This window comes from Hordeum vulgare, chromosome 5H (genome assembly GCF_904849725.1).
Source record: "Hordeum vulgare subsp. vulgare chromosome 5H, MorexV3_pseudomolecules_assembly, whole genome shotgun sequence".
NCBI classification, from domain to species: Eukaryota; Viridiplantae; Streptophyta; class Magnoliopsida; order Poales; family Poaceae; genus Hordeum; species Hordeum vulgare.
This window is the reverse complement of record NC_058522.1, coordinates 392,727,774-392,799,862: the sequence shown is the minus strand read 5'-3', so window position 1 is coordinate 392,799,862 and position 72,089 is coordinate 392,727,774.

Sequence of the window (72,089 nt, the reverse complement as noted above, 5' to 3'; positions counted from 1 at the left end):
CATCACATTGCTTTCAAGTAGTATTACGCCACACATCGACCGACTCGTGCCTACATCTAGAGTATTAAGTTCATGAAGAACACAGTAACACATTAAGTAAGATGACATGATGTAGAGGGATAAACTAAAGCAATATGATGAAAACCCCATCTTTTTATCCCCAATGGAAACAATACAATATGTTCCTCGCTACCCCTACTATGTCACTAGGTGAGGACACCGCGAGATTGAAGCGAAAACTAAGCACTTCTCCCATCGCAAGAATTACCAATCTAGTTGGTCAAACCAAACCAATAAGTCGAAGAGACTTGCTAAGATATGAAATCATGCATATAAGAATTCAGAAGAGACTCAAATATTATTCACAGATAATTTGAACATAAACTCACAATTCATCGGATCTCGACAAACACACCGTAAAACAGTATTACATCGGATAGATCACCATGAAGATCATGAAGAACATGGTATAGAAGATCAAAGAGAGAGAAGAAGCCATCTAGCTACTAGCGATGGACTCATAGGTCTATGGGGAACTACTCACACATCATCGAAGGGCAGTAGAGTTGATGTAGATGCCCTCCGTGATCAATTCCTCTCTGGCAGATTACCGGAAAAGGCTCCCAGATTGGATCTCATAGGAACAAAGGCTCCCGGCGGCGTAAATGTATTTTTGTGGCTCTCTTTTGCGATAGGCCAAAGAATAGGGTTAGGAGCCCTGCAGGGGACCCACAAGCCACGGGGCGCGGCCACCTCCCTAGGGCACGCCCTGCAGGCTTGTGGCCTCCCGACAGATGCCCTGCCCCCTACTCCAAGTCTTCTGTGTTTCTTCTGGTCCAAGAAAAATCATTTCAGATATTTTATTTCGTTTGGCCTCTGTTTAATATTCCTTATCTGAAACACTCAAAAATTGGCACTAGGCTCTAGATTAAGAGGTAACGCCCAAAAATAATATAAAACAACATATAAATGCATATAAAACATATAAAACAGATAATATAATAGCATGGAACAATAAAAAATTATAAATACGTTGGAGACGTATCACCCACCTAGCTTCAGCAGAACTTTTATACACATATAGCTCTTGTGCATCGTTTGCATGGCAATCGCTACTCCTCGCATCGATATCTATCAACGAGCATCTCCATAGCTTGTTGGTACGCCTAGTTGATGTGAGATTGTCTTCTCCACTTTACCCCTTTGAAACCTACCACCATATTCTATTCCTCCTTTAAGTTATGTCCAATGGTTCACGCTCATGTATTGCGTGAAGAATAAAAAGTGGATGCATAATGAAAAATTACTATCCAATTGCCCGACTTGAACACGGTGGTGCTTGAAATTTGTATTAATGTGGTGAAGATGGAGCCATGCCTTGCTAATATAGTGAGGATGGATGTGGGGTAAAACAATCTTTGAGGATCGTATACTTTGAAAGATTAATGATTGTTGCTTATACCTATAAGTATTACTACGTTAATGTTTGTTAATTCATCGTTTCTCAGTGAGCATACATGCATAATGTTACATCATGGATAGCATGTCACATCAAAAATTCTGTTTTTATCATTTACCTACTTTAGGACGAGCAAGAATTAAGCTTGGGGATGCTTGATACTTCTCCAATGTATCTATAATTTTTTACTGTTTCATGCTGATATATTATCATTCTAGCATGCTTTTGGAGTATTTATTTACTATTTTATAATATTTGGAGCACTAACCTATTGACCCAGTGCCCAATGTGAGTTGTTGTTTTCTACGTGTTTTTCGCTTTGTAGATTTTCCGAACCAAACGAGGTCCAATTGCCCTGAAATTTTTTGATGCTTTTTCTGGACCAAAAGAAGACCAACGAGCATCAAAAGAAGGCTGGAGGCCTCGCAAGGGGCCCACAAGCTAACAGGGCGGAACCCGATAGCTTGTGCCCCCTCGTGGCCCTCCCGACTCCATTCTTCGCCTTATAAATTATCATCTACCCTAAAAACACCAGAGGGAGTACCAAAACACTTTTTACACTATCGTGAGTCTCTATTCTAACGAGAGGCCATCTGGAGCTCCATTCCGGCAATATGACGGAGGGGGGTCGATCACGGAGGGACTCTTCATCAACCTTGCTTCCCTCGCGGTGATGTGTGAGTAGTTCACCACAGACCTACGAGTCCATAGTCAGTACCTAGATGGCAATGTCTATCTTTGGTCTTCAATACAATGATCATCACATTTTTTCTTTGATCCTTTTGTTCGGTGTGTTTGTAATTCCTTTTATTCGGTGTGTTTGTTGGGATCTGATAAATTGTGGGTTTATGTTCAGATTATTCATGATAAATATTTGATTCACCTCTGAATACTTATATGATTCTTATGTGCATGATTATGATAGCTTCGTAATTCTCTCTGATCTATTGAAATAGTTTGACCAACTAGATCGGTATTTCTTCTGTGAGACATTAGCGTTGTGGTAGGTTCATCCTCATGAATTTCTATATCCCACTGACAAAAGGAGACAAGATGCATCTTTGTGTTGCTTCTACTAAGGATAAAATGATGGGGTTTATTCATACGCGTGATTTTACTTTGTATACATGATATCATCTTACTCCATGCATTACTTCATTCGTCATGAACTTAATACATAGAGAGGCAAGCATACAAGCGCTCTTGAAGTGAAGTAGTAGTAATAGGTGCATGTAGGAGTCAGCTTGTTTTCTTATGGACGTTATGCCTATATACACATGATCATTGCCATGAATATCGCATAATTATTTGCCTTTGTGTCAATTGCCCAATAGTAATTTGTTTACCCATCGTATGCTATTTTGCCATGAGATATGCCATTAGGGAAAGTTGTTGCCCCCGGGTCTATTCACAACATATTGATAAAAAATTCATTACCTTGCTGCCATTAACTTGTTTATATTTTATCTTACTATGTGCAATTATCTACATGCCTCACTTGCTTGCAAATAACAAGATAAGAGGATTGACAACCCTCTTGCCTATGTTGGGTGTAAGTTGTTTGTTCTTTCGTGTGTAGCCGCTAAACACGGTTGTTCTTGATATTCCTACTAGTTTGATAAACCTTGGTTTCATAACTGAGAGAAATACTTACGCACTTTGTGCTGCGATAACCCGTTCCTCTTCACAAAAAACCCAACGCAGATCATGAGTATCACTTAGCAATGGAGGGGCGAAGAATCGACAATGGTGCTCCGTTAATCACATACGAGGAAGTCATTCATTCCGGGCGTGTTGGGGTGGTCGTGCTTGATCTATTCCTAGGAGGCGATGTAGTCAAAGCTGTTGGAATTATGCCCTAGAGGCAATAATAAATGTATAGTTATTATTATAATTCCTGTATCAAGATAATCGTTTATTATCCATGCTATAATTGTATTGAATGAAGACTCATTTACATGTGTGGATACATAGACAAAACACTGTCCCTAGCATGCCTCTAGTTGGCTAGCCAGTTGATCGATGATAGTCGGTGTCTTCTGATTATGAACAAGGTGTTGTTGCTTGATAACTGGATCACGTCATTGGGAGAATCACGTGATGGACTAGACCCAAACTAATAGACGTAGCATGTTGATCGTGTCATTTTGTTGCTACTGTTTTCTGCGTGTCAAGTATTTATTCCTATGACCATGAGATCATATAACTCACTGACACCGGAGGAATGCTTTGTGTGTATCAAACGTCGCAACGTAACTGGGTGACTATAAAGATGATCTACAGGTATCTCCGAAGGTGTTATTTGAGTTATTATGGATCAAGACTGGGATTTGTCACTCCGTGTGACGGAGAGGTATCTCGGGGCCCACTCGGTAATACAACATCACACACAAGCCTGGCAAGCAATGTAACTTAGTGTAAGTTGCGGGATCTTGTATTACGGAACGAGTAAAGAGACTTGCCGGTAAACGAGATTGAAATAGGTATGCGGATACTGACGATCGAATCTCGGGCAAGTAACATACCGAAGGACAAAGGGAATGACATACGGGATTATACGAATCCTTGGCACTGAGGTTCAAACGATAAGATCTTCGTAGAATATGTAGGATCCAATATGGGCATCCAGGTCCCGCTATTGGATATTGACCGAGGAGTCTCTCGGGTCATGTCTACATAGTTCTCGAACCCGTAGGGTCTGCACACTTAAGGTTCGACGTTGTTTTATGCGTATTTGAGTTATATGGTTGGTTACCGAATGTTGTTCGGAGTCCCGGATGAGATCACGGACGTCACGAGGGTTTCCGAAATGGTCCGGAAACGAAGATTGATATATAGGATGACCTCATTTGATTACCGGAAGGTTTTCGGAGTTACCGGGAATGTACCGGGAATGACGAATGGGTTCCGGGAGTTCACCGGGGGGGGGGGGGGGGGCAACCCACCCCGGGGAAGCCCATAGGCTTTGGGGAGACACACCAGCCCTTAGTGGGCTGGTGGGACAGCCCCAAGGGGGCCTATGCGCCAAGAATAAAGAATCAAAGGAAAAGAAAAAAAAAGAGGGAGGAAGTGGGAAGGGAGGGGGACTCCTCCCACCAAACCAAGTCCAACTCGGTTTGGGGGGGGGAGTCCTCCCCCCTTTGGCTCGGCCGACCCCTTGAGGGTCCCTTGGACCCCAAGAAAAGGCCCCCTCCCTCCTCCTATATATATGGAGCAATTAGGGCTGATTTGAGACGACTTTCTCACGGCTGCCCGACCACATACCTCCGTAGTTTTTCCTCTAGATCGCGTTTCTGCGGAGCTCGGGCGGAGCCCTGCTGAGACAAGATCATCACCAACCTCCGGAGCACCGTCACGCTGCCGGAGAACTCTTCTACCTCTCCGTCTCTCTTGCTGGATCAAGAAGGCCGAGATCATCGTCGAGCTGTACGTGTGCTGAACGCGGAGGTGCCGTCCGTTCGGTGCTAGATCGTGGGACTGATTGCGGGATTTTTCGCGGGGTGGATCGAGGGACGTGAGGACGTTCCACTACATCAACCGCGTTCTCTAACGCTTCTGCTGTACGATCTACAAGGGTACGTAGATCACTCATCTCCTCTCGTAGATGGACATCACCATGATAGGTCTTCGTGCGCGTAGGAAAATTTTTGTTTCCCATGCGACGTTCCCCAACAGTGGCATCATGAGCTAGGTTCATGCGTAGATGTCTTCTCGAGTAGAACACAAAAGTTTTTGTGGGCGGTGATGTGCGTTTTTCTGCCCTCCTTAGTCTTTTCTTGATTCCGCGGTATTGTTGGATTGAAGCGGCTTGGACTGACATTACTCGTACGCTTACGAGAGACTGGTTTCATCGTTACGAGTAACCCCCTTTGCTCAAAGATGACTGGCAAGTGACGGTTTCTCCAACTTTAGTTGAATCGGATTTGACCGAGGAGGTCCTTGGATGAGGTTAAATAGCAACTCATATATCTCCGTTGTGGTGTTTGCGTAAGTAAGATGCGATCCTACTAGATACCCTTGGTCACCACGTAAAACATGCAACAACAAAATTAGAGGACGTCTAACTTGTTTTTGCAGGGTATGATTGTGATGTGATATGGCCAACGATGTGATGTGATATATTGGATGTATGAGATGATCATGTTGTAATAGAAATATCGACTTGCACGTCGATGGTACGGCAACCGGCAGGAGCCATAGGGTTGTCTTTATACTAACATATGTGCTTGCAGATGTGTTTACTATTTTGCTAGGATGTAGCTTTAGTAGTAATAGCATAAGTAGCACGACAATCCCGATGGCAACACGTTGATGGATGATCATGGTGTGGCGCCGGTGACAAGAAGATCGTGCCGGTGCTTTGGTGATGGAGATCAAGAAGCACCTGATGATGGCCATATCATGTCACTTATGAATTGCATGTGATGTTAATCCTTTTATGGACCTTATTTTGCTTAGAACGACGGTAGCATTATGAGGTTATCTCTCACTAAAATTTCAAGACGAAATTGTGTTCTCCCCGACTGTGCACCGTTGCTACAGTTCGTCGTTTCGAGACACCACGTGATGATCGGGTGTGATAGACTCAACGTTCACATACAACGGGTGCAAAACAGTTGCGCACGCGGAACACTCGGGTTAAGCTTGACGAGCCTAGCATGTGCAGACATGGCCTCGGAACACATGAGACCGAAAGGTCGATCATGAATCATATAGTTGATATGATTAGCATAGGGATGCTTACCACTGAAACTATACTCAACTCACGTGATGATCGGACTTGGGATAGTGTAAGTGGATCATGAACCACTCAAATGACTAGAGAGATGTACTTTTTGAGTGGGAGTTTAGCATATAATTTGATTAAGTTAAACTCTAATTATCTTGAACATAGTCTAAGTCCACTTTGAATATATTTGTGTTGTAGATCATGGCTCACGCGAGTGTCATCCTGAATTTTAATACGTTCCTAGAGAAAGCTAAGTTGAAAGATGATGGAAGCAACATTGTAGACTGGGCTCGTAATCTTAAGCTAATCTTACAAGCTGGGAAGAAGGATTATGTCCTTAATGCTGCGCTAGGAGATGAACCACCCGCTACAGCTGATCAGGATGTTAAGAACGCTTGGTTAGCGCGTAAGGAGGACTACTCAATAGTTCAATGTGCAGTCTTGTATGGCTTAGAACCGGGACTTCAACGTCGCTTTGAGCGTCATGGAGCATTTGAGATGTTCCAGGACTTGAAGTTTATCTTTCAGAAGAACGCCCGGATCGAGAGGTATGAGACCTCTGATAAATTCTATGCTTGCAAGATGGAGTAAAACTCGTCTGTCAGTGAACATGTGCTCAAAATGTCTGGGTACTCAAACCGTCTGGCTGAACTGGGGATTGAACTCCCTCAAGAGGCTATCACTGACAGAATCCTTCGATCACTGCCGCCAAGCTATAAAGGCTTTGTGTTGAACTACAACATGCAAGGGATGAACAAGTCTCCCGGCGAGTTGTTTGCGATGCTGAAAGTCGCAGAGTCTGAACTCTGTAAAGAGCATCAAGTGTTGATGGTGAGCAAGACCACTAGTTTCAAGAGAAACGGCAAAGGCAAGAAGGGCAATTCGAAGAAGAGCGGCAAGCCTGTTGCCAATCCGCCGAAGAAACCCAAGGCTGGACCTAAGCCTGAAACAGAGTGCTTCTATTGCAAGGGTATGGGTCACTGGAAGCGCAACTGCCCCAAGTATCTGGCAGATAAGAAGGCGGGCAAAGAAAAATCAGGTATATTTGATATACATGTTATTGATGTGTACTTAACCGGCTCTCGTAGTAGTGCCTGGGTATTCGATACCGGTTCTGTTGCTCACATTTGCAACTCGAAACAGGAACTGCGGAATAGACGAAGGCTGGCGAAAGACGAAGTGACGATGCGCGTAGGAAATGGTTCCAAGGTTGATGCAATCGCCGTCGGCACAGTGTCACTTCAGCTACCATCGGGATTAGTGATGAACTTAAATCATTATTATTTAGTGCCTGCGTTGAGCATGAACATTATATCTGGATCTTGTTTATTTCGAGACGGTTACTCTTTTAAGTCTGAGAATAATGCTTGTTCGATTTCTATGAGTAACATCTTTTATGGTCATGCACCGAATGTGAGAGGATTGTTCATATTGAATCTTGATAGCGATACGCATATACATAACATTGAGACCAAAAGAGTTAGAGTAAACAATGATAGCGCCATATTTTTGTGGCACTGCCGCTTGGGTCATATTGGTGTAAAGCGCATGAAGAAACTCCATGCTGATGGACTTTTGGAGTCACTTGACTTTGATTCACTCGACACGTGCGAACCATGCCTCATGGGCAAGATGACTAAGACTCCGTTCTCCGGAACAATGGAGCGTGCAAGTGACTTGTTGGAAATCATACATACCGATGTGTGTGGTCCAATGAGCGCGGAGGCACGCGAAGGATATCGTTATTTCCTCACCTTCACTGACGATTTAAGTAGATATGGTTATGTCTACTTGATGAAGCACAAGTCTGAAACATTTGAAAAGTTCAAGCAATTTCAGAGTGAAGTGGAAAATCATCGTAACAAGAAGATCAAGTTCCTACGGTCTGATCGTGGGGGTGAATATCTGAGTTTCGAGTTTGTTGCTCACTTAAGACAATGTGGAAATGTTTCGCAGTTAACACCCGCCTGGAACACCACAGCGTAATGGTGTGTCCGAACGTCGTAATCGTACTTTGTTAGAGATGGTGCGATCTATGATGTCTCTTACTGATTTGCCGTTATCATTTTGGGGTTATGCATTAGAAACAGCTGCATTCACTTTAAATAGGGCACCATCAAAATCCGTTGAGACGACACCATACGAACTATGGTATGGAAAAAGGCCAAAGTTGTCATTTCTTAAAGTTTGGGGATGTGATGCTTATGTCAAAAAGCTTCAGCCTGAAAAGCTGGAACCCAAAGCGGAAAAATGCGTCTTCATAGGCTACCCAAAAGAGACAGTTGGGTACACCTTCTATCTCAAATCCGAGGGCAAAGTGTTTGTTGCTAAGAACGGAACTTTTCTCGAGAAGGAGTTTCTCTCGAGAGAATTGAGTGGGAGGAAGATAGAACTTGACGAGGTTGTCGAACCTCTCATCCCTCTGGATGGTGGCGCAGGGCAAGGGGAAACCTTTGTCATTGCGACGCTGGTTGAGGAGGAAGTTAATGATGATGATCATGAAACTCCAGTTCAAGTTTCTGTTGAACCACGCAGGTCGACGAGATCACGCGCTGCTCCAGAGTGGTACGGTAATCCCGTCTTATCAATCATGTTGTTAGACAACAATGAACCTGCAAATTATGAAGAAGCAATGGTGGGGCCAGATTCCAACAAATGGCTAGAAGCCATGAAATCCGAGATAGGATCCATGTATGAGAACAAAGTGTGGACTTTGGAGATACTACCTGAGGGCCGCAAGGCTATTCAGAACAAATGGATCTTTAAGAAGAAGACGGACGCTAACGGTAATGTGACCGTTTATAAAGCTCGACTTGTGGCAAAGGGTTTTTCACAAGTTCCAGGAGTTGACTACGATGAGACCTTCTCACCCGTAGCGATGCTTAAGTCCGTCAGAATCATGTTAGCAATAGCTGCATTTTTCGATTATGAAATCTGGCAGATGGATGTCAAAACGGCGTTCCTTAACGGTTTCCTTAAGGAAGAGTTGTATATGATGCAACCCGAAGGTTTTGTCGATCCTAAAAATGCTGACAAGGTGTGCAAGCTCCAGCGATCCATTTATGGACTGGTGCAAGCATCTCGGAGTTGGAACAAACGCTTTGATGAGGTGATCAAAGCATTTGGGTTTATACAAGTGGTTGGAGAATCTTGTATTTACAAGAAAGTGAGTGGGAGCTCTGTGGCGTTTCTAATATTATATGTGGATGACATATTACTGATTGGAAACAACGTAGAGCTTTTGGAGAGCATAAAAGGTTACTTGAATAAAAGTTTCTCTATGAAGGACCTAGGAGAAGCTGCTTACATTCTAGGCATTAAGATCTATAGGGATAGATCAAAGCGCCTGATAGGACTTTCACAAAGCACATACCTTGATAAAATTTTGAAGAGGTTCAAAATGGAACAGTCCAAGAAAGGGTTCTTGCCAGTGTTACAAGGTACGAGATTGAGTAAGACTCAGTGCCCAGCAACTGATGAAGATAGAGAGCATATGCGCTCCGTCCCCTATGTTTGAGCCATAGGTTCTATCATGTATGCGATGCTGTGCACTAGACCGGATGTTAGCCTGGCCATAAGTATGGAAGGTAGGTTCCAGAGTAATCCAGGAGTGGATCACTGGACAGCGGTCAAGAATATCCTGAAGTACCTGAAAAGGACTAAGGAGATGTTTCTCGTGTATGGAGGTGACGAAGAGCTCGCCGTAAAAGGTTACGTCGATGCAAGCTTTGACACAGATCCGGACGACTCTAAGTCACAAACCAGATACATATTTGTTCTTAATGGGGGTGTCGTAAGCTGGTGAAGTTCCAAGCAAAACGTCGTAGCAGATTCTACATGTGAAGCAGAGTACATGGCTGCCTCGGAGGCGGCTAAGGAGGGTGTCTGGATGAAGCAGTTCATGACGGATCTTGGAGTGGTGCCAAGTGCACTGGATCCAATAACCTTGTTCTGTGACAACACTGGTGCCATTGCCCTGGCAAAGGAACCAAGGTTTCACAAGAAGACCAGACACATCAAACGACGCTTCAACCTCATCCGCGACTACGTCGAGGAGGAGGACGTAAATATATGCAAGGTGCACACGGATCTGAATGTAGCAGACCCGCTGACTAAACCTCTTCCACGGCCAAAACATGATCGACACCAGAACTGTATGGGTGTTAGATTTATTACAATGTAAATTCACATGGTGATGTGAAGGCTAGATTATTGACTCTAGTGCAAGTGGGAGACTGTTGGAATTATGCCCTAGAGGCAATAATAAATGTATAGTTATTATTATAATTCCTGTATCAAGATAATAGTTTATTATCCATGCTATAATTGTATTGAATGAAGACTCATTTACATGTGTGGATACATAGACAAAACACCGTCCCTAGCATGCCTCTAGTTGGCTAGCCAGTTGATCGATGATAGCCGGTGTCTTCTGATTATGAACAAGGTGTTGTTTCTTGATAACTCGATCACGTCATTGGGAGAATCACGTGATGGACTAGACCCAAACTAATAGACGTAGCATGTTGATCGTGTCATTTTGTTGCTACTGTTTTCTGCGTGTCAAGTATTTATTCCTATGACCATGAGATCATATAACTCACTGACACCGGAGGAATGCTTTGTGTGTATCAAACGTCGCAACGTAACTGGGTGACTATAAAGATGCTCTACAGGTATCTCCGAAGGTGTTAGTTGAGTTAGTATGGATCAAGACTGGGATTTGTCACTCCGTGTGACGGAGAGGTATCTCGGGGCCCACTCAGTAATACAACATCACACACAAGCCTTGCAAGCAATGTAACTTAGTGTAAGTTGCGGGATCTTGTATTACGGAACGAGTAAAGAGACTTGCCGGTAAACGAGATTGAAATAGGTATGCGGATACTAACGATCGAATCTCGGGCAAGTAACATACCGAAGGACAAAGGGAATGACATACGGGATTATACGAATCCTTGGCACTGAGGTTCAAACGATAAGATCTTCGTAGAATATGTAGGATCCAATATGGGCATCCAGGTCCCGCTATTGGATATTGACCGAGGAGTCTCTCGGGTCATGTCTACATAGTACTCGAACCCGCAGGGTCTGCACACTTAAGGTTCGACGTTGTTTTATGCGTATTTGAGTTATATGGTTGGTTACCGAATGTTGTTCGGAGTCCCGGATGATATCACGGACGTCACGAGGGTTTCCAGAATGGTCCGAAAACGAAGATTGATATATAGGATGACCTCATTTCATTACCGGAAGGTTTTCGGAGTTACCGAGAATGTACCGGGAATGACGAATGGGTTCCGGGAGTTCACCGGGGGGGGGGGGGCAACCCACCCCGGGGAAGCCCATAGGCTTCGGGGAGACACAACAGCCCTTAGTGGGCTGGTGGGACAGCCCCAAGGGGGCCTATGCGCCAAGAATAAAGAATCAAAGGAAAAGAAAAAAAAGAGGGAGGAAGTGGGAAGGGAGGGGGACTCCTCCCACCAAACCAAGTCCAACTCGGTTTGGGGGGGGGAGTCCTCCCCCCTTTGGCTCGGCCGACCCCTTGAGGGTCCCTTGGACCCCAAGGCAAGGCCCCCCTCCCTCCTCCTATATACATGGATCAATTAGGGCTGATTTGAGACGACTTTCTCACGGCTGCCCGACCACATACCTCCATAGTTTTTCCTCTAGATCGCGTTTCTGCGGAGCTCGGGCGGAGCCCTGCTGAGACAAGATCATCACCATCCTCCGGAGCGCCGTCACGCTGCCGCAGAACTCTTCTACCTCTCCGTCTCTCTTGCTGGATCAAGAAGGCCGAGATCATCGTCGAGCTGTACGTGTGCTGAACGCGGAGGTGCCGTCCGTTCGGTGCTAGATCGTGGGACTGATCGCGGGATTGTTCGCGGGGCGGATCGAGGGATGTGAGGACGTTCCACTACGTCAACCGCGTTCTCTAACGCTTCTGCTGTATGATCTACAAGGGTACGTAGATCACTCATCCCCTCTCGTAGATGGACATCACCATGATAGGTCTTCGTGCGCGTAGAATTTTTTTTGTTTCCCATGCGACGTTCCCCAACAAAAGCATGGGCGTCTCCTAGACAACTTTTGAGCCAGCTCGGAGGACGATGGCCGCAGCGAGGGCGAGGGTCATGCATGCGGTTGTTCTTGGGTGCAGTTGTGGGGAGGAGAGCGAACAGGGGAAGAGAGGGATAGCTATCTAGGGGTTTCCATGTAGCTCCGGGCGTCACTAAGAATCCCTCCTTGTGCTACCGTGGCGCTGGTTGCCAAACATCGACCGTCAATGCCACGTCAGGGCATGTGCATCCGACAGCTGAAGGAAGACGACAACCGACATTTGTGGGCTGGGCCTGCCACTCTGCACTTGGGCCAAAAGGTATGTATTCTCTCTCTCTCTCTCTCTGTCTTGTCTTTTATTTTTTGTTTTATGTTTTCCTGGGGCAAAATGTCCAACAAACATCCTACTAACGGTCAAAGCCCTTTGACTAGATGGTAACACTACTGGAATCCAGTAATTTGCCATCAGCCAGTTCTTTGCCGTCTGCTGGCTGATGGCAAAGAAGATCTTTGTCGTCAGCTGACCTAAAGCGGACGGTAAAGGGCTCACTGATGGTAAACATAATGTTTGCCATCGGCCAGGGCTTTGCGGTCTGCCTGCGAACGGCAAAGAGACCTAGGGCAGACGACAAAGAGGGAAGATGGGTCCCACTAGACCTTGGGCCTGGCCAGGTCCAACGGACGGGCTCTTTGCCGCCCGCCTGGCCTTTGCCATCCGCCGTGGGGCCCTTTGCCGTCCGGGGGCAGACGACAAAGCTGACGTCCCTATAGCGGCCGTCCCCCCCTAGCCCCTCCCTCCACTACCCCACTCCCCACTCTGTCTCTCTCTCTACCGTCGTGCGCGCCTCCCTCCTGCACCACCGGCGGCCGGCCACCCCTGCGCCGCCCCCTACGCCGACCCCTGCGCCACCCCCTGCGCCGCCCCACCCCTCACCTGCCCCGGCGCCGCCCACTCCCCTCACTGGCTCCCTCCGCCACCCCCTCCGCCGCCCCTTCCCCTCACCTGCCCCGGCGTCGTCCCCTCCCCTCACCGGCTCCCTGCGCAGGCCCCTCCCCTCATCGATTCCTGGTGACGCCCCTCCCCTCACTGGCCGTCCCCAACTTCGGTGAGTGCCTCCGGTACCCTATTTTTTCAGTCTTTTTCTTTTAAATTAGATATTTAATTTAGATAGTTAGTTTATTAGGTTACTACTAGTTTAGGTTAATTCGGTTAGTGCAAGATTATAAGAAAATGAAGAAGAAGAGGAGGAGGAGAAGAAGAAAAGAAGAAGAAGAAGAAGAAGAAGAAGAAGAAGAAGAAGAAGAAGAGGAATAAAAGGAAGAAGAAGAAGAGGAATAAAAGGAAGAAGAAGATGAAAAAGAGAAGAGTAGAAGAAGAGTAGTAGAGGAGAGGAGGAGGAGAAGAAGAAGAAGAAGAAGAAGAAGAGGAGGAGGAGGAGAATAAAGAAGAGGAGAAAGGAAAAGAAGGAGCTATATTTTAGTTACTTAGTGATATAGATTCTGTTTTTGTTATTTTTTTGCTGTTTAGTGCTATATAGGTTTAGCGATAGGTTTAGTTAGCTTGGTTAGTTAGGTTAGTTAGTTAGTTAGCTTAATAGAAAGAAGAGGAAGAAGAAGAAGAGGAGGAGGCGGAGCAGAGCAGAAGAGGAGGAGGAGGAGGAGGAGGAGAAGAAGAAGAAGAAGAAGAAGAAGAAGAAGAAGAAGAAGAAGAAGAAGAAGAAGAAGAAGAAGAAGAAGAAGAAGAAGAGAAGACAATAATAAGGAGAAGAAGAAAAGAAGAAGAAAAGAAGAGAAGAAGAAGAGAAGAAGAGAAGAAGACATAATTAGCCCATTTAGCTCCAAAATGCCATAATAAGCTCAAAATGGCATAAGAACCTTGGTTAGCTCATGAATATTATATTCTTAGTTTGTTTTCCTCTAAAATGGCATAATTAGCCCATATAGCTCCAAAAAGACATAATTAGATCATTTAGCTCCAACAAGAGGAGAAGAGGAGAAGAAATAGGAAAAATGAAAAAAAGAAGAAGAAGAAGAAGAAGAAGAAGAAGAAGAAGAGAAGAAGAGAAGAAAAATACCTTCTCCTGCTTCTCCTTCTTCTCCCCCTCCTCCTTCTCCTCCTTCTTGATTTCTTCTTCTTCTCCTCCTCCTCCTGTTTCTTCTCCTCTTTCATATTATCCTTGCTTTAATTTCCTCAACAATGACATAATTAGCCCATTTAGCTCCAAAATGCCATAATACCCTCAAAATGGCATAAGAACCTTGGTTAGCTCATGAATATTATATACTTAGCTTGTTTTCCTCTAAAATGACATAATTGGAATATTTGTGTTGATCGGGTGGATTTACATGTGATAGTTGTCTCGTCACTGTGAGGTATGTTGTGCGAAGACCTGCTCGTGCGTTGTATGAGCTCCGCCCCTGCATTCGTGGGTCAGTACAAATTTCATCTCCTCCCCGCCCCTTCATTTACTGTGGCTCGGTTTCCGGATGAAACTTTCTAGATTTAGGTAATTAAATTAATTTATCAGTATGCGTGACCAGTATGCGTCTCCCGTTCGAAAGGGCGACATCTATAAATATGGATGTCTTTGCATATTTATAACCGCCATCCTTTCGAATTGTCCAACATTATCCATGGACAGCTCGAGTATGTGTAGATTGGGTTCGTTTTCCCGTACGCTGTGCTCTGGATCGGATGCGGAATTTCGTCAGTGCCTCCCTGTTGTTCTCCGAATGCACATCCTCTCTGTTTATTGCGGAGACGTGTATCAGCAGAACAACGTGGAGGTGCTGCCGAAATTTTGCGTTGGATCCGGAGCAGAGCATGGGAAAACGAACCCAATCTACACATACTCGGGTGGGATTAGGACCTATCTTTACCTATTAGCGTGTAGGTTGCCTGGACGTAATAAAAATGGCGAACCTGATTAACCAATGACTATAAATGCTAAATTATATATAAATATATTTCTTCTGTTTTTAGTAGCTACGCAACATGAGTGATCGTGCGTGGATGTATACCGGTAACCCTAGTCAAAAAGAGATGACGAAAGAATGGTTTGTAAAAAGAAAGGAATTTGTGAAAGCCGCATTCGCAAATGGCCAGGAAAGAAACTATTGCCCCTGTCCTGTATGCAACAACTATAAAAAGACGACAGAGGCTGTAATGATTAAACACCTACAGAGGAGGGGTTTAAGCCTAATTATACGGTGTGGACATTTCATGGTGAGTCTATACAACGCACAAGAGCTGAGGTGGTCCGTCGTCGCACGGACGAGCATGGTACCGGGATCGAAGACATGGTGCAAGACTTTGATGATGCTCGGGATTCGGAAGATGAGATGGAGGAATCTGCAAAGGCCTTTTATGAAATGTTGGAGTCTTCAAAACGTCCTCTCCATGAGCACACTGAGCTCTGTCAGCTGGATGCAATTGCGCAAGTAATGGCTCTGAAGGCTGAGTTCAACTTCGGAAGAGAATGCTATGACGCGATGATGACACTATTTGGACGCTTCCTACCCAAAGGCCATGTCATGCCTGTAAACCTGTACCAGTCGGACAAAATACTTCGTGTACTTAAGATGCCCTATGAGAAGATAGATGCGTGTGAGAAAGGATGTGTCTTATTTAGGAAGGAGTATGCACACTTGGACTATTGTCCCAATTGCGAGTCTTGCAGGTATCTTGTGGTAGACAACGGTATGGGTGAGAAGAGGCAGACCAAAATCGCAGTTAGTGTTCTTAGGTATATGCCAATCGTACCAAGACTTCAACGTCATTTCATGGTCGAAGAGACAGCCAGACAGATGACATGGCACAAATTGGGCAAAAGAACCGAACTAGATGCGGATGGGAATAAGATGATGGTACACACATTGGATGGGGAAGCGTGGAAACATTTCAATGGATTGCATCAGGATAAAGCAGCAAATCCAAGGAATCCTCGAGTCTGCGCCGCCATGGATGGTTTTAATCCTTTCGACATGACGGCAACCCAATACAGTTGTTGGCCTGTATTTGTCATTCCACTCAAAGTCCCCCCCCCGGGCCCAATTATCCGAGGAAGAATATGAATGTGTACCTGCAACCGCTTAAGGATGAATTGGAAGAAGCTTGGGATAATGGGGTCAAGACATACGATGCCGCTAGAAAAGAAAACTTCCAAATGCATGTGTGGTACATGTACTCTATGCATGACTTGCCAGCGTATGCGCTATTCTCTGGATGGTGTGTGCATCGAAGGTTCTCGTGCCCCTAATGCAAGGCAGCTCTTCAGTTTCATTGGTTGCGGGAGGGTCGGAAGTATTCTTGCTTTTACTTGCATAGACAGTTCCTGGATCCTGACCATCAGTTCAGAAAAGACAAGAAGAACTTTACCAAAGGTAAAGTTGTCAAAAACTTGGCACCACCTATGTTCACAGGCCAACAGATCCTGGATCAGTTAAACACCCTCGAGCCTGATCCAGAGCGTCTAGGGTATTTCAAGGGGTATAATTCAAAACACGCCTGGACTCACAAGCCATGCTTCTGGGATCTGCCTTACTTCAAAGACCTCCTTATTCCACACAATATCGACATGATGCACACTGAAAAGAATATCGGAGAGGCTATTTTTGGTACAGTGTTCGACATAGATGGGAAGACAAAGGATAATATTAAGGCTAGAGTCGATCAAGAGACACTATGTCATAGACCGTTACAAAACATGAGAGAAGGCAAAGGAAAGCAGAAGTGGTCGAAGCCAAAGGCCTGGTTCAATCTTGGAAGGCCAGCTATGAGGGAAATTATCTTGTGGGTCAAAATGCACTTGATGTTCCCTAAAGAGGGGAGTTGAGCTATTTCTTCCGTGTTCTTTGTGCGAAAGAATTGTCGCCTGGCATGGTAGAAGACATGGTGGAGTTTGCACCGGAGTTGTTGTGCAAGTTAGAGAGGATCTTTCCACCGGGCTTCTTTAATCCAATGCAGCATTTGATTTTACATCTACCGACCGAGGCAAGATTGGGTGGGCCCGTGCAAGATCGTTGGTGCTATGCAACTGAGAGGATGCAGAAGACCCTTCGAGCTAAATGTAAAAATAAGCGTAGAATTGAAGCATCGATGGCTGAGGCATTCATTACTGAGGAGGTGGGAAACTTTGTGACAGCACACTACGAAGCCAAAAATCATCATTTGCATAATCCGAAGCCTCGGCACAATGATGCAGACCCTAAAAAAGGTGGGTCCAACCTCATCCTATTCAATGGGAAGCTCGCACCAGCCGGTGCTTCGAAACCAATAACGTTGGATGTCAAAGAATGGCGAAACATTTTGTTGTATATCTTCAACAACCTAACAAAAGTGCGGTCGTACATCGAGTGAGTTCTCGGCACATTTTCCCGTAACTTCTAATTCATTTGAGCTGCTCTTATTCCCGGATATTTCAAACAGCCGTTACGTCGCCAAATTGTCGGATGGAGCGGTGATCGAAAATGATTCCGTCGAAGAGTATGAGCTTCTGTCAAAGACAGGAGGCGGCTATCCCGGTTTCATCTCTTGGTTCAAACAAACGGTAATTATCAATAATTAACCATTTCATTCTTGGTCTAACTTGCGGCTAATGCAATAACCATTTCGTATTATACTTGTAGGCTAATTCAGAGTCTATGGACGCTGAATTGAGACAAGTCGCTAATGGTTTTGACTATAAGGACCATTCATTTGTGAAATACAACATCAACGGGTATCTCTTTCGTACCTTTGGCAAAGAGCCATCTATGCCCGACCAGAAATCTACAAATTGTGGTGTCTCTGCTATCGGCGAAGGTGTTATCGAGTATTATGGAAGAGTTGAAGCAATTTATGAACTTCAATTCTATGGTGAAAACCCACCGAACGTCGTAGTCTTCAAATGTTATTGGTTCCAGCCGAAAAAGACTAGAAGGACTCATGAACATATAGGACTAGTCGAAATCAATCCAAACACCCATTTAGATGTTCCCAATGTCTATATTACGGCTCAACAGGTGACCCAAGTTTTCTATCTACCGTGGGCATGCCAAACGGATAAGAATCTGGAAGGTTGGTATGTTGTTTATGAAGTGCCGACACATGCCACACCACGTCTCCCAAATGAACAGGATTATGAACCTCACATTAACCCAGACAGATATGATGGAGAATTCTTCCAAGAAACACGTCTTTCCAAGAAACGTTTCAAGAACCGCCGTGCTTCACCCAAGAACATGGAAGTAGACAGCGACAATGAATCCGACTCCAGCCCTGAGCCGGAACCAGAAGACCTAGAACTCGTAGAGGTTACTGATGCGGATGACCTGGCAATGCTTCAACGATTAAAGGAAGGCCTTTCACAACTTAACGCCGTTGAACCCGACGAGCACGTCATTCATGAAGACATGCGTGATAGTGATGATGATGATGCATTTATTGATGATGATTATTAGTTTGTAAGATTCACAACTAAAATTATATATATTTTAATCTTTATTATTCATGTACATATTATTATTCATGTCAGTTATTCAATTTTTTATGTTGTACTAATTTCTTTTAATCTTTATTATGGCAGGTCACCAGGTGTGGAAAGATGGTGGGCGCTGGTCCAGATCGCTCGACGGGTTCTTCCCAGGCGCCCCGCACGAGGGGTGGTACTTCCCTTCCACCCCTATCTCTCCGTAGAGCCTTGGAAGACAGTCTGTCAACACCACCCGTGGGTTCTTCTTCATCGGCGGCATTGCCCACTGGGAGAGGTGTTGGTCGGGTAGGGAAGAAGGGGAAGGGTACATGGAGTGGTGGTGGCCGCGGAAGATCCAGGAGGACTGTTGAGCCGTCCTCGCCACCACCATCAGCTCATTCACCCGAGCATAGGACTACTATGGTCGACCCATTTGCGGAGGAGGCTACGGGGACTCCATTCCAGGAGCCTGTTGTTGACGGGCATTCGTCCCATGAGACTCCGGTCCAGGAGAAGCCACGGGTCGAGGTGCATTCGGCCCAGGAGCAGCCGGAGGAGACTACGGTTTCGGAGGCTTCACCCGACGTGGAGAGGCCCGGATGGGAGACCTGGCCGGATCGTACCGAGTTGCCGGATTGGACCGAGGGTCCGGGTGGCTCAAGGGGCGGCGATGGCGGGGATGAGCTTACAGATAGTGAGGGCGATGTGCAGGTGGACGAGGCCACCGTGTACAAGCGTGGTAGTACACGTCTCTCGGTCGCGCCGGCTACCCGCGAGCAGAGACCGGTGATTAAACCTGAAGGAGATAGGTAAGTACATTTACTATTTTTTAGCTTTTGCCTTCAAGTTTGTTCAAATATCTAATGCGTTGACCTTATCATATTGCAGGGGATGGGTACACCCTCTTGGAGTCCGCAGGCCAAACTCCGTCCTTGGTGTGCTTTACCGGACAAATTTCCCGGGGTTTGTCACGTTGCCTGGTGAGGGTCAGGTTCCTACACTAGGATTTTCCTGGGAGCACTACGAGGCTGCGCAGGCCCCGCCGGAGAGATTATAGATGGTGTCTTGTGCCACACGAGGGCCGAGATGGTGATCAAGAGCTTTTGGGTAAATTATCCTTTTACAAAATCTAAAATTAACAATATAGCTAATTATTGTACTAACCGGTGTTTTCACGTTTGATTGCAGACCTTCTGTAGGTGTGAGGATGGATATGAGGAGAAGGCGGCCAGGGTTCTCGAGGCCGAGTGTAGGTGGTTACTCCAGAACTTGCGCCACGAGGCTCGGCCGCAGGCTATTCGAGATTACTACGCCACGCGTGGTATTAAGAAGCAGAAGAAGGATTGCCGCGGAAAGTTTCTGAAGCAGGAGCAATACATGAAGGTAATTACCTATTCTTAAATCCTTCTACGTAGTTTTCTTGATTTCATTCATAGGTGTAGCGCTGAAAATTCTTTCTAATAACTTACAGGTGCCCCCGAGATGGTGTGCGGATAAGATGGATTGTTGGGAGGCGTTGGTTGATGAGTGGTGCATAGGCAGCTGGCGAGCCGTCCACGAGAATGCGAAGGATCGGCGTAGCCAAATGGTTGGTGTGCCACACCATCAAGGCAGCGCCAACTTACTTTAGTTTGGACGAAACGGGGTATGTGATTTGCTTCATGATTCATGCAATTCATTCTTGATGCTAATATTTTGTTCCTCTCTTTTAGGAGCATCACAATAAGACGGAGATGCCACACTTGTACGACCTTTATGGCATGGCCCATACTGCCTCGTACAAGAAGGCGAAGGCATTCTCTGAGTCTGACCTGGATGATCCCAATAACTTCACCAACATATCATCCCACCAGAAGCTCGTGGCATACAGGGACGCGGGGGCTACGAAAGGGGATGACTTTAACCCTAGCCAGGTACCTTTGGATCCACAGCTGGTGATGATATCTGGTGGCGGGAGGCCCCATGGGTCGATAGCCATTGCAGATGGGATAATACGTTGTCCAGTCACTCTTCCGGAGATCAAGGCATGCCGGTCGAGCAGCTGTCATGAGATAATGCGTCGTCCACGGCCAGTCGAACTTGCCATCGAGGTTAGTTGTACGGACTAAGAACACTTTCATCCATTTCATTATGTGTGTCACCATAGATCATTACTGTGGTAAAGAGGAATGGTGTTTTAGGCTGCTCTTCAGAAAGAGAGATTGGCAAACGAGGCTGCTCTTGAGAAAGAGAGATTGGCAAGCCAGGCTGCTCTTGAGAAAGAGAGATTGGCAAGTCAGGCTGCTCTTGATGAGAGGGACCAGACCACGACAAGATTGATTGAGGAGGAGAGGTCCCGGAATGAGGCGGGTCAACTGGCCCTGTACGAGCTTTTTGTGGTAAGTTTTTTTTCACATTAGCCAAATCATGTGTGTCATGTCTGTTTCATTACTAACTAATACAACCCACTCTTCAGGGTCTGTGCGAGAAGAGCGGTCAAGTCCCTCCGCCGATGCCCGTCTTCTCTTCCATTGGCACGGTGAGTTTCATTATAAACTAGTATTAATAATTGAGTGTCATCATGCTAACTGAGACATTGCAAAATATCTATTTTGCAGAATAACTCCCGAGTGGCATCGCACGACCCTTGTCCAGGTGTTTCTCCTCCTTGAGGACCACTATGGTAAGTTTCTCTTCTCCTCTTTCATATTCTGCTTGCCTTAATTTCCCCAACAATGACATAGTTAGCCCATCTAGCTCCAAAAATACATAATTAGCCCATTTAGCTCCAAAATGCCATAATAACCTCAAAATGGCATAAGAACCTTGGTTAACTCATTAATATTATATACTTAGCTTGTTTTCCTCTAAAATAAGATAATTAGCCAATTTAGCTCCAAAAAGACATAGTTAGCTAATTTAGCTCCAAGAAGAGGAGAAGAGGAGAAGAGGAGAGGAAATAGGAAAAATGAAAAGAAAGAAGAAGAAGAAGAAGAGAAGAAGGAGAAGGAGGAGGAGGAGGAGGAGGAGGAGAAGGAGGAGAAGGCCTAGGACCTTCTAGTCCTTCTACTCCTCCTCCTTCTCCTCCTTCTTCTTGATTTCTTCTTCTTCTCCTCCTCCTCCTCTTTCTTCTCCTCTTTCATATTATCCTTGCTTTAATTTCCCCAAAAAGACATAATTAGCCCATTTATCTCCAAAATGCCATAATAACCTCAAAATGGCATAAGAACCTTGGTTAGCTCATTAATATTATATACTTAGCTTGGTTTCCTCTAAAATGAGATAATTAGCCCATTTATCTCCAAAAAGACATAGTTAGCTAATTTAGCTCCAAGAAGAGGAGAAGAGGAGAAGAGGAGAAGAAATAGGAAAAATGAAAAGAAAGAAGAAGAAGAAGAAGAAGAGGAGAAGAAGAAGGAGGAGGAGGAGGAGGAGGAGGAGGAGAAGGAGGAGAAGGCCAAGGACCTTCTAGTCCTTCTACTACTCCTCCTTCTCCTCCTTCTCCTCCTTCTTCTTGATTTCTTCTTCTTCTCCTCCTCCTCCTCTTTCTTCTCCTCTTTCATATTATCCTTGCTTTAATTTCCCCAAAAATACATAATTAGCCCATTTGTCTCCAAAATGCCATAATAACCTCAAAATGGCATAAGAACCTTGGTTAGCTCATTAATATTATATACTTAGCTTGTTTTCCTCTAAAATGAGATAATTAGCCCATTTAGCTCCAAAAAGACATAGTTAGATAATTTAGCTCCAAGAAGAGGAGAAGAGGAGAAGAAATAGGAAAAATGAAAAGAAAGAAGAAGAAGAAGAATAGAAGAAGGAGAAGAAGGAGGAGGAGGAGGAGGAGGAGGAGAAGGAGGAGAAGGCCAAGGACCTTCTAGGCCTTCTACTCCTCCTCCTTCTCCTCCTTCTTGATTTCTTCTTCTTCTCCTCCTCCTACTCTTTCTTCTCCTATTTCATATTATCCTTGCTTTAATTTCCCCCAAAGGACATAATTAGCCCATTTAGCTCCAGAATGCCATAATAATCTCAAAATGCCATAAGAACCTTGGTTAGCTCATGAATATTATATACTTAGCTTGTTTTCCTCTAAAATGAGATAATTAGCCCATTTAGCTCCAAAAATACATAGTTAGCTAATTTAGCTCCAAGAAGAGGAGAAGAAATAGGAAAAATGAAAAGAAAGAAGAAGAATAAGAAGAGAAGAAGGAGAAGGAGGAGGAGGAGGAGGAGAAGGAGGACAAGCCAAGGACCTTCTAGTCCTTCTCCTCCTCCTCCTTCTACTCCTTCTCCTCCTTCTCCTCCTTCTTCTTGATATCTTCTTCTCCTCCTCCTCCTCTTTCTTCTCCACTTTCATATTATCCTTGCTTTAATTTCCCCAACAATGACATAATTAGCCCATTTAGCTCCAAAATGCCATAATAACCTCAAAATGGCATAAGAACCTTGGTTAGCTCTTGAATATTATATACTTAGCTTGTTTTCCTCTAAAATGGGATAATTAGCCCATTTAGCTCCCGAAAGACATAATTAGGTAATTCAGCTCCAACAAAAGGAGAAGAAATAGGAAAAATGAAAAGGAAGAAGAAAAAGGAGAAGAAGAAGAGAAGAAGGAGAAGGAGGAGGAGGAGAAGGCCAAGGACCTTCTAGTCCTTCTCCTCCTCCTCCTTCTCCTCCTTCTTCTTGATTTCTTCTTCTTCTCCTCCTCCTCCTCTTTCTTATCCTCTTTCATATTATCCGCGCTTTAATTTCCCCAACAATGACATAATTATCCCATTTAGCTCCAAAATGCCATAATAACCTCAAAATGGCATCAGAACCTTGGTTAGCTCTTGAATATTATATACTTAGCTTGTTTTCCTCTAAAATGGGATAATTAGCCCATTTAGCTCCAAAAAGACATAATTAGGTAATTTAGCTCCAACAATAGGAGAAGAGAAGAAGAAATAGGAAAAATGAAAAGAAAGAAGAAGAAGAAGAAGAAGAAGAAGAGAAGAAGGAGAAGGCGGAGGAGGAGGAGGAGAAGGCCAAGGACCTTATAGTCCTTCTCCTCCTCCTCCTTCTCCTCCTTCTCATCCTTCTTCTTGATTTCTTCTTCTTCTCCTCCTCCTCCTCTTTCTTCTCCTCTTTCATATTGTCCTTGCTTTAATTTCCCCAACAATGACATAATTATCCCATTTAGCTCCAAAATGCCATAATAAGCTCAAAATGGCATAAGAACCTTGGTTAGCTCATGAATATTATATACTTAGCTTGTTTTCCTCTAAAATGGGATAATTAGCTCATTTAGCTCCAAAAAGACATAATTAGGTAATTTAGCTCCAACAAGAGGAGAAGAGGAGAAGAAATAGGAAAAATGAAAAGAAAGAAGAAGAAGAAGAAGAGAAGAAGGAGAAGGAGGAGGAGGAGAAGGAGAAGACCAAGGACCTTCTAGTCCTTCTCCTCCTTCTCCTCCTTCTTCTTGATTTCTTCTTCTTCTCCTCCTCCTCCTCTTTCTTCTCCTCTTTCATATTATCCTTGCTTTAATTTCCCCAACAATGAGATAATGAGCCCATTTAGCTCCAAAATACCATAATAAGCTCAAAATGGCATAAGAACCTTGGTTAGCTCATGAATATTATATACTTAGCTATTTTTCCTCTAAAATCGGATAATTAACCCATTTAGCTCCAAAAAGACATAATTAGGTAATTTAGGTCCAACAAGAGGAGAAGAGGACAATAAATAGGCAAAATGAAAAGAAAGAAGAAGAAGAAGAAGAAGAGAAGAAGGAGGAGGAGGAGGAGGAGAAGGCCAAGGACCTTCTATTCCTTCTCCTCCTCCTTCTCCTCCTTCTCCTCCTTCTTCTTGATTTATTCTTCTTCTCCTCCTCCTCCTCTTTCTTCTCCTCTTTCATATTATCCTTGCTTTAATTTCCCAACAATGACAAAATTATCCCATTTAGCTCCAAAATGCCATAATCACCTCAAAATGGCATAAGAACCTTGGTTAGGTCATGAATATTATATACTTAGCTTGTTTTCCTCTAAAATGGGATAATTAGCCCATTTAGCTCCAAAAAGACGTAATTAGGTAATTCAGCTCCAACAAAAGGAGAAGAAATAGGAAAATGAAAATAAAGAAGAAGAAGAAGAAGAGAACAAGGAGAAGGAGGAGGAGGAGGAGGAGGAGAAGGAGGAGAAGGCCCTTGGCCTTCTCCTCCTTCTCCTCCTTCTCCTCCTTCTCCTCCTTCTTCTTGATTTCTTCTTCTTCTCCTCCTCCTCCTATTTCTTATCCTCTTTCATATTATCCTTGCTTTAATTTCCCCAACAATGACAAAATTATCCCATTTAGCTCCAAAATGCCATAATAACCTCAAAATGGCATAAGAACCTTGGTTAGCTCATGAATATTATATACTTAGCTTGTTTTCCTCTAAAATGGGATAATTAGCCCATTTAGCTCCAAAAAGACATAATTAGGTAATTTATCTCCAACAAAAGGAGAAGAGAAGAAGAAATAGGAAAAATGAAAAGAAAGAAGAAGAAGAAGAAGAAGAAGAAGAGAAGAAGGAGAAGGCGGAGGAGGAGGAGGAGGAGAAGGCCAAGGACCTTCTAGTCCTTCTCCTCCTCCTCCTTCTCCTCCTTCTCCTCCTTCTTCTTGATTTCTTCTTCTTCTCCTCCTCCTCCTCTCTCTTCTCCTCTTTCATATTGTCCTTGCTTTAGTTTCCCCAACAATGACATAATTACCCATTTAGCTCCAAAATGCCATAATAAGCTCAAAATGGCATAAGAACCTTGGTTAGCTCATGAATATGATATACTTAGCTTGTTTTACTCTAAAATGGGATAATTAGACCATTTAGCTCTGAAAAGACATAATTAGGTAATTTAGCTCCAACAAGAGGAGAAGAGGAGAAGAAATAGGAAAAATGAAAAGAAAGAAGAAGAAGAAGAAGAGAAGAAGGAGAAGGAGGAGGAGGAGGAGAAGACCAATGACCTTCTAGTCCTTCTCCTCCTTCTCCTCCTTCTTCTTGATTTCTGCTTCTTCTCCTCCTCCTCCTCTTTCTTCTCCTCTTTCATATTATCCTTGCTTTAATTTCCCCAACAATGACATAATTAGCCCATTTAACTCCAAAATACCATAATAATCTCAAAATGCCATAAGAACCTTGGTTAGCTCATGAATATTATATACTTAGCTATTTTTCCTCTAAAATGGGATAATTAACCCATTTAGCTCCAAAAAGACATAATTAGGTAATTTAGGTCCAACGGGAGGAGAAGAGGAGAAGAAATAGGCAAAGTGAAAAGAAAGAAGAAGAAGAAGAAGAAGAAGAGAAGAAGGAGATGGAGGAGGAGGAGGAGGAGAAGGCCAAGGACCTTCTAGTCCTTCTCCTCCTCCTTCTCCTCCTTCTCCTCCTTCTTCTTGATTTATTCTTCTTCTCCTCCTCCTCCTCTTTCTTCTCCTCTTTCATATTATCCTTGCTTTAATTTCCCCAACAATGACATAATTGGCCTATTTAGCTCCAAAATGCCATAATAAGCTCAAAATGGCATAAGAACCTTGGTTAGCTCATGAATATTATATTCTTAGCTTGTTTTCCTCTAAAATGGGATAATTAGCCCATATAGCTCCAAAAAGACATAATTAGGTAATTTAGCTCCAACAAGAGGAGAAGAGGAGAATAAATAGGAAAAATGAAAAGAAAGAAAGAAGAAGAAGAAGAAGAAGAAGAAGAGAAGAAGGAGAAGGAGGAGGAGGAGGAGGAGAAGGCCAAGCACCTTCTAGTCCTTCTCCTCCTCCTCCTTCTCCTCCTTGTTCTTGATTTCTTCTTCTCCTCCTCCTCCTCTTTCTTCTCCTCTTTCATATTATTCTTGCTTTAATTTCCCCAACAATGACATAATTAACCCATTTAGCTCCAAAATGCCATAATAAGCTAAAAATGGCATAAGAACCTTGGTTGGCTCATGAATATTATATTCTTAGCTTGTTTTCCGCTAAAAATGACATAATTAGCTCAAAAACATCATATTTTGTTCTTCTTCTAACTTTCTTATTCACATTTTTGCAGATTGGATATACTAGAATCATGGAAGCTGGCATTCATGGAGTTGAACAATGTCGATGGATGAACTTTATATGTATACCATCTAGTTTTCATTTGAGTTGATGAACAATGTCGAACTATATGTATATGTATATACGGATAAACAGTGCAATACTTTGTATGTTGGTTCTTTCGATATATGGGGATGTACATTGATTTATATGTATATCATATATGTGTGGTGAATTATATATATGTATTGGCAAGTATATGTGTGGTGAACTATATATCATATATGTGTGGTGAATTATATAAATGTGCTGTCAAATATATATATATATATATATATGTGCTGTGAAATAATATAAAACAAAAAAACAGGTACTATATGGGCTCTTTGCCGTCTGCGAGCTGATGGCAAAGACCTGTCCCATCAGCTGGCAGATGGCAAAGGTGCCACATGGCACCCAGCTGTGCATCCTGGGGTGTCTATATAGGCTCTTTGCCGTCCGCCTCCAGGGTGGGCAGACGTCAAAGAAGAGGGCACAAAGGAGGGGCGGAGGAGGGGGCAGACGGCAAAGAGTGGAGGGGCGAGGAGGAGGAGGCAGATGGCAAAGAATAAGGGGAGGCAGACGACAAAGAATAAGGGGGAGGCAGACGACAAAGAATAAGGGGGAGGCAGATGGCAAAGCCTTCTTTAACCCCTAACGGACGCAACACCTGTCGGCTACTGTCTCGAGCACTTTGCTGACTGCTCCTATGGAAAGCTGACGGCAAAGAGCTTTGTCATCCGCTTTGTGGGGACAGACGGCAAAGAAGGTACGATGCCGTCGTAGGCTGACGCAGAAATTTTGCCGGTCGTGAGATTCTTTGTCGTCTGTGGTATTCTCTTTGCCGTCCGGGATTTAATCTTTGCCGTATGTGATGGCAGACGGCAAAGAAGCTAATTCCTGTAGTGTAACGCCATGGAAGGGCAGTCTATAAGGGGAACTAACGGAAGAGGGGGAAATTTGAGCACACTTCAAAATTAGGGGCCAATCGGAGTAGTGGGTTCGAGTTAGGGACACATATGTAAAAGACCCTATTTTTAAATCATCACCTTACCTGTGTGTGGGCCATAAGGGGGTCCATCCCACACGACATAGAAAAATCTTCGGCAATATGGAAAAAGAACACAAACGTTTGGTATAGGTAAGTGTATGTGATGTCTGTATGTATGACACACGAGAGTCATCGGTCAACCGTTTGAGAAATGTAATATTTTCCAAAGGGTCCATCCTTGAGACTCGTGTGGGATCGTGTTACCATCGCATGCGCTATTCTGTGGTGCAACGTTTAGGATGTGTGCCACATCACAAACAATTCAAATTATAAATCATGTATGATGACGAGAATATCACACACACTTATATTTGCCACACCCGTATGCGATATGTAATTAAAATGATAATTTAACCATTGTACAAGTGTCGAATAAGTTTATGAAACATGTGACTGTGGTACTCGTGTCGAACAAGATAACTATCTCATGCGTTATTGTGTGGTGTAACGTTTATGATGCGTACGATATCACACACGGTTTATGATTGTGAAGCGTGTGCAATATATATACTACCACTAATATTAAATTTGGTTGCACCATTTGTGATATTGTCTCACATCACACATGATTTGTTAACATCAATTGTGGGCATGGTCGCACAAGTTTTCTATTTGTGAAACGTGTGGGATCATGAGCTATGTCATAAATATTGATGGTTACAAACCGTGGGCGGTGTAGTGTCCCAGAGAGCATATTTTTCCCTAATTTAATTGTTGCAATGTAAATTTGTATATAATTTGAATTTGAAAGTAGGAATAACTTTTACCATATCTATCATATAGACAAATAGGTTCAACAACCAATGCATTATTTGATTCACAGTTACCAATGTCCAAGAATTACATAAAATAATAATAATTACATAAGCACCAAATAAAGAATGATGAACAACTGTTGAATACTTGTATTAAAGACAGTAAAGAAAGAGGCGAAAGATATTCTAGTTGATGTAAAAGGTGAGCGGAATGCCCCATATTGTGCCCTCATCCATGTTGAATGCACGCACGACTCTAGTCCGACCCCTTATGATGGTCGACCGCCCATCCTTCACTATGTTCATGAGGACTTCTAGATAACTATTGTAGAATGATAGAAATACCTTTACCTTTGCATGTACAATGATCGTGTAGTATGAGAGGTGATCTTGAGTAAACTGCATTGGGAACCACTTCAACTGAAAAATATTCACACATTGTCATCTAACAACTGATTATGGGTAGTAAAATGGCTACATAGTGCTTAGTTACCATATTGTAGATCACTGTTGTCTTGGAAAAATTGTAAACAAATATTTTAGTTGAGATATGTTGGTTAATGAATATCTCATTGCCCCATATACAAAAATGGCTGAAGCGTGGATTTATACCAATAGCATATGTACCTACAAGCAACAAGTAATATTAGAAGCTAAACTGCAACTCCACAATGATGTAGTATAATACTCTCTCCGTCCCACTATATAGGATCTTATTACATCCAATATACTAAAATGTATTAGCATCTTATATTATGAGGCAGAGGGAGTATAATAAGACATGAGAAACAAATATAGCCGTGGGAACCAAAAACCATTAAAAGAGGCATATGCTCACTACAACAAGCTTAACAACTACCAAATATAGTAATTCATAGTGGTATTGTTGAAATTGGATAGAACATAGATTCTGCTTAAACTTCAAATTTTATAATTGAATATCACATGGTGAAAAAACAGGAGAGGTATTACCTACACCAGGCTTAACAGGAAACAAATATGGCCATTGAACTAATATTGATCAAACTATACCGCACATTATGAATAACTGAATAAACAACACATACTACAAATAACCAAATATAGAATTGAAATTGGACAAATGCTAACCACAAACAACCGAACAACCAAAAATCGTAAAAGGAGGCATATGCTCACTACAACATGCTTAACATCAACCAAATATAGTCATTCATAGTGGTTGAAATTGCATAGAACGTAGCTTGTGCTTAAACATCAAATTGTACGATTGAACATCACAATGTGAGAAAACTGAAATAAACATGGGCATGTTAACAACACCGACTTTAACGGGAACCAATTTGGGCTGTTGAAACTGGCATTGATAAAAGTGAACTGCATAGTATATTGTTGCATATATAAAACATCACATTATGAATAAATGAAATAAACATGGCATACTACAAACAATCAAATATAGCAATTGAAACTGAAACAGTGAAACAGTGAAACACGGTATATGCTTATTACAAATAACCAAACATAGGCAATCGTGAAATTGAACTAAACAATTCATACTCCAGTATATCACATTGCAGTTTTGAACATTACATTTTGCATGACTGAAATAACTAAACATGGATGGTTAACACCTAGCATGGAAAAAGCTACTAGCACAATCATATGTAGTTTCCCCCCTTTAAAGAGGCACGACAAAACAAATCATGGGTTTCCTCACTTATGACACATAGTCTCTTCCCATTGGAAGAGTGCATACTATGGGTGCGCTCCCTGTTGTTTCACATTGGCTCCTTCCCGTTGGAAGATTACGGCTGCAGGGTGCCCTCCCTGATGTCGTGAATGGGCTCTTTCCCATAGGAAGAGACAAATAGGGTTCCCTTGTCATCGTCGATGAGGTTTGGATTGGCAGCTGATGATGCCAAGCCATCCCCATAGAATGTGTCCTTATGAAACGACAAAAGGGGATCAATGGCGATGAAGGAAGGAAAATTCATGACAACGAAGAAAAGGAGATCAATGGTGAGGCTATGGATCAGATCCACAGGGGTTGAACCCGAGGGGGTGGGGGCACACCACTTAACATGTGACATACGCAGTGTCAGGTTGTCGTCGTCGATGAGCTCGATGTCGTAGCCGACTGCCCGCCATATAAATATGCACGACCCCGTTGATTTAAAGTCATCGACCAGTCATCGTAGTCACCTTCCCCATGTCCTCAGCGGCCAATGATTCCTCCCAAACTTATCTACTTTTCCAAACACTTTTGCTCTTGTTTTGGACTCTAATTTGCATGATTTGAATGAAACTAATCCATACTCATGTTGTTTTCAGCAGAACTATCATGATGTTGTTTTTGCGTAGAAATAGAAGTTCTCGGATTGAGGTGAAAATTTATGGAGAATATTTCCGGAATTAATAAAAAATATTGGCGTCAAGATCCACCGAAGGGGGCACGCAAGAATCACAATCCAGGAGGGCGCGCCCCGCTCTCAGGCCGCGCCCTGTGGTCTTGTGGGTCGTCTGACCCCGACTGATCTAATTCCAATGCTATAGGCTCTATTCCATGGAGAGAGAAAATCAAAGAGATGATTTCTTCGCGTTTTATGAGACGGACCCGCCACCACCTCATGTTCTTCCTCGGGAGGGCTGATCCGGAGTCCGTTTGGAGCTCCGGAGAGGGGGATTCGTCGCCACCGTCATCACCAACCCTTGGCCATTAACAATTCCATGATGCTCACCACCGGGAGTGAGTAATTTATTCGTAGACTTGCTAGAGGTGATGTGATTTGACGATATTTTTCATGTAGTCGAGTTATTTTGATAGGGATTTATCCCTAGTATCTACTATGTTTTGAGATTGTTGTTGCTATGGCTTTGTTATGGTTAATGCTTGTCACTAGGGCCCGATTGCCATGATTTCAGACCTGGACCTATTATGTGTTTACTAATGTGAGAGTGTTTTGGATCTTATCTTGCGAGATGTATGCACCTATTATGTGTTATGATCCGTAGATCCCAAAGTGACAGAAGTTGGGAGTTTTGGATCTATGACGTATGCACCTATTATGTGTTATGATCCATAGACCCCAAAGTGTTTTGGATCCTATCTTGCAAGATGTATGCACCTTTCTCCGGCGATGATCGTAGTATGAGGAGTTCATGTATCATCATGTGTTAATGCTTTGTTTCGATTCTCTATCGAAATGATACCTTAATATCCCTTAGATTTCCTTGTGGACCCCGCTGCCATGGGAGAGTAGGACAAAAGATGCCATGCAAGTTATTACTATAAGCACGATGACTATATACATAATACATGCGTACATTACATTGATCAATTGGAGCTAGTTCTGTGTCGCTCTAGTACATAACTGTCACATGATAAATGGCATCCAACACAATTATCCATCACCGATCCAATGCCTACACTTTTCACATATTGATCTTCGCTAAGTTACTATTGGTACTATTGCTGTTACAATCATCACAATCGCTCCTATTACTATTCCAATTTCTCTTGATACTTTGCTACTAAAACTTTGTTGAAGAATGAAATTCTAGGCGTGGTTGAATTGATAACTAAATTTCTAAGATCAATAAATATTTGTTGGCTCCCCTTGTGTTGAATCAATAAATTTGAGAGAAATACTACCCACAAATACTATTGTGATCCCCTATACTTGTGGGTTATCAAGACATTTGATGTAAGGAACTACCATCTAGCTCCACATTTGATTCACCTTCTGTCTTGAGTAGGCTAATGAGACTGCTACCTCTTGAGCTTGCATTGGTTTTTCCCTTGAAGAGGAAAAGGTGATTGCTACTGCAACAAAAGACCTTCCAACGGCGCCAGAAATAGGAGTGTTGCTTGATACTCCTTAGCAATGGCACCATGAATCCTTCAGCTGCGGCTACGCCTTAAGGGACTTCCTAGGCAAGTATGCAAAGGATTTCCCCCGTGGCCTTAGAGCCTTGCGTTGGTGTTCCCTCGAAGCGGAAAGGGTGATGTAGCGTAGCGGTGGTAAGTATTTCCCTCAGTTTGAGAACCAAGATATCAATCCGGCGGAAGAGTATCTCAAGATCCTGCACAAACACAAAAGCTTGCACCCAACACTATGAAGGAGTTGTCAATTCCTTATAGATTGTTTGCCAAGTGAGAACTGAAAGCAACAAAGTAACAAAGCCAAGTAAAAGTGGAGGTGTAAACGATGGATGTGAATAGACCCGGGGGCCGTAGTGTTTACTAGTGGCTTCTCTCATGAAAGCAAGTAGACGGTGGGTGAACAAATTACTGTCGAGCAATTGATAGAACTGTGCAGAGTCGTGACGATATCTATGCAATGATTATTTCTATAGGCATCACGTCTGAAACAAGTAGACCGATACTGTCTGCATCTACTACTATTACTCCACACGTCGACCGCTATCCAGCATGCATCTAGTGTATTAAGTCCATAAGAACAGAGTAACGCCTTAAGCAAGATGACATGATGTAGAGGGATAATCTCAAACCAATGATAAAAACCCCATCTTTTTACCCTTATTGGGAACTGCTTGATGTGTGCCTTGCTGCCCCTACTGTCACTGGGAAAGGTCACCACATGGCAGAACAAAAACCAAGCACTTATCCCAATGCAAGAATCATAGATCTAGTTGGCCAAACAAAACCCAAGACTCGGAGAGACTTACGAGGATATCAAATCATGCATATAAGAAATCAGCAAAGACTCAAATACATATCATAGATAATCTGGTCACAAGCCCACAATTCATCGGATCTCGACAAACACACCGCCAAAGAAGATTACATCGGATAGATCTCCATGAAGATCATGGAGAACTTTGTATTGAAGATCCACGAGAGAGAAGAAACCATCTAGCTACTAACTACGGACCCTTAGGTCTGAAGTGAACTACACACGAGTCATTGGAGGGGCGATGATGATGATGAAGAAGCCCTCCACCTCCAAAGTCCCCTCCGGCAGGGCGCGGGGAAGGGTCTCCAGATGGGATCTCGTGGAAACGGAAGCTTGCAACGGCAGAAAAGTATTTTCAAGGCTCCCCTGATTTTTTGCGGAATATTTGGGAATATATAGGCGCAAAACCTAGGTCAGGAGGCAGCCAGGGAAGCCATAAGCTTGCCCACCGCCGCCTCCCCCCTGGTGGCAGGGTGCAAGCTTGTGGGCTCCCTGGGGCCCACCTGGCTTGGCCCAAAGGCTCCCTGGTCTTCTTTCGTTTGGGAGAAAATCATTTCGGGGATTTTATACCGTTTGGACTCCGTTCCAAAATCAGATATGAAAAGAGTCAAAAACACGGAAAAACAGGAACTGGCACTTGGCACTGAATCAATAAGTTAGTCCCCAAAAAGATACAAAAAGGTACATAAAACATACAAAGAAGACAAGATAACAGCGTGAAACCATCAAAAATTATAGATACGTTTGAGACGTATCACGCATCCCCAAGCTTAACTCCTGCTCGTCCTCGAGTAGGGAAGTGATAAGAATGAATTTTTGATGCTTTCAAGCTACCTAGCATAGGTGTCCTTTGTAATTCCTCTTATGCGACGTGAATGTTCAGATCCATTAGATTCAAAACAATAGTTTGCTATTGACGTGGAAACAATAATAATTCCAGCAAACTAGCAAAGTAATCATGAACTTTCAAAATAACAAGGCCAAAAGAAAGTTATCCCTACAAAAGCATATAGTCTGGCTATGCTCTATCATCATTGCACAACGAATTTAAATCATGCACAACCCCGGTATTGGCCAAGTAATTGTTTCACACCTTTACTTTCTCAAACATTTTCAACTCTCACGCAATACATGAGCGTGAGCCATGGTTATAGCACTATAGATGGTGTGGAATGTGGTGGAGTTTGCAAGACAAAAAGGAGAAGATAGTCACATTAACTAGGCATATCAATGAGCTGTGGAGATGCTCATCAATAGATATCAATGTGAATGAGTAGGGATTGCCATACAAATGATGCACTAGAGCTATAAGTACGTGAAAGCTCTTAAAGAAAACTAGTGGGTGTGCATCCAACTTGCTTTCTCACGAAGACCTAAGGCAATTTTGAGGAAGCCTATCATTGGAATATACAAGCCAAGTTATATAATGAATATTTCCCACTAGCTATATGATGGTAACAAAATGAGAGACCCTCAATCATGAAGATCATGGTGCTCAAAATGCACAAGTGTGGAAAAAATGGTAGCATTGTCCCTTCTCTCTTTTTCTCTCATTTTTTTATTTTGGTGGGCTCTTTGGCCTGTTTTTTATGGGCTTCTTTGGCCTCTTTTATTTCCTCACATGGGACAATGCTCCAATAATGATAATCATCACACTTTCAACTCAAAACTTAGAGCAATTATGAGTCTATATGGAATGCCTTCGGTAGTGTACCGTGGCAATGATCTAGCATGGCATAGACATCAGTGGAAACATCATGCTAGCTATCTTACGATCATGAAGTGGCAATGTAGACGTGGTGGCACATATCATGGTGGTAGTTGCATGGCAATATATCTCGGAATGACTTTGAAAAAGCCATAGTATGTAGGTATGGTGGCTGTTTTGAGGGAGGCTAATGGTGGGTTTTGTGCACAAGCGAAAGTTGCACGGCACTAAGAAGATAGTGATGGTGGAAGGTGAAAGTGCATCTAAACCATGGACTCAACATTAGTCATGAACAACTCATATACTTGTTGCAAAAGTTTAATTAGTAATCGAAACAAAGCATTCAACGCATACTCCTAGGGGAAGGGTTGGTAGGTATAAACCATCGCGTGATCCCGACCGCCACGCAAAGGATGACAATCAATAGACTAATCATGCTCAGATTTCATCACATAGTGATTCACCATACGTGCATGCTATGGGAATCAGTAACTTCAACACAAGTATTTCTAGATTCACAACACCTCACTAGCATGATTTCAATATTACCATAACCACAACTCAAAACTAATTGAGATGAATCAAACTTCTCTAACTATTCAATGCACATGAAGGAGGAAGTTTTCGTATCCCTTTGGATAACTACCCCTTTTGAGACTACTTTCAAAGCATCGATCAACTACCAAGCCACGCACCGCTGCGCTCTAAAAGATATATGTGAAGCACAGAGAGCAAAAGTATCTAGCTCAAAAGATATAAGGAAGCACATGTGAGTTGAATTGTCTACCAAAAGATATAAGTGAAGCTCGACAAAATCACGGTGTGTGCATGTCTCTCTCTCTCTAGGTGTGCAGCAAGGATGATTGTACACAAAAAAAAATAAAAGACTCCTACGATACAAGATGCTCCAAGAAAAAACACATAACATGTGGTGAATAAAAATATAGCCCCAAGTAACGTTACCGTTGGATTGAAGACGAGAGAGGGGATGCCTTCCCGGGGCATCCCCAAGCTTAGGGTTTTACGGCATCCTTGAATCTCTTGGGGTGCCTTGGGCATCACCAAGCTTGAGCTCTTGCCACTCTTTATCTTTTTGTCCATAAGAACTTCACCCAAAACTTGAAAACTTCACAACACGAAACTTAAACAGAAACTCGTGATAACATTAGTACAAGAAAGCAAACCACCACTTCCTTAGGTACTGTAGCAAACTTAAATTCTACTTTTGATGATGTTGGGTTACTATACTTTCAATCTTCCATGGCTAATACCCCTCGATACTATCCATAGTTTCATCAAAATAAGCAACCAACACAACAAAAACAGAATCTGTTAACAGCAGACCAGTCTGTTGCAATCTGTATGTTTCAGATACCTCTGGTACTTCCAAAATTCTGATAAATTACGACATTCTGAGGAATTTGCGTAGCAATCAGCATAAAAAAGAATCAACTCAAAAGCTCTTACAGAAAAAAAAATTCTTTTCGAGAGCAGAAAGTTTCTGTCTTTCCCAGCGTGACCAAACAATCATCCTCAAGACTAATCATAACGGTTTTGCTTGGCACAAACGCAAAAAGAAACACAAAAAACACAATCATAACAGAATTATGAAAGTGTGGAAAACACAATACAGAAAGAAAAAGGATAGATTTGTTGGGTTGCCTCCCAACAAGCGCTTTTGTTTAACGCCCTTAGCTAGGCATTCAATGATGCTCTCACAAAAGACAAGAATTGAAGCATAACGAGAGCATCCTAAAGCATGTGAAAATCACATCTAAGTCTAACATACTTCCTATGCATAGGCATTTTATAGGAAAACAAATTGTCAAGACAACCAATAGTTGCCATATGCAAGGAAGAAGAAAGAGACAAGAGCAATCTCAACATCACGAGAGGTGAATTGGTAACATGAAAGTTTCTACCAAAATATTTTCCTCTCTCACAGCAATTACATGTGGGATCATATTCAAATTCAACAATATAGCTATCCCATAGGATATTATTTTCATGATCCACATGCATGCAAAGTTGACGCTCTTCAAAAATAGTGGGATTATCATCAAATAAAGTCATGACTTCTCCAATCCCACTTTCAGTATTGTTGCAAATACCATATTCATCATGAGGTTTGAACAAATTTTCAAGATCATAAGAAAGATCATCACCCCAATCTTGATTATTGCAACAAGTAGTGGACAAAGCAAAACTAGCATCCCCAAGCTTAGGGTTTTGCATAATTTTAGCATGATTTTCACTAATAGGAATTATAGTGAAACCATTGCAATCATGCTTTCCATCCAAGGAGCCCCCGTGAATCACTTCATGAATTTCTTCCTCACAATTTTCAGATTCACGCATCTTACGCAAAACTCCAAAGGAATAGGCAATTTTCCTCAACTCAATAGGAATTTGTTCCACACGAGTGGGTCTCTTAAAGAGACTAGCAAGTGGATGAGGATCCATATCACTAGATTTTCAGCAAGCGAAGATGCAAGCATATTGAGGGCACATGGCACACAAGCGAACAGAAAGCAAGCGAGAGGAAAGGGCGAACGAGAAAGGAAAAGGAGAAAACGGCGAAGGAGAAAGGCGAATGAAAACGGCAAATGTGAAGTGGGGGAGAGGAAAACGATGCAAGAGGGAACAAAAGTAAATGCAAGAGAAGAGTTTGTGAGACCTACTTGGATAGATCTTGATTTCTCCTCCCCGACAAGAGCGCCAGAAATTGGCATGTTGTCAGGAGAATATTCTTGATGATCCTCCTCCCCGGCAACAGCGCCAGAAATTCTTCTGCTACTGCAACAAAAGACCTTCCAACGGCGCTAGAAATAGGAGTGTTGCTTGATACTCCTCAGCAACGGCAACAGGAATCCTTCAGCTACGGCTACGCCTTAAGGGATTTCCTACGCAACTATGCAAAGGATTTCCCCCGTGGCCTTGGAGACTTGCGTTGGTGTTCCCTCGAAGCGGAAAGGGTGATGTAGCGTAGCTGTGGTAAGTATTTCCCTTAGTTCGAGAACCAACGTATCAATCCGACGGAAGAGTATCTCAAGATCCTGCACAAACACAAAAGCTTGCACCCAACGCTATGAAGGGGTTGTCAATCCCTTATAGATTGTTTGCCAACTGAGAACTGAAAGCAACAATGTAACAAAGCAAAGTAAATGCGGAGGTGTAAACGATGGATGTGAATCGACCCGGGGGTCGTAGTGTTTAGTAGTGGCTTCTCTCATGAAAGCAAGTAGATGGAGGGTGAACAAATTACTGTCGAGCAATTGATAGAACTGTGCAGAGTCATGACGATATCTATGCAATGATTATTTCTATAGGCATCACGTTCGAAACAAGTAGACCGATACTGTCTGCATCTACTACTATTACTCCACACGTCGACCGCTATCCAGCACGCATCTAGTGTATTAAGTCCATAAGAACAGAGTAACGCCTTAAGCAAGATGACATGATGTAGAGGGATAATCTCAAACCAATGATAAAACCCCCATCTTTTTACCCTTGATGGCAACTGCTTGATGTGTGCCTTGCTGCCCCTACTGTCACTGGGAAAGGTCACCACATGGCAGAACCCAAAACCAAGCACTTCTCCCATTGGAAGAATCATAGATCTAGTTGGCCAAACAAAACCCAAGACTCGGAGAGACTTACAAGGATATCAAATCATGCATATAAGAAATCAACAAAGACTCAAATATATATCATAGATAATCTAATCACAAGTCCACAATTCATCGGATCTCGACAAACACACCGCCAAAGAAGATTACATTGGATAGATCTCCATGAAGATCATGGAGAACCTTGTATTGAAGATCCAAGAGAGAGAAAAAGCCATCTAGCTACTAACTACGGACCCGTAGGTCTGAAGTGAACTACTCAAGAGTCATTGGAGGGTCGATGATGATGATGAAGAAGCCCTCCACCTCCAAAGTCCCCTCTGGCAGGGCGCCGGGAAGGGTCTCCAGATGAGATCTCGCGGAAACGGAAGCTTGCGGCGGCGGAAAAGTATTTTCGAGGCTCCCCTGATTTTTTGCGGAATATTTGGGAATATATAGGCGCAAAACCTAGGTCAGGAGGCGACCAGGGAAGCCACAAGCTTGCCCACCGCCGCCTCCCCCCTAGTGGTGTGGTGCAAGCTTGTGGGCTCCCTGGGGCCCACCTGGCTTGGCCCAAAGGCTCCCTGGTCTTCTTTCGTTCGGTAAAAAATCATTTTGGGGATTTTATTCCGTTTGGACTCCGTTCCAAAATCAGATCTGAAAAGAGTCAAAAACACGGAAAAACATGAACTGACACTTGGCACTGAATCAATAAGTTAGTCCCCAAAAAGATATAAAAAAGGTAAATAAAACATACAAAGAAGACAAGATAACAGCGTGAAACCATCAAAAATTATAGATACGTTTAAGACGTATCAGTGATGCAGCACAGTAGCGATAAGTATTTCCCTCAGTTTGAGAACCAAGGTATCAATCCAGTAGGAGTATCAAGATGAGGCATCAATGTACCTATGCAAAAACAAACAAACTTGCACCCAATGTTATAAAGGGGTTGCCAATCCCTTCATGATTATTTGCAAGGTGAGATCTCAAGGTGGAAAGTGCAATAAAGTAAATTTGAGGATCTGAAAATATGATGTGAAGTAGACCCGGGGGCCATAGTGTTCACTAGAGGCTTCTCTCATGATAGCAAGTATTACGGTGGGTGAATGAATTACTGTCGAGCAATTGATAGAATCACGCAAAGTCATTATGATATCTAAGGCAATGATCATACATATAGGCATCATGTACGAGATAAGTAGACCGATACTTTCTGCATCTACTACTATTACTCCACACATTGACCGCTATCCAGCATGCATCTAGTGTATTGAGTTCATAACAAACAGAGTAACGCCTTAAGCAAGATGACATGGTGTAGAGATATAGATTCATGCAATATGATATAAACCCCATATTTTTACCCTTGATGGCAACAACACGATGCGTGCCTTGCTACCCCTTCTCTTACCAGGTGAGGACACTGCACGGTATGAACCCAAAACCAAGCACTTCTCCCATTGCATGAATTATACATCAAATTGGCCAAACGAAACCCACAAGTCGAAGAGAATTACAAGGATACGAAATCATGCATATAAGAGATCAGAGGAGATTCAAATAATATTCATAGATAATCTGATCATAAATCAACAATTCATCGGATCTCGACAAACACACCGCAAAAGAAGATTACATCGGATAGATCTCCATGAAGATCATGGAGAACTTTGTATTGAAGATCCAAGAGAGAGAAGAGCCATCTAGCTACTAGCTATGGACCCGAAGATCTGTGGTGAACTACTCACGCATCATCGCAGAGGCAATGGTGTTGATGAAGAAGCCCTTCGTGTCCGAATCCCCCCTCCGACAGGGCACCAGAACTGTCCCCAGATGGGATCTTGCGGAGACAGAAGCTTGCGGCGGCAGAAAAGTATTTTCGTGGCTCTCTTCCATGGTTTTGGATATTTAGAGAATTTATAGGCGAAAGGGGTAGGGAAGGGGAGCCACGAGGGGCCCACAAGCCTGCTAGGCACGCCCCCCAGGCCGTGGCTAGGGGGCTTGTGACCTCGCCCGAGGTCCCTTGCCTTGGTTCTCAAGTCTCGTGCGTATCTTCTATTATGGAAAAAATCACCCCGCAGGTTTTATTTTGTTTGGACTCCGTTTAAAATTCTCCTCTGAAAAAGGTCAAAAACACAGAAAAACATAAACTGGCACTTGGCACTGAGTTAATAGGTTAGTCCCAAAAAAGATATAAAATAGTATATTCATGCACATAAAACATCCAAAGTTGACATGATAATAGCATGGAACCATCAAAAATCATAGATACGTTGGAGATGTATCAAGCATCCCCAACCTTAACTCCTGCTCGTCCTCGAGTAGGGAAGTGATAAAGGTTGAATTTTTGATGTAGAATGCTACCTAACATATTTGTCCTTTGTAACTTATTTGTTGTGGCATGAATGTTCAGATCCGTAAGATTCAAAACAATAGTTTACTATTGACATGAAAACAATAATACTTCAAGCATACTAGCAAAGTAATCATGAACTTTTGAAATAACAAGGCCAAAGAAAGTTATTCATACAAAATCATATAGTCTGGCTATGCTCCATCATCCCCACACAACGAATTTAAATCATGCACAACCCCGGTATTGGCCAAGTAATTGTTTTCGCACTCTTACCTTCTCAAACTTTTTCAACTCTCACGCAATACAAGAGCGTGAGCCATGGATATAGCACTATAGGTGGAATAGAGTGTGGTGGAGGTTGTGAGGCAAAAAGGAGGAGATGGTCACATTGACTTGGCGTATTAATGGGCTATGGAGATGCCCATCAATAGATATCAATGTGAATGAGTAGGGATTCCCATGCAACGGATGCACTAGAGTTATAAGTGAGTGAAAGTTCAAAAGGAAAACTAGTGGGTGTGTACCCAACTTGCTTGCTCACGAAGACCTAGGGCAATACTGAGGAAGACCATCATTGGAATATACAAGCCAAGTTATATAATGAAAATTCCCACTAGTATATAGAAGTGACAAAACAAGAGACTCTCTATCATGAAGAACATGGTGCTATTTTGAAGCACAAGTTTGGAAAAAGATAGTAGCATTGTCCCTTCTCTCTTTTTCTCTCATTTTTTTTGTTTGGGTTCTTTGGCCTCTTTTTTTTGGGTGGGCATCTTTGGCCTCTTTTTTTAATTCCTCACATGGGACAATGTTGTAATAATGATGATCATCACACTTTTATTTACTTACAACTCAATACTTAGAACAATGATTACTCTATAGGAAATGCCTCTGGCAGTGTACCGGGATGTGCAACGATCTAGCTTAGCATATGACGTTGAAACATCTCACTAGGTATCTTACGATCATTCAATGGCAATATGAAAGTGACGGTACATGTCATGAGACGGAACGGTGGGAGTTGCATGGCAATATATCTCGGAATGGCTATGAAAATGCCATAATAGGTAGGTATGGTGGCTGTTTTGACGAAGGTATATGGTGAGTTTGTGCACCGGCGAAAGTTGTGCGACACTAGAGAGGCTAGCAATGGTGGAAGGTGAAAGTGCATCTATACCATGGACTCACATTAGTCATGAAGAACTCATATACTTATTGCAAAAGTTTTATTAGTAATCGAAACAAAGTGCTAAAAGCATACTCCTAGGGGAAGGGTTGGTAGGTGTTAACCATCGCGCGATCCCGACCGCCACACAAAGGATGACAATCAATAAATCAATTATGCTCCGACTTCCTAACATAGCGGTTCACCATACGTGCATGCTACGGGAATCACTAACTTCAACACAAGTATTTCTAGATTCACAACACCCTACTAACATAACTCTAATATTACCATATCCATATCTCAAAACTAATTGTGAGGAATCAAACTTCTCTTACTAATCAATGCACAAGAATATGGAAGTTTTTATTATATCGTCTTTGGATGCCTAGCATCTTTAGGACTACTTTCATAGCACACGCCAATTACCAAGTTACTTAGAGAGAGCACTCTCAGAAAAATATAAGTGAAGATCGAGAGTTTTTGTTTCTTCAAAATATGACCCCGCCGTGCTCTAAAAAAATCTAAGTGAAGCACTAGATCAAAGTTATCTCGCTCAAAAGATATAAGTGAAGCACATGCGAGCTAAATTGCCTAACTCAAAAGATATTAGCGAAGCTCAATGAGTATTCTAGCAAATTCAGGATGAGTGCATGTCCCTCTCAAAAAGGTGTGCATCAAGGATGATTGTGACACAACAAAAAGAAAAGACTCCTATAATACACGACGCTCCAAGAAAAACACATATCATGTGGTGAATAAAAATATAGCTCCAAGTAACGTTACCGATGGATTGAAGACGAAAGAGGGGATGCCTTCCCGGGGCATCCCCAAGCTTAGGCTTTTTGGTGTACTTGAATTTGGCTTGGGATGCCTTGGGCATCCCCAATCTTAAGATCTTTCCACTCTTTATCCCATTGTCCATGAGAACATCACCCAAAACTTGAAAACTTCACAACACAAAACTTAAACAGAAACTCGTGATATCATTAGCATAAGGAAACAAACTACCAACTCTTTAGGTACTGTAGTAAACTTGATTTCTATTTATATTGATGTTATATTACTGTATTATCACTTTTCCATGGCTAGTACCCCCCGATACTATCCGTAGTTTCATCAAAATAAGCAATCAACACAACAAAAACAGAATCTATCAAAAACAGACCAGTCTCTAGCAATCTGTATACTTCGTATACTTCTGGTATCCCAAAAATTGTGAAAACTTATGAAAATTAGGGAAATTTTCATATCAACCAACATTAATAAGAATCAACTCAAAATCTCTTACTAGATAGGAATTAAAAATAATTTCGTGAGCACAAAGTTTTTGTCTTTTTTAGCCTGATCAAACAACCAACACCAAAACTGATCATAAAGGTTCTACTTGGCACAAACACTAAAAGAAACATAAAAAACACAATCATGACAGAATTATGATGGTGTGGACACAACAAAACAGAAAGCAAAAAATCAAACATAAATTCATTGGGTTGCCTCCCAACAAGCGCTATTGTTTAACGCCCTTAGCTAGGCATAAGGCGATAGAATCAAGTATCGCCATCTTTGGTGCTCAAACCATAAGTAGCCCTCATCATGGATTCATAAGGAAAATCTTATTTTCTTTCTAGGAAAGTGTTCCATGCCCTTCTTTAATGGAAATTGATATCTAATATTCCCTTCCTTCATATCGATGACAACACGAATAGTCCTAAGGAAAGGTCTACCAAGAATGACGGGACATGTCGGATTGCAATCAATATCAAGAACAATGAAATCTACGGGCACATAGTTACTATTTGCAATAATAAGAACATCATTGATCCTTCCCATAGGTTTCTTGATTGTAGAATCCGCAAGATGCAAATTAAGAGAGCACTCATCAATCTCATTGAAGCCTAGAACATCACATAAAGACTTTGGAATAGCGGAAACACTAGCACCCAAATCACAGAAAGCATTGCATTCATAGTTTTTAATCTTGATTTTGATAGTAGGTTCCCACTCATGATAAAGTTTTCTAGGAATAGATATCTCCAACTCAAGTTTCTCTTCAAGAGATTTCATCATAGCATCAACGATATGATCGGTAAAGGCCTTATTTTGGCTATAAACATATGGAGAGTCTAGCATGGATTGCATCAAGGAAATACATTCAATCAAAGAGAAACTATAATAATTGAATTCCTTGAAATCCAAAGTAGTAATTTCATCACTACTCAAAGTTTTGATATCCTCCACTGCACTTTCAGTGCTTTTAGCGTCAAGATAAATAGACTCCGAATCATTGGGGCATTTCTCAACCAAAGTGGATTCATATCCAGCCCCATCATCATTAGGATTGACATTAAGGATTCAATAGGAGTCACACCAAGCACTTTAAGATCTTCGTGATTCTCATCACGAGAACACGCCTTTTTAAGCCATTCATGTCTAGCACGAATTTGGGCGGTTCTTCCTTTACTCTCATTCATGGAAACACGCATAGCTTTCAACGTTTCATACATATTAATCTTTGGAGGAGCACATCTCAATTTCGAAGCATCAATATCAAGAGACATTCGATCAACGGTCCTAGCCAAGTCATCAATTTTGAGCAGTTTTTCTTCTATGGACGCATTGAAAATCTTTTGCGAATTGATAAACTCTTTAATATTACTCTCAAGATCAGAGGGTAATTTATTGTAATTTCCATGAGCATTGTTGTAGGAATTGCCAAAGTTATTAGAGGGATTACTAGGAAAAGGCCTAGGATTAAAATTACCTCTATAAGCATTGTTGTTGCCAAAATTATTCATACCAACAAAATTAACATCCAAGCTCGCATTGCTATTCTCAATCAAGGAAGACAAAGGCATATCATTTGGATCTAGAGGAGCACCTCTACTAGCAAACAATTTCATTAACTCATCCATCTTAGCACGCAAAGAGTTAATTTCTTCTATAGCATGCACTTTTTTACTAGTAGGTGACCTTTGAGTGTGCCATTGAGAATAGTTTTTCATGATATTATCTAGGATTTTTGTGGCTTCTCCTAGTGTGATTTCCATGAAAGTTCCACCAGAGGCGGAATCCAAGATATTTCTAGAAGCAAAATTCAAACCAGCATAGAAGATTTGTATAATCATCCAAAGACTCAAGCCATGAGCGGGACAATTTCTAATCATCAATTTCATTCTCTCCCAAGATTGTGCAACATGTTCATGATCTACTTGCTTAAAATTCATGATATCATTACGGAGAGAGATAATCTTAGACGGTGAAAAATACTTGGATATATAAGAATCTTTACACTTGTTCCAAGAATCAATACTATTTTTGGGTAAAGATGAAAACCAAGTTTTTGCTCGATCTCATAATGAGAATGGAAATAGATTCAATTTAATCACATCATTATCCACATATTTCTTCTTTTGCATATCGTATAACTCAATGAAGGTTTTAAGATGGGATGCGGCATCTTCACTAGGAAGGCCGGAAAATTGCTCTTTCATAACAAGATTCAACAAGACAACATTGATTTCATATGATTCCACACTAGTGGCGGGAGCAATCAGAGTACTAATAAAATCATTATTATTAGTATTCGAGAAGTCACACAATTTGGTGTTTTCAGTCATGTTGACTCAGCAAGCAGACAAGCACACAAGCGAACAGAAAGCAAGCAAAACAAAAGGGCGAACGAAAAAGGCAAATATTTTTGGAAATTTTGTTTTTTCAGAAGTGGGGGAGAGGAAAACGAGAGGCAAAATGCAAATAATGTAAATGCAAGAGATGAGTTTGAGATAGATACTTGGATAAGCTTCACTTTGAATACTCCCCGGCAACGGCGCCAGAAATTGGCACGTTGACGGGAGACTATTCTTGACTTGATCCTCCCCGGCAACGGCGCCATAAACCCTTCTTGCTACCTCTTGAGCTTGCGTTGATTTTTCCCTTGAAGAGGAAAGGGTGACGCAGCACAGTAGCTATAAGTATTTCCCTCAGTTTGAGAACCAAGGTATCAATCCAGGTGGAGTATCAAGATGAGGCACCAATGTACCTGTGCAAAAAAAAACAAACTTGCACCCAATGCTATAAAGGGGTTGTCAATTTGAGATCTGAAGGTGGAAAGTGCAACAAAGTAAATTTGAGGATCTGAAAATATGATGTGAAGTAGACCCGAGGGCCATAGTGTTCACTAGAGGTTTCTCTCATGATAGCAAGTATTACGGCGGGTGAACGAATTACTATCGAGCAATTGATAGAATTGCACAAAGTCATGATGATATCTAAGGCAATGATCATACATATAGGCATCACGTTTGAGACAACTAAACCGATACTTTCTGCATCTACTACTATTACTCCACACATCGACCGCTATCCAGCATGCATCTAGTGTATTGAGTTCATAACAAACAGAGTAACGCCTTAAGCAAGATGACATGATGTACAGGGATAGATTCATGCAATATGATATAAACCCCATATTTTTACCCTTGATGGCAACAACACGATGCGTGCCTCGCTACCCCTTCTGTCACTAGGTGAGGACACCACACGGTATGAACCCAAAACCAAGCACTTCTCCCATTGTAAGAATTATAAATCAAGTTGGCCAAACGAAACGCATAAGTCGAAGAGAATTACAAGGATACGAAATCATGCATATAAGAGATCAAAGGAGACTCAAATAATATGCATAGGTAATCTGATCATAAATCCACAATTCATCGGATCGCGACAAACACACCGCAAAAGAAAGTTACATCGGATAGATCTCCATGAAGATCATGGAGAACTTTGTATTGAAGATCCAAGAGAGATAAGAAGCCATCTAGCTACTAGCTATGGACCCGAAGGTCTGTGGTGAACTCCACACGCATCATCGGAGAGGCAATGGTGTTGATGAAGAATCCCTCCGTGTCCGAATCCCCCTCCGGCAGGGCACTAGAATGGTCCCCGGATGGGATCTTGCGGAGATAGAAGCTTGCGGCGGCGGAAAAGTATTTTTGTGGCTCTCTTCCGTGTTTTCGGATTTTTAGAGAATTTATAGGCAAAAGAGGTAGGGTAGGGGAGCCATGTGGGGCCCACAAGCCTGCCAGGCGCAACCCCCCAGGCTGCGGCTAGGGGGCTTGTGACCTCCCCCGAGGTCCCCTGCCTTGGTTCTCAAGTCTCCTGCGTATCTTCTGTTATGGAAAAAAAATCATCCCGCAGGTTTTATTCCGTTTGGACTCCATTTAATATTGTCCTCTGAAAAAGGTCAAAAACACGGAAAAAACAGAAACTGGCACTTGGCACTGAGTTAATAGGTTAGTCCCAAAAAAGATATAAAATAGCATATTCATGCATACAAAACATCCAAAGTTGACAAGATAATAGCATGGAACCATCAAAAATCATAGATACGTTGGATATGTATCAGGTCACGCCCAGAGATCCTTCCTCGATGCCTTGCGAGGAAGCAATCCCGAAGCAAACATTCCAGTTAAGTAATAGTTATAGTTGTATAATATCGGGGCACAACTCCAAGTTGTCCTGTAACCGTGGACACGGCTATCCGAATAGTTAGTTTTCATCCATGTACGGTTGCACCATATTACCCTTCACACTTGATAAACTCTGGACGGACACACTTTCCGTGGTCCTGCCCGCCCTGGGATCATCAACACGTCGCAACCCTACCTAGGCTCAATAGATAGGCCAGCCCACCGGTCTAAATCCTAAGCGCACAGGGTTCATGGGCCCATCACCCTTTGCGCTCCTGCATGTTGCATGGGTGGCCAATGTCAATCCTAGTACCTCTTATACAAGAATGATGTTTATCGAGACCACTCGGGTGCGCGCCGCTCCATTGCTGACGTCTGAAGAGCTTCGGCTGATACTATGACGCTCCCACGTCGACAGTGAGTGCGAAATGGTCTACAACCAACCCAGATCAAATATCCAAATCCATTAGTATTTTAATTAACACATCGTCACATCCACGCGGTAATCCACCCGCAACACCCTTTCATGTTCCGAGTAGCACGATCAAGTAACTATGTGGTTGTAACATCACAGGGATCCGAGGTATCACCCTCCATGGATTCGGAATGATGTAATCACCAAGGTGGCTAGGGAGGAATCACCCTCAATGGACCACCTGTGATGGGTTGTACGACATAGTCGTTATCGGATGTGGTGAAGGAGGAATCACCCTCCGAGAACCACCGCCGGTCAACTACACTACAGAGCTAACATCAGGAGTACGTATCGAGGTGTCACCCTCGGTACTAGATAGTAGCTCTGGAGTGTCGTACAACTAAGGGCGGTGAGTGTTGTGACAAGTCTTGGATCGTCGATCAGATGATCGAGGCTTGATGAAAAAGAAATGGCAACTAGACTAATGGTCAAAGGGGATCACTGCTCCACCTATACTAAGCATTTTAATGTGTGGTATAGTTCATCGAAAATAGGCTATGCATCAGATATAGGAGCTAACTACAACAGTAGCAAAATCTAATGCAAGCATGAGTGGGAGAGAAATAAGCGATATAGGAACGATCAAGGGGGGTTTGCTTTCCTTGTTGCTCTGCGGCAAAGGTTTGGTCGTTCGGTGGGTAGTCATATCCGGCAGCAGCATCAGTCTCGGGGTCTATTGGTAAGAAGAGGGGGAAGAAGCAATAAATGTAATGCACATATGCAACACGATGCATGACATGGAAAATGGAGGGCTAGGCATGAGCTATCGCAGTACTACACATTGCTGACAAAGCAGGAGAATATCTGACGGTATTTCCTAGGTCTTTGGCTACTACCGAAGAGATGAACCGGGGAGTAAAGTTCCATGTTCATCATGTTAGAGGCATGTGACAGTTGAACGGATAGCGTATTCGGATTCTTGGGATTTTTCTGAGAAACTTTCATATATACATTATTTTCATCTAACTTACGTTTATTTTCTATTAATTTTGAAGTTCTAAATATTTTATGAAATTATAATAAATTCGACAAAAAAGGAAAAAAGAAGTCAGCATGAGGTCAGAGTGATGTCAGCAGTCAACTTTGATATGTTGACCATTCAAACTAACAAGTGGGGCCCAACTCTCATTGACAGTGTGTTTTAACACGGGTTTTAGTTTAATCTAATTAACTAAATTATGGGATGGACCCGCATGTCAGTGCCTCATTAACTTAATTTAATTATTTTAACACATTAATTACGGGCTAATGGCTATGGGCCCACGTGTCATAGGCCAAGGGGGGTGGCCCCACTGGTCAGTGGCTGGCTGGACCCAGTCAGCAGGGTTGACCCGGTAAACTGGTCAACCAAGTCCCCGGGGCCCATAGGTCCGTGACCCTGCGTGTGGCCCCGGTCCACCCATGTGAGCGGCGGTCAACGAACATCATCGGAGCACTCCCGCGAGCTCCCGAATCGCCGACGTGGCTCGGAAATGACGTAGGGGGCGTCAAATCATGCGTTACTTGGCGCGTTCGTGAGCTAGCGCAACCGCCATTGCATTCCAGCCACCAGGGTGAGCTGGGGTGTCCTCTAGCGTCGCCAGCGTCGAACTTGGCGGAAGTGCTTGGGCGGCGATGGCATCTAACTAACCGGGATGAAAATGAGCTAACCAACGGTGCTACGGGGTCCTATGTATCACGTGGAGTCAAACGGCAGCGCTGATAGGACCAACTGGTCATTGTGTGATCGCCGGCATCGAGCTCCGGCAGAACCGAGCCTCGGCTCTGGTGGAATTAGGCACCACGAGTTCAAATCCTTTAAGGGGAAGGAGGTAAAAAGAGTGGGGCCTCACTGTGGTCGTGCATGTGAGCTTAGTGGGCGCGTGGGAGGCTTGAGGTGGCCGGAATCGTTGTCGGAGTGCGGCTGCGTCCTGAGGAGGAAGAAAGGCCCGGGGTGGCGATGCACAGGCTCCGGCGTCCAATGGTTGGGCGTGGTCGATGAAGGAGCTCGCGGCGGTCCTTCCTGGCACGGTGGTGACATGTGGGAGGCTCGGTGGGCATAGCTAGCTGACAACCATGGTGGCGCCGGCGTGGTCGTGCGTGTGGGGAGGAGCAGCGGGGCGCGAGGGGGAGAGGAGTGATGATCTAGGGTTAACCAAGGGGGCACGGGGGCTTTGGAGCCACCGGGGTGTGCACGGGAGCGTGCCACGACAATGGGGGAGGCCGGTGGCGGACATCGCCATGGCCACGTCTCCCCCCATGAGCAGTGGGAGGAAGACAACGGGGGAGGTCAGAGGAAGACGATGGGGGAGGTGGGATGGCCAGTGGTTTGGCCGCCTCGGTCACTTAGGCCAAACTAGAGAGGCCCTTTTCTTTTGTTTTATTTTTTTGTTTGTTTTTGTTTTTTATTTGTTATGTGTTTTATTTATTTTAGTGAAAATATACATTTGTAAAAATAGGGGTCTTAGACCAATAATTGTAATGTATTAACTGGTACTGCCACAAAACGTTTGGAAATTATTTGAACATGTTGGCATTTTTCATAATTCAAATGAGCATTTAAAATTGCCTTTTGACTCTGTTTTCAAAGGTGGGGTCGACAACAACATTAAGGTGATGTTGTTTTCCTTAACATTATTTGTTTTGGAATTTTCATAAAAAGGTGCAACGTTTTTTCCTTTGCTGTTTGAGGATCTCAATTACCACATTTAATTTTAATTGCCTTTAAAGGTGGAATTTGAAATGAGATATGAAGTTTAAAGTGATCAAGCATTGTTTAGCAAAATGATTAGGCATTGATCATGGTCATCACTGTAGCTTAATTACAATGATCACTGTAGCGTAATTCGGGATGTCACAACATGACACTTCACCATGTTATGGGCCTAAGGGAAGTCATTGTGGAGTAACAAATAGATGATGGGTTGCGAGAGTGATAGAAGCTAAAACCCCAGTTTATGTGTTACTTCATAAGGGGCTAATTTTGATCCACATGTTTCATGCTATGGTTAGATTATTCTTAATTCTTCTTTCGTAGTTGTGGATGCTTGTGAGAGGGTTTAATCATAAGTAGGTTTTTTATTTCAAGTAAGAACAACACCTTAGCACCATTCCACCCACATATCAAATCATCAAAGTAGCAAATGCAAATCAACCTAATATGATGAATATGACTAGATAGAAATCCCCATGTGTCCTCGGGAGCGCTTGCTTTATATAAGGGAACTTTAAAGCGTGTCCTTTGCTATAAAAAGGATTGGGCTACCTTGTTGCACCTTTGCTACTATTGTTACTTGTCACTTGTTACAAGCTATCTTGCTACAAAACTATCTATCACTGTTACCTATAGCACTTGCAGAGAATCCCTTGCTGAAAACTATTTATCATTTCCTTCTGCTCCTCGTTGGGCTTGACACTCTTACTTATTAGAAGGACTACGATTGATCCCCTATACTTGTGGGTCATCAGATGTGAGTATGACTGGATATTCTGTGCCTGAATTACAATGTTTAATTGCTGCTTGAACCTCAGAGGTATTGTGCATATCAACAGGGAAATCAATTTTACCGACAAAATGTCTTGGAAGGAATTCGAGATAACCCTATATTTATATGGCATATGGCATGTTTAAATCAACGTTTATGTTTTGCGATCTCAAAAATGGTAGCGAGATACCATATTATCATATTATATCATGATTGTTTTGACAAATAGTTGGTATTTGAGATATCTTATTATTTGTCGTTAGTTGGTTATGTCATTGTCATGGGTAAATAATACCGAAGTCTAATCATTGACATGGTGAGTTATGATCTTTGTTGAAAAGTTGAACACTAGTTAAGCATATATATACGTCAATGAGAACAATAGAGTTTGTAAAATATTTATTTGTCACTTTCTGTTTGTCAACTGAATTGCCTGAGGGCAAGCCAGGAGTTAAGCCTGGGGGAGTTGATACATTCCAATTGTATCTACTTTTCCAACCACTTTTGCTCTTGTTTTGGAATCTGATTTGCATGATTTGAATGAAACTAATCCAAACTGACGATGTATTCAAAGAACTACCATGATGTTGTTTGTGAGAATAAATAAAATTTCTTGGATTGAGCTAACAATTTACGGAGAATATTTCTAGAATTACTAAAAATTATTGGCATCAAGATCAACTGGAGGCTGGCCATCCAAGAGTCACAAGCCTCAAGGGCGCGCCCTGTGAGCTTGTGGGCCCCTTGTGTCCCCGGCTAACCTAATTCCAATGTTATAAGTTTTGTTCCATGGAGAAAAAATCATAGAGAATATTTATTCATGTTTTACGAGACGGAGTCGCCTGCACCTCCTGTTCTTCCTCAAGAGGGCTGATCTAGAGTTCGTTTGGAGCTCCAGAGAGGGGGATTCGTCGCCATCATCATCACCAACCCTTCTCCGTCAACAAATCCATGATGCTCACCAGTCACCACCGGGAGTGAGTAATTTCTTGTTAGGCTTGCTGGACGGTGATTTGATTGGATGAGATTTGCCATGTAATCAAGTTATTTTGATAGGGCTTGATCCGTGGTATCCACTATGTTCTGAGATTGATGTTGGTATGAATTTGCTATGCTTAATGCTTGTCACTAGGGCCCAAGTGCCATGATTTCAGATCTGAACCTATTATGTTTTCACGAATATGGGTGTTTTGGATCCTATCTTGCAAGTTGTATGCACCTATTTTGTGTTATGATCCATAGACCCCAAAGTGACAATAGTTGGGATCATCACCGGTGATGACTGTAGTATTCGGAGTTCATGTATTCACCATGTGTTAATGCTTTGGAAGAACTTAATATCCCTTAGATTTCCGTATGGACCCCACTTCCATGGGAGGGTAGAAAAAAGATGGCATGCAAGTTCTTAGTGTAAGCATTTATGAGTATATACAGAATACATGCCTACATTACATTGATGTATTTGAGATAGTTCTGTGTCACTCTAATATGTAACTGGTACATGATGAATGTCACCCAACACAATTATCCATCACCGATCCAATGCCTATGCTTTCCACATGTTCATCTTCGTTAAGTTACTATTGTTACTGTTGTTGTTACAATCATCACAATGGCTACTATTACTATTCCTATTATTCTTGTTACTTTGCTACTAAAAATTTTCTATAGAAAGGAATTCCAGGTGTGGTTGAATTGACAACTCAACCGCTAAGACCAATAAATATTCTTTGGCTCTTTGATACGTCCCAAACGTATCTGTAATTTCTGTTTGTTCCATGATTTTTTGGGTGACATTGTTATATGTTTTGCTACACTTTTATATCTTTTTACACATATTTGGACTAACCTACTAACTCAGTGCACACAGTGCCAGTTTCTATCTGCTGATGTCTTTTTTGCAGGGACTTTTACCCAAATGTATAAAAAAATCACGAGAAAAAATATATAAAAATCAGCGTGACAGAAGCTTCATGAAGCACGAAGATGGGCATAGGGGAGCGAGGGGCTGCCCAGGCGGCCTCCCTGCGTGGCCAGGTGGCCTCCCACAGGTCGCCTGGGTGGGTCCCACCTCCACTGGTGCCCTCCTTTGGCCTATATTTACCTATCCTATAGGAAACCCTTCCATCATATCCAGAATCGCGAATTTCTCCATCGTTCCGCTGCCGCAACGCTTCCGAGATCGGGAGCATCAAAAGACCTCTTCCCGGCACCCTGCCGGAGGGAGGATTGACCTCCAAGAGCTTCTCCACCGCCATGGACGCTTCCCGGACGTGTCGTGACTAGTCCTCCTTGTACCATGAGTCCACGAGCACTAGCTATGTGATGTCTTCTCTCCAATCTTGTGCTTCATTGGTTAGCCCTTGTGAGCTGCCCTACATGATCAGGGCGTCTATGTAATTTTCCTGCTATTGCTATGCTCGGTTTGCTGGGATCCAATGGATTATGAGATTATGTTCAGATCGAGATGAGTTATATATTTGATTATCCTTTTATATTATCTTCTTAGGTAATTCACGCATGTTCTCCGTTGCCTTTTATTTCTTTGGCCGACTAGTAGATTGTAACTCCAAGAGGGAGCATTATGCATGATTGTGGGTTCATGCCCCCTGATGTCTAGCTTGAGTGACAGAAACATGAGACTAGGGGATGTGATGTTGCCACCAGGGAGAAAACAATGGTGCCTATGACCATGGTTGCAAGGATTGTTTACCTTACGGAAAGTTCGTTAATGCAGTTGTCCGTTGCTTTGAGTTTACACTTTGGGTGGGCCTCGCAACTTAATACCAACGAGATGTTCTGGATGATTAGTACGTAGATGCTGATGAAAAAATGGTCTACTTGTCTTGGCGTACTGCCCATTAATTTTGAGCCTCTAACTACCTAGTAGCATGATTAGCATTGCGGTGCGTTTATAATTCTGACAATTGCCCAACTGTAATTTGTTTACCCATGCATAGTTGTTTATCGTATTTTGGGAGAGAGACATCACTAGTGAACATCATGTGACTCAGGTCCATATTACCACCACTGCTACAGATTCCGCGGCCGAGATTCTCGGGGGCTACACCCACTGGGTGCGCTAGCGCGCCCCCACTAAAAAGCAAGGACAAGGGATAAGCTCGAAGAGATTCGGCCTGGCCAATGCTTGGCTCGCCCGATTCTCGGGGGCTACACCCAATGGGTGCGCTGGCGCCCCCCCCCCCCCCACTGATTCAAGAGAAGAAAAAATCAAAACCAAGACGAGGAAGATGCAAAGGATAAAGTACTCACCCTGGTGCGCTCCTCCAGGCGCTCCAAATCGTTGTCCGCCACGTGGGCTGCCTGCTCCACCTTGTACCGGCTAATGGCAAACAGCCACACCAGCTCCGGGACGCCGTGGATCACGGTTCCAGCGGCCAGCATCTGGCGTTCAAGGTTGGCCACCTGCCAAGCCTTCATAGGTCGGCTCCTGGCACTAGGGCGGGCTCCTAGAGCGTCTAGGACACGGCTGGAGACAACGAGGGTGTCGTCTCCAGGCATCTGATTCGTGGTCGGCTCCATCGACACCCCAGACGGCGTCATCTCCGCAGCGGGGGGTGGATTGGCCTCATCCGACGCATCCATGGCCACCTCCGGCGCCTCCAGGTTCAGCTCCGACGCATCGGCTGCCGCCTCGGCCTCCGCCTTTTCGAGGATCTCCACGAGGTCCACTCGCGTAGAGGCGTTCGGCTCGGACGGCTTGGCCGCCTCGGCCCTCTGGGTACGCCTCGGGGTTGCCTCGCTAGCTGGCTCCTCCACACGAGCACGTGTGGATGGGTCATGTCTAGCCTTTGTGCGCCTCTCCGTGGGCTTCTCAGCCCGGCAGGGCTGAGATTGGCATGCGGCCATCTTCTTCGCCGCCACCTCCCAGCAACGGGCGGATTGTTCTTCAATAGCCTTCTAGGCAGCGTCAGCCGTTGCCCAGCCGGCTCGCTCAGCGGCGGAGGTGGTATCTTCCTCCACGTCCTCCGCATCCCGGTCAAGTATTGCTTTGAGGAACCTATCTTCATGCGATACAAACCAAAGGAAATAAAAAGGAACTCTTACCCCGCAACGATGGGCATCTGCCTCCTGTCGGCGCTAGCACGACGCTTTTTAGCGACGGCTGCTCGTCCTCCGGCTGGAGGTCTTGTCGCGACATGCTTAGGGGCCGACCTGGAAGATGTGGCACCCTTGCCTTTCTTCCGGGCCACCTCACCAAGACCGGCGGTCTCGGCCGCATGGCGGCGACCACGCGTCAGGGGTGGGCTGGTGACCTCCTCCACCCCATCGGAGTCTTCTTCGAAGGCTGCATCAGATAAGGAGGGCGTTGTCTCGTCATCATCCGTCCAATCTAAAATGGAGGGCTTTAGATGCTCACGAGACGGCTCAGATCCCTCCGACTCCAGCTTATCCTCCGAATCCTTGGAGGCGGCAGAACGCGGCTCGATCATGCGCTCGTCCTCGATCTCCGAGGCGTCGGACGTCACTACGTCGGCGGCAGGCGGGTTGAGCGCTTGCAAGTTCTCGAACAACTGTGCAATGGAGTCGGTGGCCGGCTCAAAAAGAAGACCGACTACTTCAAAATAATGACAAGAACAACATCGACAAGAGTGCTTACCATCGGAGGCAGATGGGCCCTGTCGTAAGGGACCAGCCCCCACTCCTAGTTTCCACCATCATCTAGGCGGGCGGTGGAGATATGGTTCACGCCCCGAGCTACCACGCTGGCTGTGAAGTTCTTGGTGGAGAGCTGGCAGGGATCATACTGGTTGCCCATCTGCCAAACCAGATGGGGCCGCCTCTGTAGGGGCAGGATCCTGCGGGTGATCATGGTGGTAAGCAGGTCTCTGCCTAGGAGGCCGTGATTCTTCAAGCTGTCAACGTAGGCGCCGATCTGCACCACCTCGGGAATTGGCTTCAGATATTTGGCTTGCCAATTATGCTTTGCCATCGGAGGCTCGATGGCGAAGGGAGGCATGTTGAGGGCGTCGTGTGCGAGGCTTGCGTTCTTCACATAGAAGAAGCATTTCTGCCACTGCTTGATGGATTCTTGCAGTGGCAACTGGGGGAAGCTGGACTTCGACCGATGGTGCACCAGTGCGGCTCCACACGACGTCATCGGGCGAGGGCCGTCGAGCTTCTCCAACTCGGACTTGTCCATCTTCTTGGACTGCTGCTAGAGGAAGAACAAGCTTTGCCAGAGGTCGAGGCGCGGCTCGATCCCCAGGAAGCCCTCCACAGTACGACGAACGAAGCAAGTTGGAGAATGGCGTTCGGCGCAGGTGGTGCGGCCGCAGGCCGAAGAAAGTAAGGAAGTTGGAGAAGAAAGTGCTCGCCGGAAGCCCGAAGCCCCTATAGAAGTGCTCATCGAACACGGTGATCTCTCCCTCTTGCGGCATCGGGGCGGTCTCGGCTTCGGGGATCCGCACCGTCACGAGAGAGGTCGGAGGCAACATCTGGTGGTGGCGGAGCGCCTCGATGTGGTCATCACAAATCTCGCTGCCAAGCCAAGCCCCGTTGGACTGGCTCTTCTTCATGTAGGAGCCGCTCGCCATGACTGTGGGCAACGGGCGCTTGGGAAGACTGGTGGCGACGGGTGGCGCGACGGTAACGGAGAGGATGAAGACGAAGACGTACGGTTTCTTTCTCTCCGGGTTCAGGGTGGAAGATGGCGTTGATGCAGGGAGAGAGGGCGGCGAATGGCCTCCTCGGTACCCCCGCGCCCCATTTAAACCCCACGAAAGATCATGGGGAGGGGATCTTGTGCACACAAGACCCCACTAATCTCGTTTATTACGGGTGGTAATGCTTCCCGAGACCCAACTGTCGCAGAGTAAATCCGTAGAGGATCCTCCGCACGGGGGCCGAGGGGGCGTCGTGGCGGGACCCAGGGCCCAGGCACGGTCCCGTCACTTGCGTAAACCATCATCACGTCAGGCCGGGCCTAGAACGTGGTGCGTTTTGCGCGGCCTACGACGAAGCCGAGGCGTCGCTTGGAAGCTAGCCAGCTTCTGAGCTGGCGTCCCCTGTCGCAGGCGGCGGCAGGAATACAACTAGAAACAACTTAAGCCGGCAAGGCCGCCCGTTCCAAAGCGGCGGGCCTCCCCAGCTTTGGGGACTACTGTCGGGGGGATAACCCCGGGGTAGTCTCAATGAGCCTGCTCCTTTGCCTTCAACCAAGAAGGAATAACAAGAACAAATTCTACAAGGTCCAAGTCCCCTGGCCGGCCAGGGAGCATCAGTCGGCTAGAGGCGAGCCGGCTACCTCCCCCTGGCCGCCTAGGCCAAGCCAGCCGGCTAGGGGCGAGGAGGCCTTGCCGAGACGACCTACTTGGATAGATCTTGATTTCTCCTCCCCGGCAACGGCGCCAGAAATTCTTCTGCTACTGCAACAAAAGACCTTCCAACGGCGCCAGAAATATGAGTGTTGCTTGATACTCCTCAGCAACGGCACCAGGAATCCTTTAGCTGTGGCTACGCCTTAAGGGACTTCCTAGGCAAGTATGCAAAGGATTTTCCCCGTGGCCTTGGAGCCTTGCGTTGGTGTTCCCTCGAAGCGGAAAGGGTGATGTGGCGTAGCGGTGGTAAGTATTTCCCTCAGTTTGAGAACCAAGGTATCAATCCGGCGGAAGAGTAAATCAAGATCCTGCACAAACACAAAAGCTTGCACCCAACGCTATGAAGGGGTTGTCAATCCCTTATAGATTGTTTGCCAAGTGAGAACTGAAAGCAACAAAGTAACAAAGCAAAGTAAAAGCAGAGGTGTAAACGATGGATGTGAATAGACCTTGGGGCCGTAGTGTTTACTAGTGGCTTCTCTCATCAAAGCAAGTAGACGGAGGGTGAACAAATTACTGTTGAGCACTTGATAGAACTGTGCAGAGTCGTGATGATATTTATGCAATGATTATTTCTATAGGCATCACATCCGAAACAAGTAGACCGATACTGTCTGCATCTACTACTATTACTCCACACGTCGACCGCTATCCACCATGCATCTAGTGTATTAAGTCCATAAGAACAGAGTAACGCCTTAAGCAAGATGACATGATGTAGAGGGATAATCTCAAACCAATGATAAAAAACCCCATCTTTTTACCCTTGATGGCAACTGCTTGATGTGTGCCTTGCTGCCCCTACTGTCACTGGGAAAGGTCACCACATGGCAAAACCCAAAACCAAGAACTTCTCCCATTGCAAGAATCATAGATCTAGTTGGCCTAACAAAACCCAAGACTCGGAGAGACTTACAAGGATATCAAATCATGCATATAAGAAATCAGCAAAGACTCAAAGGTTGAAGTGAACTACTCACGAGTCATTGGAGGGGCGCTGATGATGAAGAAGAAGCCCTCCATCTCCAAAGTCCCCTCCGGCAGGGTGCCTGGAAGGGTCTCCAGATGAGATCTAACGGAAACGGAAGCTTGCGGCGGCGGAAAAGTATTTTTGAGGCTCCCTTGATTTTTTGCAGAATATTTGGCAATATATAGGCGCAAAACCTAGGTCAGGAGGCGGCCAGGGAAGCCACAAGCTTGCCCACCACCGCCTCCCCCTGGGGCGTGGTGCAAGCTTGTGGGCTCCCTCGGCCCCACCTGGCTTGGCCCAAAGGCTCCCTCGTCTTCTTTCGTTCGGGAAAAAATCATTTCAGGGATTTTATTCCGTTTGGACTCCGTTCCAAAATCAGATCTGAAAAGAGTCAAAAACACGGAAAAACAGTAACTGGCACTTGGCACTGAATCAATAAGTTAGTCCCCAAAAAGATATTAAAAATGTACATAAAACATACAAATAAGACAAGATAACAGTGTGAAACCATCAAAAATTATAGATACGTTTGAGACGTATCAAGCATCCCCAAGCTTAACTCCTGCTCGTCCTCAAGTAGGGAAGTGATAAGAATGAATTTTTGATGCTTTCATGCTACCTAGCATAGGTGTCCTTTGTAATTCCTCTTATGTGACGTGAATGTTCAGATCCATTAGATTCAAAATAATAGTTTTCTATTGACGTGGAAACAATAATAATTCAAGCAAACTAGCAAAGTAATCATGAACTTTCAAAATAACAAGGCCAAAAGAAAGTTATCCCTACAAAAGCATATAGTCTGGCTATGCTCTATCATCATTGCACAACGAATTTAAATCATGCACAACCCCCGTATTGGCCAAGTAATTGTTTCACACCTTTACTTTCTCAAACATTTTCAACTCTCACACAATACATGAGCGTGAGCCATGGTTATAGTACTATAGATGGTGTGGAATGTGGTGGAGTTTGCAAGACAAAAAGGAGAAGATAGTCACATTAACTAGGCATATCAATGAGCTATGGATATACTCATCAATAGATATCAATGTGAATGAGTAGGGATTGCCATACAAATGATGCACTAGAGCTATAAGTACGTGAAAGCTCTTAAAGAAAACTAGTGGGTGTGCATCCAACTTGCTTGCTCACGAAGACCTAAGGCAATTTTGAGGAAGCCTATCATTGGAATATACAAGCCAAGTTATATAATGAAAATTTCCCACTAGCTATATGATGGTGACAAAATGAGATACTGTCAATCATGAAGATCATGGTGCTCAAAATGCACAAGTGTGGAAAAAATGGTAGCATTGTCCCTTCTCTCTTTTTCTCTCATTTTTTTGGTGGGATCTTTGGCCTCTTTTTTATGGGCTTCTTTGGCCTCTTTTATTTCCTCACATGGGACAATGCTCCAATAATGATGATCATCACACTTTCAACTCAAAACTTAGAGCAATTATGACTCTATATGGAATGCCTTCGGTAGTGTACCGTGGCAATGATCTAGCATGGCATAGACATCAATGGAAACATCATGCTAGCTATCTTACGATCATGCAATGGCAACGTAGACGTGGTGGCACATACCATGGTGGTATTTTCATGGCAATATATCTCGGAATGACTTTGAAAAAGCCATAGTAGGTAGGTATGGTGGCTGTTTTGAGGGAGGCTAATGGTGGGTTTTGTGCACCGGTGAAAGTTGCACGGCACTAAGAAGATAGTGATGGTGGAAGGTGAAAGTGCATCTAAACCATGGAGTCAACATTAGTCATGAAGAACTCATATACTTGTTGCAAAAGTTTTATTAGTAATCGAAACAAAGCATTCAACACATACTCCTAGGGGAAGGGTTGGTAGGTATAAACCATCGCGCAATCCCGACCGCCACGCAAAGGATGACAATCAATAGACTAATCATGCTCAGATTTCATCACATAGAGGTTCACCATACATGCATGCTACGGGAATCACTAACTTCAACACAAGTATTTCTAGATTCACAACACCTCACTAGCACGATTTCAATATTACCATAACCACAACTCAAAACTAATTGAGATGAATCAAACATCTCTAACTATTCAATGCACATGAAGGAGGAAGTTTTTGTATCCCTTTGGAGAACTACCCCTTTTGAGACTACTTTCAAAGCATAGATCAACTACCAAGCCACCCACCGCTGCGCTCTAAAAGATATAAGTGAAGCACATAGAGCAAAAGTATCTAGCTCAAAAGATATAAGTGAAGCACATGTGAGCTGAATTGTCTACCAAAAGATATAAGCGAAGCTCGACAAAATCACGGTGTGTGCATGTCTCTCTCTCTATGTGTGCAGCAAGGATCATTGTGACACAACAAAAATAAAAGACTCCTACGATACAAGGCGCTCCAAGCAAAAACACATAACATGTGGTGAATAAAAATATAGCCCCAAGTAACGTTATCGATGGATTGAAGACGAGAGAGGGGATGCCTTCCCTAGGCATCCCCAAGCTTAGGCTTTTACGACATCCTTGAATCTCTTGGGGTGCCTTGGGCATCCCCAAGCTTGAGCTCTTGCCACTCTTTATCTCTTTTTCCATAAGAACTTCACCCAAAACTTGAAAACTTCACAACACGAAACTTAAACAGAAACTCGTGATAACATTAGTACAAGAAAGCAAACCACCACTTCCTTAGGTACTGTAGAAAACTTAAATTCTACTTGTGCTGATGTTGGGTTACTGTACTTTCAATATTCCATGGCTAATACCCCCCGATACTATCCATAGTTTCATCAAAATAAGCAACCAACACAACAAAAACAGAATATGTTAACAGGAGACCAGTCTGTAGCAATATGTATGTTTCGTTTACCTCTGGTACTTCAAAAATGCTGAAAAATTATGACAGTCTGAAGAATTTGCGTGGCAATCAGAAGCAAACGAATCAACTCAAAAGCTCTTACAGAAAAAAATGAAAATTATTTTCGTTAGAAGAAAGTTTCTGTCTTTCCCAGCATGACCAAACGATCATCCTCAAGACTAATCATAACGGTTTTGCTTGACACAAACGCAAAAAGAAACACAAAAAACACAATCATAACAGAATTACGAAAGTGTGGAAAACACAAAACAGAAAGAAAAAGGATAGATTCATTGGGTTGCCTCCCAACAAGCGCTTTTGTTTAACGCCCTTAGCTAGGCATTCAATGATGCTCTCACAAAAGACAAGAATTGAAGCATAGCGAGAGCATCCTAAAGCATGTGAAAATCACATCTAATTCTAACATACTTCCTATGCATAGGCATTTTATAGGAAAACAAATTGTCAAAACAACCAGTAGTTGCCATATGCAAGGAAGAAGAAAGAGACAAGAGCAGTCTCAACATCACGAGAGGTGAATTGGTAACATGAAAGTTTCTACCAAAATATTTTCCTCTCTCACAGCAATTACATGTGGGATCATATTCAAATTCAACAATATAGCTATCCCATAGGATATTCTTTTCAAGATCCACATGCATGCAAAGTTGACGCTCTTCAAAAATAGTGGGATTATCATCAAATAAAGTCATGACTTCTCCAATCCCACTTTCAGTATTGTTGCAAATATCATATTCATCATCAGGTTTGAACAAATTTTCAAGATCATAAGAAAGATCATCACCCCAATCATGATTATTGCAACAACTAGTGGACAAAGCAAAACTAGCATCCCCAAGCTTAGGGTTTTGCATAATTTTAGCATGATTTTCACTAATAGGAATTATAGTGAAATCATTGCAATCATGCTTTTCATCCAAGGAGCCCTCGTGAATCACTTCATGAATTTCTTCCTCACAATTTTTAGATTCATGCATCTTACGCAAAACTCCAAAGGAATAGGCAATTTCCCTCAACTGAATAGCAATTGGTTCCACACGAGTGGGTCTCTTAAAGAGACTAGCAAGTGGATGAGGATCCGTATCACTAGATTTTCAGCAAGCGAATATGCAAGCATATTGAGAGCACAAGGCACACAAGCGAACAGAAAGCAAGCGAGAGAAAAGGGCGAATGAAAAATGCAAAGGAGAAAATGGCAAAGGAGAAAGGCGAATGAAAATGGCAAATGTGAAGTGGGGGAGAGGAAAACGAGAGGAAACTGGCAACAAAAGTAAATGCAAGAGAAGAGTTTGTGAGACCTACTTGGGTAGATCTTGATTTCTCCTCCCCGGCAACGGCGCCAGAAATTCTTCTGCTACTGCAACAAAAGACCTTCCAATGGCGCTAGAAATAGGAGTGTTGCTTGATACTCCTCAGCAACGGCACCAGGAATCCTTCAGCTGCGGCTATGCCTTAAGGGACTTCCTAGGCAAGTATGCAAAGGATTCCCCCCGTGGCCTTGGAGCCTTGTGTTGGTGTTCCCTCGCAGCGGAAAGGGTGATGTAGCGTAGCGGTAGTAAGTATTTCCCTCAGTTTGAGAACCAAGGTATCAATCCGGCGGAAGAGTATCTCAAAATCCTGCACAAACACAAAATCTTGCACCCAACGCTATGAAGGGGTTGTAAATCCCTTATAGATTGTTTGCCAAGTGAGAACTGAAAGCAACAAAGCAAAGTAAAAGCGGAGGTGTGAACGATGGATGTGAATAGACCCGGGGGCCGTAGTGTTTACTAGTGGCTTCTCTCATGAAAGCAAGTAGATAGAGGGTGAACAAATTACTGTCGAGCAATTGATAGAACTGTGTAGAGTCGTGACGATATCTATGCAATGATTATTTCTATAGGCATCACGTCCGAAACAAGTAGACCGATACTGTCTGCATCTACTACTATTACTCCACACGTCGACCGCTATCCAGCATGCATCTAGTGTATTAAGTCCATAAGAACAGAGTAACACCTTAAGCAAGATGACATGATGTAGAGGGATAATCTCAAACCAATGATAAAACCCCATCTTTTTACCCTTTATGGCAACTGCTTGATGTGTGCCTTGCTACCCCTACTGTCACTGGGAAAGGTCACCACATGGTAGACCCCAAAACCAAGCACTTCTCCCATTGCAAGAATCATAATAGTTGGCCAAACAAAACCCAAGACTCGGAGAGACTTACAAGGATATCAAATCATGCATTAAGAAATCAGCAAAGACTCAAATCTATATCATCGATAATCTGATCACAAGTCCACAATTCATCGGATCTCGAAAAACACACCGCCAAAGAAGATTACATCGGATAGATCTCCATGAAGATCCTGGAGAACTTTGTATTGAAGATCCAAGAGAGAGAAGAAGCCATCTAGCTACTAACTACGGACCAGTAGGTCTGAAGTGAACTACTCACGAGTCATTGGAGGGGCGATGATGATGATGAGTCCCCTCCAGCTGGGCGCCGGGAAGGGTCTCTAGATGAGATCTCACGGAAACGAAAGCTTGCGGTGGCGGAAAAGTATTTTCGAGGCTCCCTTGATTTTTTGCGGAATATTTGGGAATATATAGGCGCAAAACCTAGGTCAGGAGGCGACCAGGGAAGCCACAAGCTTGCCCACCGCCGCCTCCCCCCTGGTGGCGCGGTGCAAGCTTGTGGGCTCACTGGGGCCCACCTGTCTTGGCCCAAAGGCTCCCTGGACTTCTTTCGTTCGGGAAAAAATCATTTCAGGGATTTTATTCCGTTTGGACTCCGTTCCAAAATCAGATCTGAAAAGAGTCAAAAACACGGAAAAACAGGAACTGGCACTTGGCACTGAATCAATAAGTTAGTCCCCAAAAATATATTAAAAAGGTACATAAAACATACAAAGAAGACAAGATAACAGCGTGAAACCATCAAAAATTATAGATACGTTTGAGACGTATCGTCGGCCCGTCAAACTCCCACTCCATTACTGCACTTGGCATGAGAACACTGGAGACGGCCGTACGATCTACCCATGACGAATCTCGCTAGACGATGCCGGACGTACCGCACGTGTCCTGCGTCAACCTTACGCGAGAGCCTTATGGGCTGGCCGGCGGGTCCCACAACCAGACAGGACCTCGCAGCCGGCGGACCCCTCCAGCAACAAGACAAGACCCCCGTGGGCTCCCTGGCTAACCGACGAGGCTGCCAGCTGGGTCCCACTCTTGTACTTTTATCCATATTGTAGGTCGGTGGGTTCGTCTATAAAACCCCCCGCGCCCCTCCATGCAGAGGGTCGGTCAACTTAGCACACACACCAACCACATAGGAGAGGCAGACGTGAGCTGGCAGCTCCTTCTTCCTCCTCCGCAACACAGCTCCAGGAGCACTTTGTAGACTTGTTCATACATCATACACACCGGCAGGATTAGGGTTGTTATCTCTACGGAGAGCCCTGAACCTGGGTACATCGTGCGTTCCATGCATGTACCAACCTCGTTCTCAGCGCCCTCCGGTGCCACTTTAGTTCCCACCATCTTTAGCCTACCCATGGCTTATGTTGTGAGTAAACACCGACATTTGGCGCCCACCTTGGGGCTGTCCGCGGCATCGGCTGGCTTCATGCGCTGGGCGGGGCCCCATGCTTACACCACCGGATGCATCGCGTCCGGACAGATCTGCATGCCCGTGGAGCCTGCCTTCAATGAGGCTTCACCGATGATGATCGACGTCCCTATCCATCATGCGGATTCAGACAGGGAGTCCGATGACGAGACGCTCCCTAGCGTCGTCATCGCTGCTATGGAGAACCTCGGCGTTCTCTTTAGCCTGCTACAAGAAATATGGTCGATTATGACTCTCCATTTTGGTCGTTGATTAGTCATTGTTATCATTTATTGACCTTTTCTGACCAAATTCAGGAGGACAACGGTTGGCCGTCAAGAACGAACAAACTTGACCTTTTCTGAAATTTTGGTCATGGCCACCCTTGACCAAAATATTGGTCGTAAAATCTACGACCAAAATTATGGTCATTACTAATGAGTCTGAAACACGTACGATCTGATGTGGCAATGTCCACGTGGCACATGCAGTGACATGGCAAAAATGATGACATGGACGCCATGTAGGATCGGTTAAAATCAGTTGTTTTAATGGGACAAGCCCAATAATTAGCCCATTATTAGATTTACTTTTAGGTCACAACTATAGGTCGAGGCCATTAATTCTCTCAATTTTAGATTTACTATAGGGCCACAACCATGAGCCAAACTTAAAGTTTTTTCTTAGCAGAGCCAATGTACAACCCAGCTATTCATTCCATCATTAATTGAACCAGCCCATTTCCAGCCCACTTGCATAATTTAGTTGTTTTTGTCCAGCCCTTATTCAAGTGATATCAACAGCATTTCATTGGAAAATTTGGTAGTCATCGTAGTCTGAGTCGGGTAAGGTGGAGGAGCGGGGACACACCGGGCGAATACGACTGCGAGATGGGGCTATGTGTAGCCGCTCCACGAGGAGGAGGAGTAGAGCGTCCGTGACACAAGGAGGAGGAGCAGGGCGGTCGCGCTGCGAGGCGGAGAAACAGGGCGGCCGCGTGTGGCAGCAGCAATGCCATGATGGAGCTCCCATGCCTCCACCCTTGATGTGAGCTCTGGGAGGGTGGAGCCGGGATGGAGATCTGGTGCGGGAAGGCCATGGAGGCTGGACCTTTAGCCTAGGCACTCCCGTGGTGAGCGGCAAAGCGACGATGCATTCGCCACAGATCTGGGGTTGCAGCGTAGGCACTGGCACGAATCTGCCTGCAGCAGTGGAGCACAAGAGGAGGGGCGACGGGGAAAGGAAGTAATGAGTGGGAGGAGAGCGAGAGATGTGTAGATCTGGGAGCGGCAAGCGCCGGGTTTGGTAGAGATAGGATTTGGCGGCGGCATCGGGGGGGGGGGGGGAATTTTGGTAGACAAAGGATTTGGCGATGTGGTGAGGCGCGAGCGACCTATACTTAGCCATTTTTCTTTACTTCAGGTGGCGCCAATTTTCTTAGACACTCGCATCGTTAAAATGTTGTGGTTCGTTTACTGTGCCCATTGAAGCAAGAAAGCCACATGCATCTATTGGACTTCTTTACAAACTAAATTCTTGACAAATTGTACTCTACTTTGATTTCTATTTTTTTGCTCTTACCTTTATAATACATTTTGATAATCTATTGTTTTCTTTTTTTCTATGTATACATCCTTCTCTAAAAAAACTTACATTTAAAAATGGAGTGACTAGATCACTATATTGATAATGTCAATTTTTTAGATGTCTCTAAATGCATTTCCTATTACATAGGCCGTAAATGTATTTCTAGATATCCACTTGGAATAGTTCAGTTTTAGACTTGTGTATATCTAATAAGGGATATATAAAAATCAAATGAAACTAATACATAAGTAGTTATCTATATTTATATCTTTAGTACGTGATATAGATGAAAAGGTTAAAATGATGGATATGGAAATTAAAATAATTGCATGTGTGACTGATTTTTTTTCCATTGAAAACGTAATGTGGTATAAGAATGTGAAGATTGGATGGGATTATAGTAGTATACAACATATAGGTCTCATAGAAAATTAAGGTAGTTTTACAAAATTTGGATTATACAATGCTTTGTAGATGCATATCCAAGGTCCAATCATATCATTCAAGAAAAATGTTGAGTTTCTCTTCATTAGCATGCCCCATTAGTTGGTCCCACATGCGAGCTACGCTAGCCGTCCCCCGCATGAGAGGAAGTTAGTGGGTCTAACAGGGTCCCACACCTCAAATCTAGGTCCCACAAGTAAGTTGGGTCAACAACTCAACTTGTGGGTCCGACGTGTCAATGTACTTATACTTTGTGGCCTTGTCGACACCTATGCAAGACACATAGGCGAAATTGTCAAGTTGTCTGCCCAGTCACCTGTATTTAAGCCAATGACCTTCTCAATTTTGTCATGAAGGACCTACAATGCGGGCATAAATAGAGCTACACATGCCAGTGACCATTTTGAGCAATGGGATTGTGACTTGCTTAATAAAGATGGTCAAAATATTCTATGGTTTGGACCCTCTTAGACACCTCATGACCTTTTTGTAAATTTTAGTCATAGATCTATGACCAATTCAACGTCGGCCATTATTTTTGGTCATAAACAAGCTTATTTCTTGTAGTGGCGATCTGCGCCTCAACGATGGTCCTCGCTACTTTGGCGAGGACTTCGATGTCGAGGCATTATGCGTCAGCTTCAGTAGGCTCTCTATCGCTGAGACGCCTACATTCGACGTGTACCCCAGCAACGTACTCGTCTTCGATGGTCCTCCATCGTCTGCGGGGTTCTTCACACCGTATCATGTCGCCACCGTCTCCAACATCGTGGACGTGATGGTCATTGGTGCTCGCACCAGCATGGCTCATGGCAAGGCCTCAGCAGACGCTGGTGAGCCTGCTGCTATCATCGCTGACACTCTTCAGTCCGCTCTTACTGGCCTGAAGACGCCCATCTCTGCCTCCACAAACCCCACTGATGCGCGGGCCTCGCAGGAGGAGGCTCGCAGGCAGATCTTGGAGGAGGGCATCGCCATCGCCTCGGCTAAACGCCGGATGGAGGCCACGCAGCACTAGGATAACTCCGCCTACGGCCTCACTCCAGTTTTCGAGGCCCCTAGCCGGCTTGCCTCGGTCCACGGCCGCGGTCGGGTCATCGCCAAGATTCTAGGTGGCAAGCATCCCATCTACGAGACTCCTGCGGCCAACTTATGGGCGGCCCAGGCGGCCATGGCAGAAATGCCAAGCTTGGAGGGCGAGGAGCGCACCTTCCAGGAGAAGCGGGTCAAGGATCTCCTTGGCGCCGCCAACGAGCAACAGACCCGGCTTGACCCCGGTCAAGCTCAATCGGAGTCTCCGGGACCCAACCCTGGAGCGCGTCGTAACCCCAGCGGTTGTCAACAAGCCGAAGGATCTTCCTCGCATCGCACTTCCGGCCGGAAGGGCGAGGGTAGCCACGACAGGCGTTCTCAGCGCCACAGCGAGCATACTTCGAGCCGGCGTCGCGGAGATGATGAGAGTGATTCGGTATATGAGGTTTCTCGTCCGGGGAGGACCCATGCTACCGGCTCACAAGGCGCCCTTCCGACCGCGGCTCGGATCGGCGCTCGCGTCCCCCAGGGCGACCACGACGCCCGCAGGCGTCTCAACGCCCTGGCACAATCAGCCCTTCTGGAGGAGGACGGTCCTATCGGTCCGGCGTGCTTCGGCTCCTGGATCCAAGGGGAGCCTTTTCCCTGAAGCTTCACTCGGCCTCGGGACACTCCCAAGTACAACGACACCGCCAAGCCAGAAGACTGGCTGGTCGACTACACCACCGCCGTCGGCATTGCCAGGGGCAACAAGCCCGTAGCCATCCGCTACGTGCCACTCATGCTAGTCGGCTCGGCTCGGACGTGGCTTAACAGCCTTCCAGCTGGCAGCGTCAACTCATGGGTTGATTTTGAGGAGGCGTTCGTCTGCAGCTTCACCGACACCTACAAGCGCCCTGGCTGGCCTCGCGAGCTGTCCATGTGCATCCAGAGGCCCAACGAACCCCCTCATGACTACGTCACACGTTGGACGGAGCTTCACAACTCCTGCGAATTAGTGCATGAAGTACATGCTATCAAGTACTTCATCGATGGCTGTCGAGATGGCACTCTCCTCAAGCACAAGCTCATGTGCTCCGAGCCCACCTCTCTGGCGGTGCTCATGGCCAAGGCGTATAAGTATGCCACGGCCGATTCCTCGATGCGGGTCAAGGTGACAGCCTCGGACAAGGCTGTCCCCACACCGGCTACTCCCAAGCCGGCTGGAGACAATCGAGGCGGCCAGAACACCAACAAGCGCAAGGCGGATCAGCTAGATTCACGCTCCAACAACAAGCTGGTAGCCAACATGGAGGGAGAGGCGCCGGCCACTCAGGCCGGCTCCCAATGCAGGCGGACCAACAAAAGAAATTGGCAGCCCAAGCAGACCTTCGAGCAGATGCTTGACGCGCCCTGCAAGATGCATTCAGGGGCACAACCCTCTACCCACACCCTTTGATAGTGCAGCTTCGCACAACGATTGTCGCAAGGGGAGGGTCTGCCGGCTGCCCCAGGTGCACCTGCAGCGCCTCAAGCTCCGGCTCCCGGTCCGGCTCCACCACCGCCGCCTCGCGACGACGGTCGTCTCCACGACGACTACCCCCATCAAGACGGAGCATTCGCCGTCTTCACCAGTGAAGGCGACGACAAGCATAGCCAGCGCCAGCGGCGACGCGAGCTGAATGCCACGGTCCCCTCGGTTCCCCAATACATGCACTGGTCTGAAAAGCACATCACATGGAGCCGGGTTGACCATCCTGCTGTGATGCCAAACACTAGCTCATACGCGCTCGTCCTCAACCCTACCTTCGCCTCCCAGAGGCTCACCTGCCGGTTCTCCCGGGTGTTGGTCGACGGCGGCGGCAGCATCAACATCCTCTACCTTGACGCACTCCTCAAGCTCGGGCTCAAGGAGAAGGACGTCTTGCTGACCAGCACTGTCTTCCACGGCATCGTGCCGGGACAGTCCTTCTCGTCGATCTAAAAAATCCAGCTGGACGTCATTTTTGGTGATAAGGCTCATTTCCACCGTGAGTCCATATGGTTCAAGGTGGTGGATCTCAGCAGCCCGAATCACGCGCTGATCGCCAGACCGGCTCTGGCCAAATTCATGGCTATCTCCCACTACGCCTACCTGAAGATGAAGATGTCGGGTCCAAAGGGCATCATCACCATTGCGGGGAACTACAACAAGTCGCTCGAGTGTGCACAGGACAGCAGCCGCCTGGCCGACGCCATGGTGATTGCTGAGGAGAAAAGATCGATCGACCGACTCGTGGCTCGGGCTACCGAGCAGCCGGCGATCCCTACTCCTCCATCCAAGTCGACCGACGAAGGCTCCTTCAAGCCGGGTAAAGAAACCAAGCAAGTGCCACGCGACCCTGCAAACCCCAAGCAGTGCGTCACCATCGGGGCTGGTCTCAGCCCTAAATAGGAAGGCAAGCTCGTCGACTTCCTCCGTGAGAATCGGGACATCTTCGCATGGTCCCCCAAAGACATGCCTGGTGTTCCAAGAAAGTACGCCGAGCACAAACTTCACATGCGACCGGATGCAAAGCCAATAAAACAACCTTTGCGCCGCTTCGCGGAGGGGAAGCGGTGCACAATTGGAGAAGAGATTGCCCGGCTCCTTGCAACCGGCTTCATCATGGAGGTTTTGCACCCAGACTGGTTAGCCAATCCAGTCCTGGTGCTGAAGAAAAACAACACGTGGCGAATGTGTATCGACTACACAAGCTAGAATAAGGCATGCCCGAAAGACCCTTTCGCCTTGCCCCAGATAGATCAAGTGATCGACTCCACAGCCGGCTGCGAACTATTGTCGTTTCTGGATGCTTATTCCGCCTACCATCAAATCAAGCTGGATCCAGCTGATCGCCTGAAGACCTCCTTCATCACGCCCTTCGGGGCCTACTGCTACACCACCATGACGTTCGGTCTGAAGAACGTTGGTGCGACATTCCAACGCTGCACGCAATAGTGCTTACTACCACAGATTGACAGAAACATCCACGTCTATGTGGATGACATCGTCGTCAAGACCAAGCAGCACTTCAGCCTCCTCGACGACCTGCGGGAGACGTTCACCAACCTGCGCGAGTACAAGATCCGCCTCAACCCGTACAAGTGCATATTTGGGGTTCCAGGCGGCAAGCTCTTGGGGTTCTTCATGTCCGCTCGCAGCATCGAAGCGAACCCTGAGAAAATCGGCACCATCGAGCGGATGGTGAAGCCGCCTTGAATCCTAGACGTCCAGAAGTTCGCCGGCCGCCTGGCGTCCCTTAACCAGTTCGTCAGCCGGCTCATGAAGAAGACAACGAAGTTCAAGTGGAACGACCAGGCGGACGAAGCCTTCCACGACCTCAAGCGGGTCATCTCGAGCCTGCCAATCTTGGCAGCACCGGCTGAAAGGGAACCCATTCTCATATACATTGCAGCGACCACTCGCGTGGTTAGTGTAGTGCTGGTAGTTGAGCGCAAGGAGGAGGGCAAGGTACTGTTAGTGCAATGCCCTATCTACTACCTGAGCGAGGTCTTGTCCGCCTCCAAGCAAAACTACCCCACTACCAAAAAATGTGTTATGGTGTTTACCTTGCCGCAAAGAATTTGAAGCAATACTTCCAAGAGCATGCGATCACTGTGGTGAGCACTGCTCCACTTTCAGAACTCATGGGCAACTGTCACGTGACTGGCCGGATTGCCAAGTGGTCCATCTCCATGGCTGACCACGATATCCTCTACGAGCCTCGCATTGCCATCAAGTCTCAG